This window comes from Alosa pseudoharengus, unplaced genomic scaffold (assembly GCF_046254945.1).
Source record: "Alosa pseudoharengus isolate Yale_2024_CS ecotype anadromous, Long Island Sound unplaced genomic scaffold, YU_APseudo_1.1 YU_APseudo_1.1_scf_8, whole genome shotgun sequence".
In the NCBI taxonomy this organism is placed as follows: domain Eukaryota; kingdom Metazoa; phylum Chordata; class Actinopteri; order Clupeiformes; family Clupeidae; genus Alosa; species Alosa pseudoharengus.
Window position 1 is genome coordinate 20,292,889 of NW_027468870.1, and position 66,459 is coordinate 20,359,347.

General features: G+C 41.0%; 6 protein-coding genes and 1 long non-coding RNA gene across 12 annotated transcripts; 4 read left to right on the top strand and 3 right to left on the bottom strand.

The window, feature by feature from the left end:
- Positions 1–1,002: 1,002 nt before the first annotated feature.
- On the top strand, positions 1,003–4,369 carry plekhb1 (pleckstrin homology domain containing B1). The gene is made up of 6 exons (XM_076275228.1): positions 1,003–1,039; positions 2,191–2,343; positions 3,295–3,397; positions 3,518–3,557; positions 3,894–3,981; positions 4,233–4,369. The coding sequence occupies exons 1-6, from the start codon at positions 1,003–1,005 to the stop codon at positions 4,367–4,369; spliced, it is 558 nt and encodes a 185-aa protein (XP_076131343.1).
- Positions 4,370–5,681: 1,312 nt separating this feature from the next.
- On the bottom strand, positions 5,682–24,220 carry rab6a (RAB6A, member RAS oncogene family). Of its 4 annotated transcripts, none has more exons than XM_076275286.1 (8): positions 23,736–24,220; positions 15,378–15,436; positions 15,102–15,155; positions 12,187–12,292; positions 10,898–11,009; positions 9,550–9,643; positions 8,207–8,273; positions 5,682–7,895 (listed from the first exon to the last, which is right to left on the bottom strand). In XM_076275286.1, the coding sequence occupies exons 1-8, from the start codon at positions 23,803–23,805 to the stop codon at positions 7,828–7,830; spliced, it is 630 nt and encodes a 209-aa protein (XP_076131401.1). In that variant the 5' UTR covers positions 23,806–24,220; the 3' UTR covers positions 5,682–7,827. The 4 variants fall into 4 exon arrangements, with proteins under 4 accessions (XP_076131401.1, XP_076131400.1, XP_076131399.1 ...); XM_076275285.1 differs by lacking the exon at positions 12,187–12,292 and adding an exon at positions 12,700–12,805 and having other exon boundaries at positions 23,736–24,211; XM_076275284.1 differs by lacking the exon at positions 9,550–9,643 and adding an exon at positions 10,512–10,605 and having other exon boundaries at positions 23,736–24,135.
- Positions 24,221–24,833: 613 nt separating this feature from the next.
- On the top strand, positions 24,834–29,111 carry mrpl48 (mitochondrial ribosomal protein L48). 2 transcript variants are annotated; one of them, XM_076274682.1, is made up of 8 exons: positions 24,834–24,955; positions 25,184–25,236; positions 25,340–25,371; positions 25,570–25,658; positions 26,701–26,870; positions 27,081–27,183; positions 27,350–27,439; positions 28,927–29,111. In XM_076274682.1, exons 1-8 carry the CDS (start codon positions 24,935–24,937, stop codon positions 28,999–29,001), a joined length of 633 nt encoding a protein of 210 aa, XP_076130797.1. In that variant the 5' UTR covers positions 24,834–24,934; the 3' UTR covers positions 29,002–29,111. The 2 variants fall into 2 exon arrangements, with proteins under 2 accessions (XP_076130797.1, XP_076130798.1); XM_076274683.1 differs by having other exon boundaries at positions 24,854–24,955; positions 25,161–25,236.
- A 3,878-nt stretch (positions 29,112–32,989) lies between these two features.
- On the top strand, positions 32,990–35,825 carry dnajb13 (DnaJ heat shock protein family (Hsp40) member B13). 2 transcript variants are annotated; one of them, XM_076273924.1, is made up of 8 exons: positions 32,990–33,060; positions 33,169–33,272; positions 33,516–33,677; positions 33,798–33,955; positions 34,210–34,323; positions 34,424–34,537; positions 35,358–35,434; positions 35,599–35,825. In XM_076273924.1, the coding sequence occupies exons 1-8, from the start codon at positions 32,993–32,995 to the stop codon at positions 35,750–35,752; spliced, it is 951 nt and encodes a 316-aa protein (XP_076130039.1). In that variant the 5' UTR covers positions 32,990–32,992; the 3' UTR covers positions 35,753–35,825. The 2 variants fall into 2 exon arrangements, with proteins under 2 accessions (XP_076130039.1, XP_076130038.1); XM_076273923.1 differs by lacking the exon at positions 33,516–33,677 and having other exon boundaries at positions 32,993–33,060.
- Positions 35,826–35,872: 47 nt separating this feature from the next.
- On the bottom strand, positions 35,873–39,493 carry ucp2 (uncoupling protein 2). Its single transcript, XM_076273922.1, has 8 exons — positions 39,371–39,493; positions 39,064–39,218; positions 38,142–38,350; positions 37,499–37,715; positions 37,026–37,223; positions 36,713–36,814; positions 36,449–36,629; positions 35,873–36,222 (listed from the first exon to the last, which is right to left on the bottom strand). Exons 3-8 carry the CDS (start codon positions 38,265–38,267, stop codon positions 36,108–36,110), a joined length of 939 nt encoding a protein of 312 aa, XP_076130037.1. The 5' UTR covers positions 38,268–38,350; positions 39,064–39,218; positions 39,371–39,493; the 3' UTR covers positions 35,873–36,107.
- A 3,034-nt stretch (positions 39,494–42,527) lies between these two features.
- LOC143111389 (dicarboxylate carrier UCP2-like) lies at positions 42,528–45,711 on the bottom strand. The gene is made up of 8 exons (XM_076273617.1): positions 45,536–45,711; positions 45,227–45,354; positions 44,643–44,847; positions 44,226–44,433; positions 43,869–44,066; positions 43,673–43,774; positions 43,394–43,574; positions 42,528–43,231 (listed from the first exon to the last, which is right to left on the bottom strand). The coding sequence occupies exons 3-8, from the start codon at positions 44,766–44,768 to the stop codon at positions 43,117–43,119; spliced, it is 930 nt and encodes a 309-aa protein (XP_076129732.1). The 5' UTR covers positions 44,769–44,847; positions 45,227–45,354; positions 45,536–45,711; the 3' UTR covers positions 42,528–43,116.
- Positions 45,712–53,811: 8,100 nt separating this feature from the next.
- LOC143111720 (uncharacterized) lies at positions 53,812–56,158 on the top strand. Its single transcript, XR_012984599.1, has 4 exons — positions 53,812–54,147; positions 54,877–54,962; positions 55,244–55,331; positions 55,435–56,158. It is a non-coding gene; the product is annotated as an uncharacterized LOC143111720 (long non-coding RNA).
- The last annotated feature ends 10,301 nt before the right edge of the window (positions 56,159–66,459 follow it).

Consider the following 66,459-nt stretch of genomic DNA (forward strand, 5'->3'; position numbering starts at 1 on the left):
GGTATTTCAGGAAAGAAAGAAGAGTGTATGACAGAGAGAGAGCAGTATGTGTATAAAAGCTATATGGGTGATTCCTGTTCTGGATGCGATTTTTTACTTACAATTGAAAATTAAATTATTGTATTTGATGTTTTTAACATTTTGTCAGAACACTGCCATCAACAGGACATCAATGGATGGTTATGGAACAGTGCAGGATGACAGCTGAGGTTGCCTCTGGAGAAAACCAGAAAATTGGGATCTTTCCTAAGGTCCCTGTCCTTCTCAGAATATGTGCTATCCTAAAAATAACTTTTGGAACTAACAATATCACACACGTGAGTCGACTTAACATCTACAGGCTAAAAAAAACATCCCCAAACGTCCCCACCAATGACCCACTGAATCTGTTTTACAACTGCTGCCCCTGAAGCTAAATTTACCCAGGGATTAAGATGTTTCTTGATGTGTGTGTGCTTTCAAGTGTGTCACAGAGAGTGTGTGTGTGTGTGTGTGTGTGTGTGTGTGTGTCTGTGTGTGTGTGTCTACTGTGTGGTGTATATTGCCATTCACCTGTAAGAATGCATGGCATTAAACAGTAAGGCAAAGGAGTGTGTAAGATGAATGAATTGGACTGGCAGAAAATTCCAGTAGGTGACATCATGAGATGAGAAGAGGAGGAGGGGTGGTGTTGTACTTGGTATATTCCTCTAATCTGGGATAATCTGCTGAGCTACATCCCATGCCTCTCCCTCTCTTTCTCTATTAGGGGATTATAAAGGGCATCATCTGACCCAGTGGTGAGTGACAAGCACACAGCCGACTCCGCTCTGTAGAACATTCCCTCTGGTCCCTCCCACCACAGGTAGCCAATTTAAGGCCACTGTTGCCACCTGTGCTCACAGAAACATTCCACAGAGACAGACAAACAGAGAGACATTCCTCTAGCACCTTACAGGATATCCTGGGGAAGTATTTTACGGATCTTTGTCACCTCAGTGCTTGAATTGGACCAGAACCAGAATGGCTCTCATGAAGTCTGGCTGGCTGTGGAGAAAAAGTGAGTGACATTTCTTACAACAGTACTGCAAAGTATTGGGGGAGTTATTAGGGGCTAGAGATAATATTTATTTACAAACATGAATATGCCATTTTTGTTGTTGCTATTGTTTTTAAATTACATAATAGGTACACGCTTAAAGTAAGGAACAGTGGGGCAAAAGAATAGCAAACTAATCCTCCATGTGAGCTGAAGAGATCTTCCTCTTGTTATTTTAAGTGTACATAAGAGAGGTGCATGCATCATTCCAACAGTAATTAACTAAAATAACTATTTGTAATTGTAAGGTGATATCTTTTCTATGGTGTCCACACCATCAGATGATGACACAGATTTGTACAGAATTTCAGCAATAACAACAAAGCAATAGTTATTAATGACTGAGTTGCATGTATTGCAATTTCACCTATACTGTGTAATAACAGGGTCATAATTTAACATACTGTGACACTGATTCTATATCTTATCAAGAAAGTACTGAAAATGTTGATTCTATTGGTGGAGAAGGCTGTTATGAAACTGTTGTCTTATTGAGAGACTAATCTGATTAGCTGTCTGTGTGTCAGTGGCTGGAGTCTGACGTGATTCAATGTAGAGGAGAATGCCTCCTGTAACCTAAACTGGGTTTTCAGAACCATCTCTATGTATAATACAAGACACAGACACAATATTTCAGAGGGAGGTGGTTTGGGAGACTACATATCACATATGTCTGTCTGTCTTGGCAGAAATTAAACTCTGGAAATGTTTATCAGTCTTCATGAACAACTTTGATAGATCATCTTTCAATAAACTATTTACAGTAACAGTTTTGCCATTTGGGATGTGTTGGGCTAAATAAGCTCAGAGATGTTAGATGTTGTGAGAGAGTGTTCACTTTGTGAATGCCCTGACCTCTTAATCATAGAATTAGAGAGGGACAATCCCGTTTCATTGCTCACACGCTCTCTTTAAATCTGGACTAAAGGCCCATTTCATGGACAATAGCCACCAGATGTCACTTTCTTCACTGCGTAGTTTTCTTGTTCTTGTTGTTATTGTTGTCATTGTCATTGTTGTTGTTGTTGTTGTTGTTGTTGTTGTTATTGTTGTCATTGTCATTGTTGTTGTTGTTGTTGTTGTTGTTGATCACCTGCGTTTCCCTCCCACAGCCTCCATGCTGAAGCGCTGGAAGCTGAACTGGTGTGACCTGTGGATCGATGGCAGTCTCGTCTTCTACAAGTCAGACAGCCGGAGAGACTACGAGACTCGGGTGGGGCTGAAGAACTCCTGCGTCGCCGTCAAGTCCGGCTTGGAGTGTGCCGGTGAGTAGCCCCTCAGCTCTCTGTCCCACATGTATCTGGAACAGACCTGGCCCTGCTTTAAAGATATCCCATGGAAGCATTGATATCAAAGATTCTAGAACAGAGCTCTGTTCTAGAATCTTTGATTGATATCTATGCCGCTTGGTGTCAATATTCTACACCTTTTACCGCTAAAATTGTACCCAGTTAGTCAGAAAACTACAAGGGTCCTAAAAGGGATGATCCTATCCCATCAACAACGTTACATAGGGCAATATCCAGGCTACAAGGGTCCTAAAAAGGATGATCCTATCCCATCAACAACGTTACATAGGGCAATATCCAGGCTCACGCTGGTAATGTCAGAGACTTCATTCTCCGTATTGTTTGTCAGTGTAGCATCAGAACTGCATTGTGTTGCTTTAAGATTCTCCGGCTGGATATATTCAATTCAATTCAATTCTCTGCATTTATATTGAACCATCAATAATTGATATGGTCTCAAGGCGTTGTACAGAGTTGAGTGCTTTATAGGGTGAAAATATGGTTGACTGGGGATTTGGAAATCCCTTATAAATAGAAGAGACCTCGAACAGAATGTAGCTCAAAAAGCAGTGACTCATCTGCTTGAGGCCTGTCTGGCAGAGAAATAGAAATAGAGAGAGAGAGAGAGAGAGAGAGATGGAGAGAGAGAGATGGAGAGAGAGAGGGAGAAAGAGAGATGGAGAGAGAGAGAGAGAGAGATGGAGAGAGAGGGAGAGAGAGAGATGGAGAGAGAGGGAGAAAGAGAGATGGAGAGAGAGAGAGAGAGAGTGTGTGGGTATGTGTTACATAGCTCCTTTCCATGTGCAGGTGATATCTGAAAAAGCATCATCCAGGTTCTGTTTATTCACTCACTTGTTCATTAAGGTCAAAGGTCACCAAGGGTGCAGTTTGCTTGTGTAGATGTCACCTCGATATCTCTGCCCACAGGTGTGCTCCCACCAGACAGTCACCCGAGAGAAAACCTGCTGGTGTTGACCATGAAGGACGGCTCGGACATCATCCTGTGTGCCAACAGCGAAGACGAGGCGCTGTAAGTCAGATCTCTCCCCACTACTCACCTTACCCAATAGAATGGCTATGGGGGGAAAAGCGTCTTCTAAATCATGAAATGAAAATGTATTCACATATTTTTATGTCATTGTCATTGCAGGGCATGGAATCTTACTATCATGGATGCCAAGAGTAACGCGGTAAGTCTGAGTCGAACACGGATCGCACATTCAGTTATTCAAAGCATTAGTCTCTGCCACACCACATAAGAGAAATGTTAAGCTGTACAATTTAATGGTTATATTCTGTATTTTGTATTTCTCTACTACACTTTCCAAATATGTTGTAAGTTGCCTTGGACAAATGTGTTTGCCAAATACTTAAAACTTGCTGTGTATATGATAATACACAGTAGAGGAATGTTGGAAATCAGATGGCATAGCCAAATCTTCACTGATTAAGAAAAAAACACTAGTTTGGAAATACACATTTGTGTGATAATGTGTATTTTAAAATGATCTTGGTTGTTTCTTCAGGTGTTCGCTTATGATCCCCACGATGAGACTTATCAGCGGGTTAGAGTGGACGGCCACAACAATGTCTACGTAGCCCCTGGTACTGGAGGTAAACACTGATTTTCACAAAAGTCTCATAGCTGTTGTGTCTATTCTATCTTTCTCTCGTATACTTTACTATAACCAACTGTAAGTCAACATTTGTTGTTGACACATAACATCTCATTTTATTAGACACTTTAACAGTTACATAAGAACATCCACAAGTGTCCCATTAGAATTCTACAGTATGTGATGTATTGGGTTTTGTTTTACACAATGGAGTAAAACCTCCTCTCCTCTCCTCTTTCCCCATTTCAGGGGCCCAGCATGTGTACATCCACCATGAGCCGTACGATGATGGCATAAGCGAGTCGGTGGCACTGGGGTTGCTGGCGGGCATGGCCGCGGGCGCTGCCATGCGGTCGTTCCTGTGGATGCCCTTCTGGTTATGCTAGGAGAGGACCACCAAAGGCTCTCTGGACCATCAGAACACTACCTGCACCAGTGGTGCACCTGATCGATTGGGTCAAAATGATAGGCAGCTCAGCTGTTCCTTAAGCAGCTGTTATTGCGCACGCCTTGACTGTAGGCCTATTCTTATTTCTGACTAGCCAGGGAAGCACGTCACCTGTCATACATTTGCACAAACCTTTGGATGCTTGCATTACAGATTGAAAACATACACTATATTTTGCGGTTATAAAACATTTATTAAATTAGAAATTACCCACTTGCACAACCATGGAGATGAAGCGTACTTCATCATGCACAGATAGTGTCTGCTTCTCGAAATAATTATTTTTAGGACACCACCTGTACATAATGTATAGAAAAACAGCAGGCACAAATAAGCATATAAGAAAGTATGTGCAAAAATACCAACCTGAAAATGTGCTTCATTGCTAGCCTTGGAACCCTGTTTTTTTTTTTGGACTTTATATTTTTTTATAATGAAATGTTTATATTTGCATTATGTTAATGTGAACAAAGCATTTGTTAGAAACTGCCTGAGGTTTTTGGTTCTCCATTAAAAGACCAAATGACTGCAGACTAGAAATTCCTCTGAAGCTTATTTAGACTACATGTAGTCATCAGACCAATACAAGACTTATCACCTAATGTGGACATGTAAACATGCATTTTCAGCCATGTAATAAAGTTGTTTAATGTCAGCTCCTGTGCCCTGTTGATTTATTTTTATGATTTCCAAAAGTATCCAAACACAGCTTGCATATATATGCTTTTCCCAATATTACCCCTAGAGGGAGACAGTATCTTCCACATCAGAGAAGAGATGGCATAGAGTAAGGAAGCCTTCTATACTCTTTGGAGGTGGTTCTGATGTTTCTTCAGAAATATTAACAATATTGTATTCCTACTTTTGGACTGACCATCAACAATTACCACATAATTTGAAACACTCAAACCAATCAATGTGTTTGTTTAACAAGCCACAGCATCAGTTACAGGTGGCAAACCAAAACAAGTAGATTACAAAATGTTTGCTTGATATTTGGCCTTACATTAACCTTAATACTCACACTGTGTGGTAGTTCAGCCAAAAAGTCAAATCTGCTCTGTGTTAATTTTATTTTCACAATCACAACACATGCAGTATTTTCTAGTTGTAATTTTCAGAATCACAACACATGCAGCCATTTTCTAGTTGTAATTTTCACAATCACAACACATGCAGTCTTTTTCTAATTGCTGTACTTTTTTGCTAAGGTAGCACCCACTGGAAAGAAAGGGCCTGCGTGTGCAGAGTTACTAAATACAGTTCTTTATTAGGGATGTCAATAAGACACACATGATATCTAGCAGTGCAAATCATGGGCTTTGTGCACAGCATCACACAACAGCACACAGCAGTGACCGTTAAAACCCGTCCAAACAGAAATCATGACAATATACAGGAGGACACACACTAGTGATGGATAAATCATGGGCTGAGTTTTCTTCCAAAAGATATGACAAAATAAAATAACCACATTGCACTGTATGTTTGTTTGTTCACGGTATGAATTAGAAATTTGACTGTGTTAGGTGGGGATGTTAGGTGGCATGTGATTTAGCATAGACAATGATTTCAGGGGCAGGACATGTTTTTCTTAAAAAAAAAATCTGTTGCTAACATTAAAAAGTGTGACGTATGATCCAGTACAAATAAATATAACAACATGATCGACTTGATCAACATGTTCAATAATTTTCATTAAAAAAGAAAACAAAAATTAATTCTATCTAAAGAATCGATATATAATAACATGAAAATCAAACTTTACAATGCTAACAATATAACCAAACCAGTGGAAGCCCTAAACGGAACACTTAGAAGGCATGGCTGCATATTATCTGATATAAGTAAAAGATGTATGATACTTCCCTCAATATACAAAAGAAGCCCTATTAACATCTACTGTGGTTTTTGAAGCATACATTTTTTAATCTACACTCTTTTAAAATCTATAGATGACTTAATCTGGTGCGACTTATGAAAAGTCTCGATTGAAAAAAAAAAGAAAGAAAGAAAGAAACTGCTTAAAAAGAAAAAAACAGTGACCTGGCAGCTGAGGTAAAAAGTAAGAGCTAGGAGAGGAGAATTCTGGGAACTGTTCAGACCAGGAAGTACTCTGAGCACTCGTCTTGTTGCCATGGCAGTCTGGCCAACCAATCCATGACCTCGTAGGCCACACAGTGGCTTACAATATGAGAGTCAATTTTACTCATCAAAATCCATCATTTGTAAACATAATTCTCATTACAGTTGCTTACTCTTCCGACTTTGATGTACTGACCCAAACAGGGTGTTTTATTTTAACCATGTACACAACTATAAACTGTATACATTTTGTAACTGGCAGGTAGGGGCAGAACAGCAGTCTAATTTGACTGTGTGTTGTTGATTGCAACTCTTCACCAGTGAAGAAAGTGACATAATGTATTTAAAGTGAAAACTGAACAAAACATTTGCTTGCAGACAGACACACAGGTCCAAATCGTGGTGTAAACTTGCTGTAAATGGTATTGTGAAAGATGTGTTGTACAGTCACATCACTACACCCACTCTGACTGCACGCTTGAAATGATCCTGCGTTGTGGTGATGTGAGCTCAACATTTGCTCATAGAACTGTACACTGCACAGATGAACTGAGAGCGGCACAGTTACTGAGTGGGTCCTGTACACAATTCATGGCCAGTGGCCACCTCTAAACGTTACAAGTGTTCTCAATAGTATCTCGGTTGGGTATCCGTTCACATAGGTAAACACACAAAAATTAAACATGATACAGTGCTTTACAAGGTTATGCAAAAACAATGACAACTTCTTCTCCAAACACCGTAGTGGAAGTGAGATGGACGATAAAAGAAGAGAAAAAATGAACGAAGAAAAAAAAAACATGAAACCATGACAACAGAGAAAAGAAAAAGCAACACCATTCACATCCACATTGTGCTTGTTAAGCTTAAGGTCTTCTCAGTGAGTCAGCAAAAAACCACGGCAACAACGACGACGACGACAACAATGACGATGGACAGGTAGTGTTCTCTTGGTGTTCCCAGGCTGGGATATTGACACTGCAGCTGAGGGATGGAGGATGATGGTGCGAGCTTTAGTGAAGCAGCGATGCTGAGCCCGACAACGAAAGACAAGCAGAGAGACAAGAGAGAAAAAGAGAGAGAGAAAGAGAGAGGAATAGAGGGAGGGGTATAGAACGACATAATGTGAGTGCTCAGAGTGGAAGTGGTGCAGAAAGAATGGGGGAGGGAGAGAGACCGTACAGGACATACAGTAAAGGTAGAGCAAAGAAACAGAGAGTGAGGGAGAGAGAGAGAGAGAGAGAGAGAGAGAGAGAGAGAGAGAGAGAGAGAGAGAGAGAGAGATTGGTAAAGGTGGCTGTGGTGCAAGGCTTAACATGAGCAGCCACTTTCACTGACAGGCTGCTCTGGTGAGTCTGCTGGCAGCTTAATATCGATCACTGGGAAACGCCAGTCAAGGAGATCAACAAATGGGCTGACAAACACACACACACACACCTGCACACATGCACAAACACACACCTGCACACACCAACACACGCACGCACAGTGTTTACTTGGTTGCACCTACAGTCATATTAGCACAATCTCTCTCTCACTCACACACACACACACACACACACACACACACACAATACACACACATACAATACACACACAAATACTTTTGTGCACACACTCTGATGGTCAGTCATAACACACACATACACGCGCAAACACACAGACACCCACACTTTCAGAGGAAGGATACTGTCTTCTCTGCTCTTGTCCTGGTTGCTCTCCATGCCAGGCAGTGCAGCCGCCACACGTCTGAAAAGCTGCAGGAGAAACAAACCACATCAGCACTAAAAACAAACAAACATCACTAGTACCATCCAGTCACGGCTTTATGGTCAGCGCCACCACAGACACACACACGTCCGGCATGCAAATCCCAGCTCCCAGCAATTTCCTTCTTCATTTACTTACCTGGTGTCACATTCTCTGGCATTAAACCACTAACAATGAATTAACTCCTAGAGTTATGGCTTGTATATTTATGTTTTTTATTTATTTGTATTATTGATATTTGATACGGCTGTGGTCACCGGCGGCACACAGCCTCTAGTAAGAGGTCCTATTGCCTGACAAAGTTCTAGAAGTGTGTACACCCCTGAAGTGCAGGTGGAGCTCCAAAGCTCTAGAAGTGTGTACACCCCTGAGGTGCAAGTGGAGCTCCATCAGTGTGGGTTTTTGAACAATCTAATATAAGATTCCATTCCGCAACAACTCAAGGTTCTAAAATTCTATGTTGAATTCAATGAACCCAGAGCCATATAAAGGTATCTATAAGGCTCTGAATGAACCCAGATATTCTTTAGAACGTTCATAGTCCAACATTCCTGTCACACCGGTGTGACAGTACACCTTTATTAAGGGTTAATTTACTTTAATCTAAAGTGACAAGTAAAACTGGGTAGGTGGGCATGTAGTATTCAAAATGCATAGCATGCAACACACCGTGCATCTCTTCCCTTTCTGTTATAAGGACACGTTAACATTGTGTTAAGATATTTCGCCATGAAGATAATCCTCGGTTAACACACAATGAAAGCTCAAGAGAAGCTGTGCATATGCAAGCTCACACCAGATAAACAAATTGCATTTTAGTGGCATGGTTGAAAGCTCAAATAAAGGTGTGCATCACAAACGAACCAAAGCGGATACAAATTACTCCAGAAGGATGAAAATCGTAAAATGATCAGACATATTGGTCATGAATCATTAAATAAGTAAAAAAAAAGATTTGATGAATGTGCGATGTGATTCAACAATTTATTGGAGAGTCAGAACCATGCAAATTTATGTACTGACTATTGTGAGAGAAAAAATAAGATGAGATTAAAACCCCACTTGATTAAAATATAAAAAAATCTAGTATCTGTCCACCAAGACTCATTTTTCCAGATGCAGAGCTTGATACTTGAAGGCCAGAGCGACCTTTTACAAATGACTGGACACAGAGTCTCCCTGATGCATTAGAGCACACAAGCGAGCGAGCAGGCGTGATGGTGTTCATGAGCGCAGAGGTCAAAGGTCATGCGCTCTTTCTACCTGTTTGACATTGTAGCCTGTCTTTGCGCTTGTTTCGATAAACAGAACATTCAGTTCCTTAGCTCTCTGCTCACCCTCCTCTGTGGTGATTTGTCTGGGACAACAGAAGATGCCACCCACGTACACACACACACACACACACACACACACACACACACACACACACACACACACACACACACACACACACACACACACACACACACACACACACACACACACACACACACACACACACACACACACACACACACACACACACACACACACACACGACAAAGAGAGAAATAGTGTAAGAACATTGAAATAAAGATGCTTGCCGCGGCTCTTGATGCTGCTGTGGCTGTTTCTATCCAATCCAATCCCGGGGGTTCCCATGGAAACCAAGTCTCCATGTACCCAATCTGGTCTCCCCTATGCGTGCATGTTCGCAGCTCTCTACCCAGTACGCATGTGATGATAATGCAACAGGCCTATCTAGGTCTTCAAAAGATTCTCTTCTAGTTTTAAAGACACTTGTGTGAACCTGTGTTAGTACATGTCTGAATGGCTCTTGTGGCCACACACTGGGATGTTGGTTGGTGTAAATGTGCAAATGTCTGGGTAGATGCATTTCAAGTTTCACTCTGGAGTAGTAACCTCTAATTAGAAAACTTCGACTCCACCCAATGACGCAAGGCGAGTTAGCTTTTCTCTCAGTCACAGATGACCTGCCTCAATACGAATTAGCCCTCCCTCAATCACAGAGAGCAGAGTCTTGAGAGAATGTCAACTGTTAATGGTGCTGCAAAAATGAATAAAAGTTGAATTTAACTTAATTTAATAGAACTGAATAGAACTGCACTGAACAGAATTGAATGTTCCTGTGGGCCCGGCTGGAAGACGTCTAGAGAGGGAGAGGGAGGATCATCAGCAGCAGCAGCATGTTGGAGCTCACGGCTCAGACACGCACACACACTCACCTGCTTCACATTGTAGCCTGCTTTAGCACTTGTCTCAATAAACATTACATTTAGCTCTTTGGCTTTCCTTTCGCCCTCCTCAATTGATACTTGCCTGCAGCAAATGAAAGGGATGAAATCAATTCTTTTGGGAAAGAACTTTCATTTTACAACGGTTGGCCTGTTAGGTACTTATAAAAAATATATATATTTAGAACCACATTTACTGGTCATGGCTTTAGTTTAGACACTGGTGGGCATTCTATTCTAGCAAATATATTAAATCATTTGGATGGTGGAATTAAAACCTTTTGCCAGAAAAAAAACAATATATGAATAATACAATATATAACTATGGCCACAGTCGTCATTTCAAACCTCACAAAACAATCCAATAGAGTCCAAACCTTTTATCTGCAAGATCTGTCTTGTTTCCCACAAGCATGATGATGACGTCACTTCCTCTCTCTGTTCTGACATCATCGATCCACTTTGTGGTCTGCTGGAAGGAGTTGACATCTAACATGAAATTTGACAGATGGGGAGGAAGAGAAGGAGGGAAAGAGAGAGAGAGGGAGAGAGAAAGAGAAAGATAGAGAGAAAGAGAGCGGTAGTGTTAAAGAAGGGAAGAAAAACAATAGTTTGAGCTTCAGTTCAACTGGCAGCTGATGATAGATGATTATGTTTAAATGACTCTGTGGAGTGTTTGGCGCTTGTAAAGGAAAGCATAAGAAAATGAGATAAAAGCAATGAAGCAGGTCACAATACGGAAATACAACTCTTCTACTGACAAGAAATAAACTACAAATCCCATCTACAATATACTCTACGGGAGCTTGGAGTCTTTTGATCTTATACTCATTACTTCTCTGACTATTACCATCAGAGTTCCAAAACCAACAAACTGAAGTGCACTCTTTGTGGTGCAATTCTGTACACTCTGCAAATCAGTGCACTGCACCCATTCTTATCTTGGCATGGGTCAGACAAAAGAGAATCAGACAAGTCCAAACTAAATAATGCAAATTAGTCTTTCTTACAGACCACAGACACATCTGATGCAGTTATGATTTGTCAAAAATGATTCGTCAAAAATGTCGAAATATACTACATATGTCCCTGCTGAAGTATAGGCTAGAGATAGATATATGGAAAGTCAACTTCATAAAAGTAGTGGCTCCAGTGCAGTCATTCATGTCCAAACTTAAAGGAAGTCTCCCAACATGACCTTCCATGGGAACTACAACTGATGAATTTGTTCAACTATTGATGAAGTACATCAAAAGATTCAACTACAACAACACTGTTACCAATGAAATGACATCAAAACGGATGGCAAAAACTCTGCTTTCAGAGAGTATGCTCAGCACGCCATAGTCCCAAAAGGACAAGAAAAGAGAAGGGGCACAAGAAATCAAACAAGCGACATGGAAATGAAAGGGGACAGAAAAAGAGGAGAGAGAAAAAAAAAACAAATGAGCAAAAAAAAAAAACCGTTGGACTCAGGAAGCAAAAGAGGCGAAGAAAAGAGAGACACGTCTGAGGAGGACGTCCAGACAGCGCTGTCTGCTTTGCTTTTCCTCCAGCGACGTTTTCGGCGCGTTTCGTTTGTTTTTTCCAGACAGCGCTGTCTGCTTTGCTTTTCCTCCAGCGACGTTTTCGGCGCGTTTCGTTTGTTTTTTCTCTCCACACTCACTTGTGATGTCAAAGACAACCACGGCCACAGTGGAATCTCGTATGTAGCTAGGGATGAGACTCCGGAAACGCTCCTGGCCTGCCGTGTCCCAAAGCTGCAGCCGCACCTAGCCAGTCGTGTTAGCACCAGAGAGAGCAGAGGAGGAGGAGGAGGAGGAGGAGGAGGAGGGGGAGGAGGAGCGAGGGATGGAGAGAGAGAGAGAAAGAGACAGAGAGAGTAGAGAAAAAGGAGAGGGTGAGGAGAGAGGAGGAGAAAGAGAGGAGAGAAAAGGAGAAGAGGAGAGAGAGCAGAGAGAAAGAGAGAGGAGAGGGGAGAGAGGAGAGAGCAGAGAGAAAGAGAGAGAGCAGAGAAAGAGAGTGGAGAGAAAGAGAGAGAGCAGAGAGAAGAGGGGAGGGGAGAGAAGGGGGAAGGGGAGAGAAGGGGGAAGAGAGGAAGTGGTGAGAGAAGGAGGGAACTGGACGGAGGGCAGGGGGGTCAGCGCACCAGGGCAGGGCAGCCTGGTGGGGTACCTACTTGTGATGTCGTACACAACGACGGCGGCGGCCGAGTCGCGGATGTAGCTGGGAATGAGGCTACGGAAGCGCTCCTGGCCCGCCGTGTCCCACAGCTGCAACCTGATCTGTGTGGGATGGGCACAAATGATAAAGGGAAAACGCAAACACAACCAAACAGAAGAGAAAAGAGAGAGAGAAAAAGAAAGACTGAGCAGGAGAGGAAAGATAGACAAAGACAGAAAGAAAGGAGCAAGAGAAGACTTGAACAGAATAAGAAATGGAAAAAAAGACAAAGAAACAAAACAAAAAAAATGCACAAGCAGGCATGCACATGCTGGTATGCAAATCAGAGGTTTCGGAGGTAGAAACCAAAAATAGCTCATCAGTTTTAACCAAATAAGTAACATAAATAAATCATATAAAGCTAAACACAGGATCAGCTGATGTGAGGGGCTAAGAGAATGTAAAACAGTGTGAAGGCGTGGATGGGAAACTGAGGGGGAAAAGGAGGAGCGACTGAAAGAATGTAGAGAAAGAGAACGCAGTGGGAGGCATTGGAGGAAGGGGAGTGGGGGGGGGGGGGGGGGGAGTAGAGGTTCTACCCTGGACCTGGAAGGATGGTGGGGCCATAGAGGCTTCCCACCTCTGCAGTCAACACCGTCTCACACACACACACACACACACACACACACACACACACACACACACACACACACACACACACACACACACACACACACACAGACTCAGGGAGAAAGAGGTTAACACCCTTTCACTGTTTACTCAGCAAACAACGCAGATTATAGGGCTTTTATTATTAGTTATGCTTTTTCAGTTCACTGTCCACAGATTGATCATGAAGGTATGCTAATAAAGAAGTATGAGGTTCCTTCATGTCAGGGTGATATCCTACAATCCCTGTAAGGGTGGGTGGGGCAGGAAGTTGACCAGACAGAATCTAGCAGACATTTGGGTGTGTTTGATACGTCATCATGTCTACTGAACGCCTACACAGGGCTGGACAAATCATACCCCCCACCCCCAGCTTTCCCACTGGGCAAGTGAGTGCTCCAATTTGCTTGCCCAAACCTGAGAAGTGGTTTCCCAGTGTCAGCATCCAAATAGGCCTTGACAATAAATGGACCTTCATATACTGTCTACGCTTGAGCTTTTATTTACTGTATGTTTGGTAATGTACATTGCCTTGGATTTAATACATCTCACAGCCATTTTATAATGGATGCACGACATGTTAGTGGCCTATTTTTGTTGAAATAAAGTTCATGTTAGTTCCTAGGTAAGCGATTTGGAGAGTTGTAGACTCAGATCCAGTTCAATGTTACATTAGAATTTAACAGCCGGCATGACTCAACAGATCACATCACCACTACCAACAGTGCCTGCAGTAATGCTGTGATCCATGTTAAAAACATTTAATTTCATTCTCATTTCACACCACACTTACATACACAGTCATGGGTCTTATACAAGTGCATCTTAAAACATTTGAATATCATGGAAACAAAGTCCATTGCCGAGTTCTTCTCAGGTCGACATTTCTGGATCATAAATTCTTCATTGTAATATTCTGAGATTCTGCATTTGGTCAATCATCAAGATTAGAATAATCAAGAATAAAACTAAAAAGGCTTGACATATTTCACTGTCACTACACATTCACTTGAAACTGTGTAATGAATCTGTAATGAATCTGTTTCATGAATATGACTTTGAACTATGACAATGAACTTTTACTTTTTTTGAAATAAATTACGGGACAAAATGAACTTTTCCATGATATTCTAATTTTTTGAGATGCACCTGCATTTCATTTTAAGATTCCTTTTTAAAACACTGGTGCTCAGACAACTTCACACATCAGAAGCACAGTAACTCTGATTTGAAAGATGCTGTGAGAGATAACAAGCCTTCAAACAAAAGGGCGTGTCCCCTGGGTTTTGTGTTCTATTATGCCAGAGGTCTCCGTGTAGGTTTTATTTGTTTTATTCACTTATTTATACACAGGTCTTGTTTTATTTATACGTTTACATGTATCTGTGCTTTTGCTCTGTTACACACATTGTATTGCAATACTGCACAAAAAGTAGTGTATACAAAAAGTTTGATTTCATTTGATTCTATGACTAAAGCTTCAGCATGTTAAAGGACGAGCAAATGAGGGCGGTTTCAAAATGATGGACGTCCCTGCTAGCCAATCATTTTGCTTGAACACTACACAGACTATGGATGGATTGAATGGACACATATGGGTTCCTTGTGGAAATTTGAAAGAAATGCTCACAGCACCTTTAACATGGGTGATTGCATATACTCGACAGTATCACAATAAACCACATATAAAATATCATACAATAGCTAGTACAAATGACCACTAATCAGCCAAATGAAGGATGTACTTACTGTTCTGTCCTCAAGATACATGGTTTTCGATAAAAAATCAATTCCTATTGTGGCCTGTAGAACAGGAGTGGGTTAAGGGGGGGGGAGGGGGGGGGGGGGGGGATCAGAAACACAGGTCATACAAAAGAACAAGGCCACATCCATAACCATATTCCCACACTTATAAATACACTTTCAAGTATTGCAATGGCTATTACTCAACTCAAATTAATAATCCCCATCTTAAAGGATTTTGCAGCCAACTAGCAACTAGTAAGACAGGGCGAGCTCACTTACCTGGTAGGTATTATCAAAGCTGTCGTACATGAACCTCGTGATCAATGAAGTCTTTCCCACTGAAACAGAAAGAGAGAACAGGAGGCTTATCAATGTTGCATTAGTGACTTAAGGTGCCATGTGTAAGAATTGAGGTAAAAATATCCAAAAAAATGAGCTACACGCATCAAAAGAATGAGAGGAAATAAGGGCGATGATGTAATTAAAAAAAATGACAAGGTATAGTGCTGCAGAGATATCAACCTAAATTAGCATGCTAAATTACTAGCCACAGCCCGACAGGTGTATACTCTTTGGTTCAAGTACGCCCACAAGCCGTGCGAGTTATTCGTGTATTGCAGTTTGGCTGGCGGTTATGTTGCCCGCATACCGCCTCCCATGGCAGAAACTGGTATTATGACACCCGTCGGGCTGTGGCTAGTAATTTAGCATGCTAATACCTCAATTCTTACACATGGCACCTTTAAAGGCCATCAGATGAGACACATCAGCCTAAACCATCTTAAATCCTGCACACTTTGCACTCCCACAGCCACACTAGTTGGCACGCAGATGTGAAGAAGAGTGACTATGATGTTGCAAAACACTATAACAACTGTATACACGCAGCGTCCAAATCGAAGGCAATGAGCACGCCAGGATGTAACCTTGTATCATTGTGGTTGTGCTTGTCGCTTCCAAGTCAACCACATACTGATAACATCCCCATCAAAGTAGGGCACTGCTTGTTCAGAAGGCAGAAAGCCTTGTGATAAAAAGCCCAGCCGCACCGAATACTAAAGCACACGTATACGAATTATAGTACTTTATTACTACATTCACACTGATCATGATAACAGCTATGCTCAATGAGGACAGACAGACAGACAGACAGACAAAAAAATACTTTATTCATCCCCAAAGGTAAATTACAGTGTTCCAGCAGTCATACAAACACAGCATTCACTGCACATTAACACTGTAACGTGGCCTGATTTCTGATGTCTGCACAAATTTAAATTCACAGGAACTCTAGTGTATGGGATGACAAAAGTATGTCAAAACTATGAAAGTTCAAAAACTAACTAAAAGCTAAGAACAGTAAATAACTAAGAACATTTTCATTTTCTGTACGGTCGGGCAGTCAGGACACACAAACAAGGAATACTTCCCCCTGATTGCTTCCTCCATATATCCCCCAACTACAACACATCCCACCAGTCTGAGAGCACGCACAGGGAATTAAAATGCTCAAAAATACACTGCAAGTGAGGAGGGGAAAACCCATTTGAGAATGCCAGTATTATTTCTTTCTCTGATGTGAAATAGTTTATGGGTTGAGCTCAGCCTTGCACCTCCACGCCTGTTGGTATCCCAGCTGTGGAGCCAGGACCAGCTGGAGCGACATGCTATCTGACATGACTGAGGTCATGACCCTGCCACCGCCCTTCCACCCCACAGAGGAATGCAGGCCTTCCTGCTCACACAAGTCGGTCACTTAGGGGTAAGCAAGGGGGTAGGATTTGGTGGAACAGAAGAGAGTCCTCTTCCATCCAGCTACCCGTCACCCCCCCCCCCCTTCTCTTACCCCCCGAAGGAATAGGTGACAGCTGCTTATAGGAGTGCCACGTCAAGGGGAAGAAACTTGTCAAGGGGGAGAGACAGAATGTGTGTGTGTGTGTGTGTGTGTGTGTGTGTGGGTTAAGGCTGGCAGGGCTCTCCAGCAGAAACAAAACAGCTAGCAAAGTTTTGCTCTATATCTGCAGCTATAGGCAGCCTTGCAGTATGGCGCAGGAGATGTTTTTTGTACCCCTGAATGCCATTGAGTGACAAAGCCCTATCTTATCTCTTGAAATATTTGAATCCTGTCTGTTGTAATATGATTTGTGGATTTAAATAAAGAATTAAAATGTGAGAGAGAGTTTGAGAGAGAGAAGCCTCTCTTTTAACTGGTTTGTAGTTCTTGCTGCTTCCAGTTTTATTCTGCTGCGTCACTGCGTGTAACTGAAGTCTGCCACTCACCAGCACAGCACAGCGCAGCGCAGCACATCACAACAACACAACACAGCTGTGGCAGCCAGGACTGGGTGATGGGGAGGGAGAGAAAGCAGAGGCTGCAGGGGCAAAGTATGGAGCTGATGGGGCAAAACAGGGCCTTCTCCTCTGCACTGTTATGGTTCTTTAGTTTATTTGCTTATTTGTTTGTTTGGGGAGAGGAACATAGGGGTGCTTTTGAAAGCATATATGTACGATTCCACAAAGAGCGCAGTTCAGTCCAAGTGTAAGGGTACTCTGGAGGGACAAAAAAGGATCAAGGCCCCCAAGTCCCTATCTGCCAGTGGTGAGAAGCGGCACATACAGACATACATGATAGGACATGAGGATATGATCCTTCTCAAGTGTGGAAAAACCACTCCGCATTCCTGGAGTCTGACTGCATGCACCTACAGCTAAGTTTAGTAACAACACTTGCTCATTCATACCTTTAGAGGCCCCAGCTCTGACGAAGATCAGGTAGGCTACTCAAATAGCACCCGCTTTAACAAAATTGGAGCTTAGACAAAGGCAGAGACTTTTTGTGCAAATGTTTGAAGAGCCAACTCCTCTAAAATATTCAGCTGGAGTGTGGATACAGGGCAACAGGAGCAGTTTCCTGAGCAGGATTTTTTCAAATCCGTCTTAAAAGCTACTCTGCTTTTTTCTATTAGGAAGTAGGCGTACAAACATGAATAACTCATATGACTTCCACTACAGTCAAGGTAGACACCGTCTCACACAATCATTAGAGATTAATGGCCCGGAAATACATCTTCGCCACATGACAGTGATGGGAACAGGCCCTTTCTCATGAATAAGTTCAGCTAATAACCTTGTTTATTTCCACCTGCATTGCTTTACCAAGCTGATGAAAATAAGTCAAAAGCTCTCACGGTCATTTGAACTTTGGCCATGGTGAGAATTATGGATGTATAACTGACTCTCACACACACACACACACACACACACACACACACACACACACACACACACACACACACACACACACACACACACACACACACACACACACACACACACACACACACACACACACACACACACACACACACACACACACACACACACACACACACACACACACACACACACACACACACACACACACACACACACACACAGACAGACAGACAGACAGACAGACAGACAGACAGACAGACAGACAGACAGAGAGACAGAGACACTAGAGCAGCTGTTCCATAATTACACACTACTGATTCTCCAGAGGTCCAGGTGCAAGGAATGTTAATTATAGCTTGTCAGATAGATCCTTTAGAATATAGAAAGAAAAAAAAGCAACACCATTTTAACGGTCATGGTGACACCTGCAGCCCTGTTAAACTGCTCCTCAAAAGCAGTACAGGGGCAGCCATATAGCAGCCCATAATGACATGAGACTGTGGCATACCGGTCAACACTCCCGTTTTTCCCGGGTTCTCCCTTATTTCAAGGTCATCTCCCGGCACCCTCCCGTTTTGTTATTTCTCCCGGAAAACTCCCGTACTTTGCATGGCCATCAAACTTCCTTTTTAAAATCATTGATCCATTCATTTTTTTCTATTAGTCTCCCAGGTTGCCAGATTGTGTATGAAATACACCCTACACATACACGATCACTAAGTTTCAATTTCAACCGTTTTGTCATAGGCTAAAACCTGGCAACACAAAACCCAAATAAGGAAGCGGGTGCCGACTGCGCAGCCTGAGTCTCGTCGTAAGCAAGCGGGCTAGTTGTGAAATTGTTGGAAATGTAATTGATTAACACATCACATAAACTCTTATTGAGTGTTGTTGATACACTGAACTTGTGTCCTCGGAACCAAATAAGACAGCAAGCAGCTTTGGAGTTTTGGAAGTAGGCTGCAGGCAGGCAGCTGGTGGATACATAACTGGCATGCGTAAGGTAATGGTAAGGTAAAAGCAACGACCAAAATGCAGTGTTGAAACACGTGCATGAAACGTATTACATATGCAAACACAGATCCGGTATAAACACTGACCACCCCCCCCCCCCCCCCGAAAGACAAATCTCCCGTTTTTGGAAAGCTAAATGTTGACAGGTATTCTCTGTGGTCACATCACTGTTGTGTTCCTGAGGTTTCCATATTCTAAACATCACAGCCACTTCCGGTTTGGGACAACTAGGTGAAAACAAATATATGGACAACTGAAGTGAATTAAAAGAAATGACAGAATATTCAGCCATTCAGTCTGGTAATTTTTCTATGAGCCAGAGGTAAATTGCAGGGGCTCTCACTCAATCCGACTGTTGTCGACTTCAGACTGTAGCGCTTCTGCCGTTCTATCTAGCTCAACGGAATAGTTTCTCAATGAGCACATACAACCACATAATTTTGTTTTCATCGAGTGCAGCCCATAGACTGCGCTTTATGGAGCAAATTGCAAGGCCGCAATGTCGAGAATAGGGGATGTACTTTTACTGCATAAAAATACTTCCCACAAAACCCAGGAGGAACTCAGACATTCACAGATATGTAAACTCATGGCTGGGAAGTGGGCTTTGAGGAACTGTCACACCGTGTCCAGAGACAACGTGAGATACCCATCATGTAATGTGGAAATAATAAACTCCCAAATATGTCTGATTACGTTAAACAGAACACTCATAGAGTGTAATGCTGATGTAGCCCTCATCTAGTTGAAAATGAACCGATCGCTTCATGAGATGGCCTATCGGCAGGATGGTCAAGATCCTCTTCAGTATGTTCAAAACCAGATACGTGTGAGTCTAAGTGTATGTGTAAGACATCGTTCTCACCAAGCACAGCTGCTCTGGCACACCAAACACCATTTGTGGAAAAAAAAGGGATGGAGAAATAGCTTTCAAAGTGTAATCATACTGAAACAAGCAGGTTTACACAACGTAATGAAGCTTGAGCTAAATATGTTTAACAACATGAAACCTTACTTAATGAGTTTAGTCTGTAGGGAAAACAATATATCATACAGAAATCCTTCCCTCATTATGATGCAGATTTACTCTGAAACAGACTGAGAAAAAGAGCCAGTATGTGCCAAATGACTGCGCTCTATCTCCGTGGCAACTGCTAGCTTAAATAAACTTGATGAAAGCTACGGCAGAAATCTGTGCAAAAGTTATCTTGCCTCGGCCATATCTCCTCCTTTCCTTTCACATCTGCAAACCAGACAGTACACATACACGGTGTCTGAGCTGTGAGAAAGATCACACTCCTGTGCTCTGTTGAGTGTGCAGTGGAGAGTGTGATTTTCACTAAGAGGTATGTGGTTCTAACTGAACATCCACACACATCAGTTAAACCCAAAACAATGAGGCAACGGACACATTCAGGAATGTACTTTGACAAGGGTGAAATGGACAATGCTACTACAAGTCACCTCTCCCAGACTCACACAGCTATGCAAGTCTGTGACTGGCAATGCACCAGTAAATGACAAGAATAGAGAATCTGGAATAGAGAGTGCCTTTGCCTACAGAGAGAAGCGTTTTTGGATTCATGAATTCACCTACAGTTTATTCCCAAGGATCCTCAAAAGGAGATTTTTTTTTTGTGTGTGTGTGTAAAAAATATGCATGCACTTAAATTAGCTGATTGCAGATTTCACTAACAGGTTTTAGGGCTCCTGTATGAACTCTGGTGATATCATATAGCCTAATCTCCACAACAACCAGGCTTACTTAAGTGTCCTCATCTGTTAAGGGAGCCAAAGCCTGTGGCTGAAACCAATACATCTCATCTGTTTGATACATGCTGAAATTGGCTAAATAACATGGTCAATCTATTAAGGGAGAGGAGGTTCTTTTCAAAAACCTGCAGAAAGAAACTGCTGAGGAAGACAGAGAGAGAGAGAGAGAGAGAGAGAGAGAGAGAGAGAGTGTGTGTGTGTGTGTGTGAGAGAGTGTGAGAGAAAGAGAGAGAGAAAGAAAGAGAGAGAGAGAGAGTGTGAGTGTGTGTGTGTGTGTGTGAGAGAGTGTGAGAGAAAGAGAGAGAGAAAGAAAGAGAGAGAGAGAGTGTGTGTGTGTGTGTGTGTGTGTGTGTGTGTGAGAGAGAGAGAGAGAGTAGACACAGAAAAGAACAGGCCCAGACGTGGGAAGGGGTGAAAGTGTGAAACAGGAGAAAGGGAGGAGAGAGCGGAGCGAGACAGGCAGGCTGAGCGTTCCATGACTTGAGCTCTTTATATTCCCAAATCAATAGGAGCTTTTGTCCAGGGAACGATAGTTTCATTACTTTCTGCTCACCGCCGCAGATTAAGACAGTATTCTCTGTCTCGCCTCCTGCCTGCTTCTCCGCTTGATTTACAGCCAACGTTGTTGTGCACCGCTTGGTAAAGTAGCATAAGAACTGATGGAGCAAGCAGTGGGGGATATCGTGTTCTGTATTCACTTCTATAATTGCCGTACCACTACACAGCAACCCATGCTGCAAGATTTGTCAACATGACGACAGTAGCACACAGTGTTACTGAGACACCGTAACCTAACAGAAAAACCTACTGCAGCAAAGTGATTCTAAACAGCTCCACAAACAAATATGCACTTTGAAAAGAATGACAAGACAAGCATTGTAATGGTTCTGAAGGGTTGGTGGAGTTGAGGAGCCGGACCAAAATGACAGGCGGACTTAAAATGCTCAATCAACCTGCAGGTCACTCCTGCAAGGGAAAGATGTAGCACTACAGAGAGGAAGGCAGATGCAAACAGATATTTACATGTATAAGCTGGATAGACATTAAATGCTGAAGCTTTTAAAAATGACCCTTGAAGGAAATTCTAGTTGAATAGGCCTTACTTTACAGGGCCAATGGGTACCTGTGTAAATATTCATAGATACAAAGTTTTGTATTTGTTTTCGCCAATAACTTTCAAAGTGAAGTTCATCAATACTGAAAAATAAATGGTTACAGCTTTTAACCCTATGGCACACCCAATGGGTATGCTCAGTGTCTGGTGACGTTCATCAAATCATCTTGTCAGAAAGCCAGTCAATAATGACGGCCACTGTTAATTTTTTAATGGACAGCCCAATACGACACCACAACACGTATTGAGTTTCTTACATAAGATGGCCATGTAGCGCCTTATTGCACAACATCCCATATGACATAGAGAACTGATTGACTCACTCCAGAGGAAAGCTCTAACGAAAGGGAGTGTAATGCAATCATGTGGCAAGTACCGGTACACTAGTGACTTAATAAGCACAATAGTGACTTCATAGCAGAGGATACTAAGTGAAGGTTGTATACTTTCGGTAGTTACAGACCGCATAAAAAACATTGAAACCAATCAAGGCTTAAACACAACTTTAAGGGCTACAAATCTACGCATGTGACGTTACGATTGACATATGAAATTGGTTTATAAATTAGTCCGATGGAATTCAGTTCTTCAGCTAAACCAGTCACTATGATAGTTGTTTACAAGGAAAAGGAAATATGATCCCTCTCGTGTCATTAGGAATACTTATCCTTTACCATTCTGCCATGTTTAAATGACGGAAGACCGCGTCAGTAGAGTTAGCTAGACTAAGCAATGATATTAAAAGTCAAAGATGTTGCAGATTTGTATCTGATAGGCCTACTAGAAGACTTTACAGATATGTCAGAGGCAAATCCACACTAAGTTTGGCTGTTTCACTAGAGAGCTGTCACATGTCACATTCATATTTAACTAACCACATAAATTGCCGATTAAAGTCGATGCCGATAGATAGTTGGATAGGGGCTGTTAGCAAATGACTAATGCTGATCGACTAGTTGTATACTGTTTACTTTCTCTGGGACAGAAGATTAGGTTAGCATCTAATTTACAAGTATATCTACATAATAGAGTGTCACATTTGATCCAAGAAAGTCGGATCTTATAAATGAAGATGGTAAGCTAACCTACAACAGTTCAGTAACGAAGCACAAGCTAGGTTAGCAAGCTGGTTAGCCTGCTGAATTGTGTCTGTTTATTCCTTACTGATTTGTCATGCTAAGCAATCAAGTTCTTTGGCTTCAATGATAACTAATACTATGTATTACATATAGATAATCCAGTGTATCGGCATGCCGTCCGTTTAAAAGCTTAAGGAAGAAAGTTATCAGAAGCTACATTTTGACATTTTATTACCCTACCCACACCGCTGCTAGTTAGCTATCCAGATTCGAACACAGGATTATGCGACAAATGGAACGCTGGCCTTCAGAGCGTCTATTAGCTTGGCGGGTAGCTAACGGGCTAGCCTGCTATTATTAGCTAGGCAGCAAACAAGTTTAGATATTTTCAGTAGGTGCACACAAAACTAAAACACATTTTACATGTTTTACTCTACTTACCACTCTGTTCGCCAAGAAACACCAATTTGAATTTCCTCAAAGGGTTGCCAAAATCTCCTGCCGTAGACATGACTGCAGTAGTTGAGGGCAGGGTGTTGAATTTGAACTGGAGCTCCTAGTGAAATTGTTCGGTGTCCCGCAGCTAACCCGTTAGCTGTGTTAAAGAGTTGGTGAATCCGATATTCTCTCTTTAGAGCAACATAAATAATCAGACTAACCTAAAATAAGCAAGCCAACTAAATAAGAAAAGTGATTCCCCCTTGTCTCAAGTAAATTACCAACACAGAAAGACTGAATGGACTTCTCAGACTCAGACTGAAATTCCTCCCCTGCTCCAATCCATTGCTTGCTCTGGAATGAAAGGCGAGATGTGTAACAACCAACCTTGCTGGTCCTGTAGTTTCTACATGATGCGATGGTTGTTGTGATGGGTCTTTTCCCAGCTTTATGACTAATTAGGTACACATTTTGCAATGCCACAATATTACAGCATTAATACAGAGATGGGCAAAAATATGCATGTAAATATTTAAGTCAGGAGTGTTCAAAGTGCTCGCTTTTTTAGTTTTTTGTTTTGCAATTATCAAATATTTTGAACATTTTGTATAATTTCGGACTGACATTTCTGTACAAGTTAACCGCTCCAAATGCCATTTACAAAATTAGACTTACAAAATGAGAATTAAGTTAGGTTGAACTATGCGGACGCCACGTTACACTGTTCAGGCGCGCAACGTCATCGATAACAGCGTGACACGGGGGGCATTGGGTTGCATTTTTTAAAAATTATTAGTTATAAAAAGAATTGTGGATATTAGCCGATATAAGCCTGTTTTCACTGTGATCGTGCCATTATGAATATTTCTGACTAACAAAAATGTTGTAGAAGTGACAGCTCGACCAACATAATTTAATCAAACATAAAACCTGACGAATGGATTGGACAAAATTCAATATTCATCTTATTCAGATGGAGACATTCTATTTCTAATCTCACAGACGATGATACACGTTAAACAGACACAACTATCAGATCGAGCGGAACGTAAAAAATCCAGCTAGGAACTATTGTGAATTATTGTTTCCGCGAGCAACTAAAATAGACGAACAAAGTTACACAGGCAGAGGGCAATCGATGGAGCAAACCTGTATTCACTGTATGCACTGTTGAATTAATTTGGCGTGTTACTCGTGAGAAAATGAACCCAGTTTTAAGAAAGGTAAAGTCTTCAAATACACATCAATATTATGTCATCTTGTGTGTAAGCAAACATGTTGGGTATTGACAAAATGGAAAAAGGTCACATGTGCTGTGGCTAGCAAGTAAATTTGAGTTAACATGAATTTACTATGTGCTAGTCTGACACACAAATGACGTGCGGTCATGGCATTGGTAAAAACGAATTCAATACATCTCATTCTAAGGTTGAAGATGTGTACCATTGCAGGTTTCAGAAATACGACACATTGGGAGTCTGGACCATGCATTGTCATTATTCAGGTAACGTTAATGCTTTAACTTTCAGTGGACGCGGTCATCATGCAGGGACTTCAAACATGAAAACATAACGTTAACTCAGCTTTTCTGTTTTCATTACCTAAAGGTCCTCGGATTTCATGTTAAGGACGCTCTTTGGTAAGGAATTTTTGAGTACATCATGAATTCATCTTTACATGGCTCACCTTGTGCAACTGCATTTAGGATTGCTAGTGCAGCCCGTAGAAACTATAAACTACATTCAACAATGTTTGTAATAAACATTCAGTTATCATAAGAACAGACAGACAGTCCTGCACTTAATGAAGAGATAACGGGCTTCATGTGTTATATCAGGGGGCTGTTCTGTGACCAGTGAGAGATATTATAAATCCATGCCAACTCATGGTATAGGAAGATACAAGTACCTCCTCCCTAAAGAAGCGGTAAGCACCTGTTTTCATCATCTTTGTCTCAGTCTAACATGAAATGTGAAATGGTATATAATTAGGGCTGTCAATCGATTAAAAAAGTTAATCTAATTAATTACATACTCTGTGATTAATTAATCTAAATTAATCGCATATATAATTTTTGCTGTGAAAGTATTTTAAATATTTAAATTCAAATGAATCATTGAATAATCAGCATTAGTGACATTAAAGTTCAAAAACTCTTTTATTATTATTTTCACTGTTCAAATAATGGGCATAATAATCTATGATATGACCTAATATGCTGAGGAAATAAATTCAAAAGTGCTTCGGGAAGAAGTTTTTTTTTTCACACACAAGGCATTTCAGGCCACAGATATAACCTAGGGGACACAATGAAAATAAATTAACACTCCCCTCAATGTCAACACTTGCAGACATTGCAAAGGACTTTATTTTCAACACTTTATTTTTATCAACACCATCAGGCCGTTTTTTAAAAGTAAATGTTCCAATCAATGATCCAGGCAGCACGTTTTCTTCTCTCTCCTTCATTTTACAGTCTAATTTTTACTGACTAGAACAGCTCGGGGTCAAAGGTCATACGGAATCGATTAATCTGCACTAATTTTTTTAATCAGTTATTTTTTCTCAAATTAATTAATCGAAATTAATCAGTTATTTTGACAGCCCTATATATAATATATAATTCATTATTACTGACAGTTGGGGATTCGGACAACCATTTGATGTTCCTAAACTGGGGCATTTCTACCAGTTTCTCAAAGGAATCCAATGTAGCTGTCATACCATCATATAAGTAAATGTTTAACGGGACAACACATTGTTTTAGCATGTTAATGTGCATTGCATTTTATTTTTATTCAGTCTGTATGTTCAGTATAGTCTGTTCTGGCAGACATTTGAACAAAAAGGTTTTATTTGTTTAAAACTGTCTTTAGTTGGATGCCTTCATAGTATGTGATGTTGGACCAGTCTGGAGTCTGAAAATCGAATAATGTTTTTCCATTTGTATTTTTGCTGACTTGTCTAGCCTAAGAAGAAAAAAGACAAACTTCAAATGAAACAGATTAAAGCGGCAACCAGTACAGCGTACGGAATGCTTAATGTGTCAGTGTCCGGATATGATATGACTCTGGTGGAACACTACTCCCAGTACATCCATAATCTATGCAACCGCTTCAATGTCTCAGTAGATGAAAGGTAACATCTCTCCTCCGCCTCTCTAGGGTTTCTGTAGGTACCTTTTAATTGGCATTAATGTAATAAAAACTAATGACAAAGCTGATTTTTGCTAGTTTTAGTCCAATTGATTGTCATTAATTGTGAAGTATTTTTACTGGGGGCTGATGCATTGCCGTACAATCGTTCATCGCAGTATTCGTCACAATATGTTATCTTTTCACTTGAAAGCTATGCTTTACCAACCAAGACTACAGAGATGATGATCATGCAAGAGCAAGGCACCAAGATGTACGTGGATGCCATCCTGAAGACTCATGAAAGAGTTGTTCAGGTGACCTGCATCCTCTCTCGTCATCTCTTCCCATTTGCACCAGTTTCACAGAAAACAAAAGCACAAAACGCTCTTAAACATAAGGGTTGTGGTCACTGATATAAAGTAAAATGTATTTACTGAGTTGTGCTAACACACATTTTAAATATTTGTGTTTTGTTTGTAGATCAGTCAGTTGAATGCAGCGTTTTGTCCCATTTTCCTGGAAGTGCTCTTGAGAAACCAACCCGAGGGAGTCCAGCTTTCCGTGAAGGAGGTAAGATTAGCCACCCTCTGTCATAACACGTATTTGTCCAAAAGCTTTAAAAGATGCAGTCCACAATTCTGGCGAAAAGTTGTTGATCTTTGAGCTCAGCAGCTAATAAAATTGCTCCCTTGCCTTATGTGCTCATGAGGCAAAGTGCTGATTGCCTGGAATTATTTACTCGTCTGGTCAGTGTGACCTCAAAATTTGGTGAAAACCATAGAGTTTTAAATAGTTTTAAAATTATATCTAATTCTTTATTTATATAAATTAGTACATTACTTTAGAACCAGTGCAATGTCAAACACTGACACTGTTGTTTTTCATTGAGTTGCCCCATGCAATGCAATTGAAAAAGTAACTTCCAGTTATTCACCAATCAGATGATTGGCTCGGTATTCCTAGATCTGCTTTGCTATAGGAACACCTGAGCACTCAGAGCTAAGGGCTCTGTCGCTGACACATGTTAGATTCCATTGTTCTCAATACCACTCCGCACACCAGCATTGCACTTTGCCGCCGCCGCCATGGAAATTACAATTCAGTTATATTTTGTTGGCACCGCTCCGTAAAATCCATTGTTCATCCAGGGTTTGCTAGTTAAAGACTGATGTGCGTGGCAAGTGACCGTAAACTCATGTCGGCGCAAGTGTACACCGGGCTCTAGACATCTAGACGAGTGATTTGCTGAATTTTAAAGGTGCTCTAAGCGATGCTGGGTAACGTCACTTCTGTTGACTTTCAAACAAAATAGAGAGCTAGCTCGCTACTTCCTCCTCCTCTTTCCCGTGCTGCTCCCGTGAAATTGAAACACTCGTCTGTGATTTGCTGGAACAGTTTGTTATGTTTTTATGGGGCTAGGTTTGCCCAGGTTGTTTTTGTTGCCGTTTTTGGAGCCTGGGCTGTCAACAGAGATCGCGTTTTTTTACAGTGTATTCAGGACACAGACAGACAGCTAGCGGTTGTTTATAGGTGATGTTTAAGTCACATAAAATGTTTTAGCCTAAAAAATGTGTGGCATCGCTTAGAGCACCTTTAACAAGTGTTTTGGAGTAGAATTGCGGACCATTCCTTTAAATTTCCTTCCTGACATAAGATATAATACATTTACATGTATTCATTTAGTAAACGCTTTTATCCAAAGCGACTTACATATGGCAATTATATTACAAGGGCCATTCTCCCCAGAGCAAGTTTTCACATACAGTAGATCTCGGTTTCTCGAGGTCACCGAGCACTGTCGGTACGAAAAAAAACCTAAAACAATCCGTTTTACCTAGCTTGAGTTACAGCGCTACACTCTGGGGGCATGTCCGTGAGCTTCCATGTACAAGGATTGAACCCACAACTTTGTAGGCTGCCGCATGCTAGTCCAGTTCCTTAGCCACTACACTACCACTGCCCAACACTAATACATAGACCTGCATCTGAAACTTCATATCTCATATTTTCATATCTCATACATCTCTCTGTCTCTCCTTCTCCTTCTCTCAATATAGCATACCGAAGCAGACTACCTCACACGCTTCAAAGCTCGACCAGAACTTGAGGGACTGATTGCACAAATAAGTTAGACAAATGCTTGTATCTTACCTTTGTGTATTTTTGTCAAACTTACATACAAAATGTTTATATGTTGGTGTGTTTCAGGTAATAATTAAATACATTTTTATTTAAAACTAAACATGTGTTTTCATTCATTGTTTCATGCATCATGATTTATTACAGAGTTTACATGGACAAAGTAAGCCTGTGTTTTCATATGGAAAAGGTGATGCACTTATATAAAAAAAAGTTATTTCATTTCTTTGGTAGGCCTAGGACTTTTCCTTCATGTCATTGATTTTTATGGCCCTACGGTATAACAAAATGTTTCCGAATAGGCCACTGCAAAGATTCATAGAATTGACAGGTAATATGGTTGAGATGCATATAGATAGATAGATAGATAGATAGATACTTTATTGTAACCTGACTCTCGCCAGATGAATTTCGTTCTGCTTAGCTCCGCCTAGCTTCACTCACATCCATCTGGGACCTCTTCCATTGAGAGTGATTTCAGCACGAGATTGTATAATAGAGCCAATCAGTACGCAGGGCGGGAGTTTCATAGATGTGACATAGCGTAGAAGCGACTGTGAGACTGTTATCAGCGTCACGGGTTGGCTTCGATGTGAGTGGTTGAAGTAGCACGTCAATGGATGACGGACAAGTGGCTTATTCAATCATATGCAAGCATTTTTTGATTAGGCCCAGCCTTCTGAAGCAACACTCCAATGGATTGGTCCAATGGATGGATGAGTGGAGCTAGGCGGAACGAAATTCATCTGGCGAGAGTCAGGTTAACTTTATTGATCCCTAAGGGGAAATTCACAACGTGCACTTACAGCAGAAAAAGTAATATAAGTATATAAATATTAAAAAACACTGAACAATAAAGACAGTAGAAGATAAAAAAAATCCGTATGCATGGTAAGGTGCTCTGAGAGAGTGAGTGTCATGGTGCAAGTAAAAGTCCAACAGTGCAAGAATAAAGTCTAGAGACCAGCATTAAATAAATATGGCCATATAAGAGAATAATGTAGACAAAGTAATATAAAAAGCTATAGCAGTGCAAGAATAGATTGAAGTAATAGGTTTACAGCCATTGGTCAAGTATTAAGTAAGGCCACAATCCAGGCTGTGAGAGGGAGGTGTTGTGCAAATGTGCTAATCTAGCCTAGTATCTATCTAGTCTAGTAAACAGTGTAGCAGTAAAAACAGTAAGCCAGTTGACAGTCAGTACACAAACATGGAAAAAGGTGGAGAGGCAGACAGACTATGCAGAGAAGTCTATCTCTCCTTTTCCCTTTAGTGAAGCATTGAACATTTAGCCCTGGGGACAAATTACTTCCTCAGTCTGTCAGTTGTGTATGACGATGTCCAAGATGTTGATCAGTTTGTTCAGGATCCTTTTATCTGATATTGAAGTGATGCACTCCAGTTCAGCTCCCACGACAGAGCCAGCTTTCCTTAACAGCCTGGGGCGCGTTTCCCAAAACCATAGTCGCTAAGTAAGTTAGCAACTTTGTTGGTTGCAATGCAATTTGCCTTATTCACCCGGCGGCCAGAACGAGGCTAAAGGGTACACTTGCCATTACACCTAAGTCCAGCAGATGGTAGTGGTAATGCACTACGTTTGCAAACTGCCAAAACAATCTCACTGAAGAAGAACAGGCCAGTGAACCCTTCTTCTTTTTCGGTGAGTTTGCAAACGGAGTGCACCACCACCATCTGCTGGACCGAGGTGTAATGGCAAGTGTAACCTTTAGCCTCATTCTGCCCGCCAGGTGAATAAGGCGAATTTCCCATTGCCAACCAACTAAGTTGCTAACAAGCATACCACAGCATAGAAGAGGACGCTGGCAACAACAGACTGGTAAAACACCTGAGCTTGCTGCAGACATTGAAGGACCGCAGCCTCCTCAGGAAGTACAGAGCGGGCTTAGACCTGCGAAAATCCACCACCATCTCCTTGGTCTTCGCAGTGTCAAGTCCTCCACCAGGCTCCTGTACTCCTCCTCTTGCTCGTCCCTGATACACCCCACAATTGCAGTGATGTCAGAAAACTTCTGCATGTGGCATGACTCACTCAGTGTTGTAGCAGAAGTCAGACGTGTACAGGGTGAACAGGGGGAAGCCGTGGCCTACTGGTTAGTGCTTCGGACTTGTAACCAGAGGGTTGCCGGTTCGAACCCCAACCAGTAGGAACGGCTGAATTGCCATTGAGCAAGGCACCTAACCCCTCACTGCTCCCCGAGCACCGCTGTTGTAGCAGGTAGCTCACTGCGCCGGGATTAGTGTGTGCTTCACCTGTGTGTTCACTGTGTGCCGAGTGTGATTCACTAATTCACAGATTGGGATAAATGCAGAGACAAATTTCCCTCACGGGATCAAAAGTGTATATATACTTATACTTATACTAACAGGACTGGAGAGAGCACAGTCCCCTGTGGAGCTCCGGTGCTGCTGATCACAGTGTCACAGAGACAGTTCATCAGTCTGACGAACTGTGGCCGCTCGGTCAGGTAATCTGTAATCCAGGATCCATCCACAACACATATCATAAACCCTGTAAAAACAAAGCCAAATCCATTGTCAAGGATGCCATCCACCCAAACCATGGTCTTTTCAGTCTACTCCCGTCTGGCAGGTGATACAGGAGCCTGCGCTCCCACACCAGCAGGCTCAGGTACAGCTTCTTTCCAGAGGCTGTAACACTGCTGAACAAAACCTCACCTCCTCTCTAGCATTTGCACTTTAGCTGTTACTAGTTTACCTGCTTACTTTTTACTACTGCACTGTTTACCTGTTTACATTTACTCCTACACTGTTTCACCTATGACCTTGCACTGCTAACACCCCATACTATACATTATATATATTTATATAGTTATATAGAATGTCTATTTATACTCAACATATGTACTCTGTATACATATATATCTCTGTAGACATGAAATCTGGAAAAACTGTATTTATCCAACTATACACTGCATCTGAGGTGCGTCTTAGCGGGTGGCTGGAGACTGCTGGCTATAGAATGACTGATGGCGATATAAAGAATTATGATAATTTTCTTTTGGAATAAATCATCACTGTAATAGGTGTAAAAAGCAGATTTATAAGGAAACCTTTAATTTAGTTGGCCTACCTGTGCATTTGTATTTTATTTACTTACTTATTACAAAGCCCTGCAGTCATGCATGTGAGGGATCTTGTTGGTCAGACTCACTCAGTAGAAGCAAAGTCCTTTTAGGCAAGTCCCTCCACTCAGCGGCCATATACCAACGTTTTATGGGCACTCATCGGGCACAGTCTTTGGGTCGAACTGCGCGTGCGCAAGGCTTCACGACACCAATCTTGCTCCAGCGGCGAGATCACAACACATGATTGGCACGATGTCTTCACAACACACCATATGATTGGCTCAATGTATTCACATCACACCACATGATTGGCTCAATGTATTTACATGTCGACGTTTTGCCGAGGAAGGGGTGGGATATGTGTAGATTAGTATTTTTTGAGTGCTGTGTCTCCACATCAGAAAGTCTCTGGTAGAAGCTAGTCCTTGTTGGCATCATGATCAAACTGCACCCCCTGCTGCATTGCATTGGTATAATTAATCTTAAAATATTTCTGTTATTCTTGTAAATAATGACGTAAACTAGAAAAATTGCTTAAAATGCCAGATATTAAGAGTACTAATCACGACCTCTCTTGAATAATTGAAAAATGAAAACTCTTTTGAGGAACTCTAGGCCTACGAATCCTCTCAGCACTTGGAGCTGCGTATCCATAGTAACCAAACGCAGACCCAAACACGTTCAGTCTGATCATAGACTGTATAAAAAGGTTCTTCAGAATCGGGAGGGGTCAGATGAAGTGAAGGTAAACAGTAGGACCATACGAAATATTGCAAGTGTTACCGTTACAAATTATGTCGTAACGTAGTGCTATGTGATTCATTCATTAGCCCACAGCTGTTTGAATGAGTGAGCGCATTGTGTTTTTGTGACAGTTATGGGTCGGGATTACTATGCCGCCTTGGAAATCAACAGAAATGCAACAGATGCTGAAATCAAAAAAGCGTAAGAGATAGTAACGTTATGGTTTACTGTAGGCCTATAATTTTCCTCACTGAGTCTTCATCTATCGAGCTTTGCCAGTTTATGTTTACCTCTGGCTGTTCTGTCCAGGTATCGACGTCTTGCTTTGAAAAATCACCCCCAAACTAATGACCAGCCAGGCGCTTACGAAAAGTTCAATCTGCTTGCAGAGGCCTATGATGTTTTGAGTGATCGTAAGTTTTTCATCTTTCTTCAACGTTTTGTTCAACGTAGGGTATGGCTATCTCAATACCATGAATACTTGTACGTTTTGTGAAGTCCACTGATGTAGGTGTGGGCCTACATTAAAAAGGGAATAGAGAAACAGTCACTTTCTTTTTTTCATGATCAGAGTATCATTAGTCCTGATGAAGCCTTTTCATTCTTTGACAACATAAATTACATCTACTGCATGTTTTACATTTGTCTAATATCAGCTCAGAATAAAGCCACATATGATAAGTTTGGAGAAGAGGGTTTGAAAGGAGGCATTCCAGAGGAGGCCAGAGAAAATGGAGCTTGGACAGCGGGATACACCTATCCTGAAAATCCAGATAAAATATTCAGACAGTTCTTTGGGGGAGACAATCCTTTTGCTGGTAGGTTACTTGCCAAATTTAACCAAGTTGTATGCTATTTTAACCAGATCCAAAAACTTATTTCAGTCTTGTTTTTTGGATTTGATTGGCAACATGTCTAAATGGAATTGCATCCTCTAGATTTCCACACGAGGGAGGGGCATGAGGTTAACATTGGATTCGGTGGACTGCGAGGAAGAGGAGTAAAAAAGCAAGATCCACCCATTGAGCGAGATCTCCATTTGGCCTTAGAGGACCTCTTTTATGGATGCACCAAAAAGATCAAAATTTCTCGCAGGGTAAGTCAGAAGGCTTTCCCATCATCCTCAGCCCTACATGATCAAGGGATCTAGAATTTTCTTTAGTCTCAGGCCTCTGTATCAATGTAGCACATTGCCACTGACGTGAAATTATTTTCTATAATGAAATTGCATACTTGAGCTTGATATACAACCTTTAAAAGTTTAAATGTCTTTTCCATTTCCTCTAAAACTGTCCTTCATTATTTTAACATGTTCGATTGATTGATTGATTGATGTTCATTGTTTGGCAGGTTATGAATGAAGATGGACACACATCCAGCATCAGAGACAAGATTCTCACCATCAATGTCAAACCAGGATGGAATGAAGGGACCAGAATAACATTCCCAAATGAAGGAGATCAGGTAAAGTGGCATTCAGTGGCATTTCCCTGTTAATTAACTAGGCATGTATTCACTCTTATTATTATTATTGATAATTATTTAGGCTTTCTTTTTTTTGCAGGGCCCTAATAATATCCCAGCAGATATTGTGTTTATTGTGCGTCAGAAGAGCCATCCCCGGTTTACCCGTCAGAATGATGACTTGATTTACACCGCTCATATATCTCTGGAGAAGGTAAGACATTGCAACAGACTTCGGTATGGGTGACAGCCCAATCTCTCAGTATGTTTGTTGGGAATGTTCACTTTGAGCCCCTCTCAAGCACTGCCATTAAATAGGTCTAGAGCTGCTGGTGTTGGTATTGCTGGCCTGTAAAACTGTAGCACTACTGCCTCAAGTCTGGAATCTGTGGTAATTTTTATGCATAGAACTAAACGGGTGATGCTACTTCCTAATCGATTGATAAGGTACACCTTGCAGTTGCAAGCAGCAAGTTGGAAATAGAGGTAGTAGAGTAGTGCTTTATTTAGTCATTTGTTTAATTCCAGAAAATCCAATAAAAAGGTCAGTTTTTTCAGTAGGCACACAGGACTAAAATCCCTTAGGATGCTTAAATTGCAAGATGTAGGTTTATAAATAGCTAACAGAACTTTGTTCCATTGTGGTAATAAGTAAGCAGCTGTTTTAAGTGTAGGTATGTTTAAGTGATGTGGATCTGCTAAGACCAATGTCAGCTCAAATCCTATTTTTAGTGCTTGACCTGAAAGTTATCATGAAATCAGTTTCTACCTTTACAGGATAGGCCAAGCCTACCTGTAGTCACCTACAGTGATCTGATGTAAAAGTGCATTAGGCTAATACTTGGCACGGTTATGTACTGTCTACTGAACATACAACTAGGATGAGATGTGCTATATGTAATTAAACCTGCCTTGAATATAATAGTGGTTATGTTACAATAATCTGATGGAACATATAAAACAAGCATAGGTTTCGTTTAAGATATAAATGTCTATTTCTTTTATAACTACTGGCACATCCTCCACACTCCCAGGCTCTGACAGGTTTCTCTGTGGATGTTGAGACACTAGACAGCAGGCTTCTCAGTATTCCAATAAATGATATTGTGCAGTAAGTATTGCCGTCATCTTTCACAACTATGGCAGAAGTAAGCATTTCTTAGTTATTGTGAAAGAATTCCCCTGCCAAGTTAAATGTTGTCAATCTCAAAAAAAGATTTTGTTGCTGCTCACTGATGTCCAAAGGATGCTAATGAAGTGCGTGTTTGTCTTTAGTCCCACTTACAGTAAGGGGGTCCCAGGGGAAGGGATGCCACTAGCCAGCTGCACGGGCAAGAAAGGAAACCTCATCATCAAGTTTTCCCTTCACTTCCCCCAGAGGCTCTCCGCAGAGAAGAAACAGCTCATTAAGCAAGCTTTTCGTACCTGATCCTTCAAACCAAAAGCCCTATTCAGAATACACTAAAAAATAAGGCATATGCCATTCCTCCTTCCACCCCAACCTCTAATTCAATACACCTTAACACTAAAATAAAAATCCAAAAACGAATACATAAAACAGTATTTTATTTGAATTAAAACACTTAAGCTTTGTAAGACAAGAGGAAAAAGGACCAGCTTTCCATCTTCAGGGGTACCTTGAGTGAAACTAGTTTGAAAATCTGACTGCAAGCATAGATGTAAACAAGGGTTGGGGGCTTTTGGAACTAGACTAATATCAAAGAGAGGTAGATAAGCAAGAGTGACGCATGAGGAGCTTCAGGCACATGCGCACAGAATCCCATCTAGAGTGGAGAGGCCCGGTTGTTGCGGGCCATCATCATGGCACGCTTCAGCTGCTCGTATGTCACGAACATCACCACGTTCCACGAGCCCAGCCTCAGGAAAGAGGGCATGAACCTGGAGAAATGAGAATAGGATACAATTATCATTAGAAACATCTCCAGTGACCGTGGGAGGTAGACGTCCACACACTTTACCTTGATATCCCCCAACCCTTTGAGAAAGCACTTAAACTCCAATACAGCGGCTTTGTGGTCAGAGCCCATTTTGTACTTAGCATTAAGCGTGCAAGAAGGGGCTGAAGCAAAAATCCAGGTCTTATGGAAGCAATGTTGTGACCTACCCTTTGTAGAAAGCCATGGGCCCCTCTTTGAGCAACATGGAGAGAGCACAGTTCACAGCACCGCTGTACTGGCCGTGAGAAGAGTTCATGTATCTTGTCTTCACAACATCGACTGGCGAGGCGATCACCGTAGTGCAAAAGCCTGCACCGAAGGCCGATGTAAAGTGGCACGGTAGATCATCTGCAACAGAAGTGTCCCAACTGTAAATACTGAATATTTACTATGGAGAAGTGAAGCTAGTGAAGCGCAAGAAGAACAATTACCAGTCATGGGGGTTGATCTGAGAAGGGCATCCTTAATGAGGTCGTAAGTGACCAGCTCGGTGCAGTTCACTATGGCGTTGCGGGCGATGTTTGGGCCCATCCCTGCCAAAGACACACGCGGCACAGCCACATAGGAAGTTTTAATTAAAATGAAGCGGATATAAATATTTCCAATGCAAGCAAATTTGATTTGCATGCAGGTCATGCACATATTTCTGTAAATGCAGCGGCCATTGCAGAACCAAACTCTGCGCCTGAATGCATGCAAGGTGTAGACCAGACCAAGTGCGGTCTCCTTCACACCCTCCCTTACCTCTCCACAGCCCTCGGATGCCCTCCTCTCTGGCGATGGTCCTGTAGGCGTCCATGGTACCGTGGTATCGCTTGGCAGTGCCTCCACAGCTGACCTGTGCCTGAAAGCGCACCTTGACCACATCAGTCGGCTGCGCCACAGCCACGGCCATGGCACCAGTTGTGCAGCCTGCCAGAAGGCGGCTACCTATTCCAACGTCTACGGTTCAAAAAGAGGGAGAACAGTAAATTAACATAATTAAAAAAACCAAAACAGTCTTGTTTATTTTTTACAGACTTGCTGTTCATTATTAATTTAATTAACTGAAATGTTAACCAGACCAACAGGTCAAGAAACTCATTTTAAATGTACCCCTCCACATGTAGACCTACAGAGGTTATGGATTCGGTCTCAAGTGCTAATAAGGACTACCATTTCAAATTATGAACCATTACTACAAACTACGATTTAACATACGCCCAACACAAACTCACGCTCTGAGCCCTTGGTGTAAAACTGCTTGACCGAGTCGTAGAGGCCAATGCGGACTGAGGCAAAGCTCATCTGTCTCTGGAGGCCAGCCACCAGCCCGCTGTACAAGCTCCGGGCCCCCTCGGTGCGCACCATGGTGGTGATGGTGCCAAACACGCCTCGGTACTGCAGCCCCTTGGCCTGCCCAGCATGGCTGTGGCCTTGGGCTTCTCCCTGGATCTGCACAGAACAAAATGGGTTTGGAAAGGCTTTACAGATACTGGAATGGGTCAGGGGATGGGGAAGGAGGAGCCCGACTCCAGCCAAAAGGGTCCACGCAGCAAGCAAAGGTCCAAGGGCCCTGTGGAATCCAAGGGCTTAACCATCATCCCATGGGTCTGCTTAGGCTACAAGCGTGAAGAAATGGGAAGGAAAAAAAGGCAAGAGTTGGGAGAAATAAGAGTGTGTCAGTCAGCATGTGCCTGTAAACGTTCTAAAAGTAGTATTTTTAGGAAGTGGTAGTTTGTGGGCAAGTGAAAATGGTTTCCATATGACATTGTAGTACCTTAGGTCGCCACTAGGGAGTAGCAGGTATAAACCATATAGTACGTGTTTGGAAGACAAAAAGCAAAAAAGAAATATGGGCCGAGTCATGAAAGAACTCACCTGGAGCCGAACTTTGGCCGTGTCCAGTGGGAAAGTGAACAGGTCAGCTATGCAAGCTGCTGTTCCAGCGCCAACAAACTTCACAGCAGCAGTAGGAGGCACCTCAGCAGGGCGAAAACCAACCATTTTTCTGCTTCAGGCCAATTGGGGCTTTAAATGCGATGCTTTGATGTGTGGATGATGTGAACACAAGATAGGTGAACTCAAGTCTAGAGGAGAGGGCATCAAGAAATATTTATTGGGATTTCAATCGTATTAAACTTTATTTACATAAAATATATATTTAAAAAAAAAAATCAAATTTGCTTATTTATTTTGGAATACACATTTTCCCCCAAACAGGCCCCCACATTTCTCAGGCCACCAGTAATTGTTTCAACTGAACTTTACAAAGTCTATAATATAAATATTATATATATATATATATAAAACAGGAAGACCGATAATTACAGGAGAACATCATGTCCCACCACAAAAGTACAAGAGGGGTGAGGGGCGTCAGCACGTGTGGCCTGCACGCAAACATGTTTAGTTTGGGAACCTTAAACTCGTTCCCTCATTGGTGGATCTATTTTGTTGCTATGCTAATGTTCAGCGTACTGTACTGATGTGGCTTTACAAAGGAAGCGCTGTAGCCTACCAGTCAGTTCCGCGATGCTGAATCAGTTTGGCAACAAATGACAAAGGCTTTAGAGAACAATAGTCTGACCTGCCTCACCCCACGAATGATTAGTCATGATAAATTAAATGGATACATCCCTGTTTTAATTTTCCCGAGAAAACTACAATAGGCTACCATTGACCAATTGAGATAGCCTAAAAACGGACACAAACGGACACAAAACATAGGCTGTGTTAAGCTATAGGCCTACGGCAGTTCTCTTTTTTTCAAAGAGGAGTTTAATTCAACAAAACAACTTACCTCCACTCAAGTTACCCAAGATGGAAAAGGCAAAAATCAGGATTCTCTGAACGTATCCCGCTGGTTGAAATTACTTTCAACTATAATCACGTTGCCTTGATCTTCCATAGAAAATCGTTCCAAAAAAAGACAATACAAAAACATACTCCAGGAGTCTGAGAAAAAAACATGCAAACGGGTTATCAGACCACTTGGGAAATGAGAATCGATGTAAAACACCATGGTCGTGCCGAACAACAAACACAAACATCACGGATATTTTAACTTGACACCGTCGACTGATAAAAGAAAGAAAGAAAAAACTTACCGTGAAAGGTGTAAAGAAACGGTCAGGGGGAAAAACTATACTTTACAAGCAAGTTTATTTTGTCTCTCTTAAAGAAACTAAAAACAATTCTCAGCCGATGCCGCACGGTCGAACGCAGACAAAAGTGAGGAAGCGTCTGGATATTTATACCCTGACAAAAGCGTGACGTCACCTGAAAGCAGCTGCGCTAGCTGACAAGAAATGCTGAGTTGGACTGGATGCGCCTTATCGTCATGCCTTAACTCTAAAGTTTTATTAGAGTGTCCCAAACTAGTCTGGACTGTCTTTTGTACATTTTAAGTATTGCATACAGAAACAATTACATCCCAAGTTGACGTACTTCAGCATTGGTTATTGCCTGCATCCTATTTTCTGGGAGATGTTCAGTCTGGCATGCATGAGGCAGTCTCTTTGGTGTTAAAGTAATAAAATTCTAAAATCAATATGATGCAGTAGTTATGGGTGTGCAGACAGGGGTGGATTACTGAACGGGCCTACCGGGCCCAGGCCCAGAATTTCAAAGAGCCCTGAAGCCCAAGCCTCTGCATGAAGTCGCTAGGGCCTATGTTCTCCACCCCTGATATCTGAATAGGGCCCCTCTGTCAAATAACACTGGTTATGTTATGTGATATGTCTTAATAGGGCCCCTCAATCATATACCATGGGTTATGTTATTCACCCCTAATATCTGAATAGGGCACCTCAGTCAAATAACACAGGTCACACTATTTGTGATAATCATGCTTTGTAATTGCCATCTTTTTTCACAGAAGATAAGATGCCTTAAATCTGTTGATGGTTATGGTTCCACAAAACTCACCAGAAGTTAAAATCATTAAAATCATTAAACTTTCTGAAGTGGGCAGGGGGACCCTTTTCATGTCTGCGAACAGGAGCCCAGTGTCTCATAACCCATCCATGTGTGCAGATATAGCATAAGGTTATCCCTGTCCGGACTACTTGATGTCTCTCTAGTTTATCAAACCACTTTTTAGAACACTCTGCCGGACACACATCTTTGACCAATAAACTTTTTTTTTTACAACACTCTGCCAGGTACATATGCACAAGGGGCATACCTGAGAAATTTCAATCTCTTAAATGTCAAATGTCCGCCAGGACCCCTCTCCATCAGTCTCACCCTGTATCATTCAACCTACACACACACACACACACACATACACACACGCTCTAACACAGACATTTGAATTCTTTATTTGAATCCACCAATCAAATTTCTTACAGAAAGGATTCAAATATTCCCAGAGATGATACAGTTTCGACACTTAAAGGTGTCACACACACACACACACACTAGCTTACTGGCCATTTGGCAGCCGGTGAAGCAGTGGATGCAGTACCTTTGCTCTCATTGCTCTCATTGCTCTCTCTCCTACCACTCCCCATCTTTCTCTCTCCCACCACTCCCCATCTTTCTCTCTCTCTCGCTCTCTCTTTCTCTCCCACCACTCCCCTTCTCCCAGCCAGTCAGCATCCTCTTAGGTGCACACCCACTGCTCTACCAACACCGGGCTCTCAAAAATGCAGTTTTTGCCTTTGTTTAATAGAGATCGTTGCAATACCATTTCAGTTCATTCCCTTGCCAATAAATATGTAGCTAGCCAAAAGTTAAAAAGGTAGTTACACAGTTTTTCCATCTACACTTAGAAAAAAAAGTAAAATGTTAATTGAAAAATACTTTAACAGTGAATAACAAAAGTGTCTTCCCATGGTCATTGCATGACAACCAACCAATTCCAAACGAATCCTTTGTCTGTCTTTACTTACTCTTTGCAGTCTTTCTTTTTTCGTTTCCTTAAACTGACACCATTTCAGCACAAAGGGCCATTAAGGTCTTCAAGGGCTGGGTGGTGTATGGAATCATTTAGAGGGGGAATATATATGAAGCAATGTATAGTTCTGCTGAGTCACAGTGATGTTCGAGTCTCAGATCCGCAAATGAAATCCACATGTCAGCCATTTGCGGAGACTTCCCTCTAATAGCCAAGGTGTTTATGGTTAAGTTGTAGAACACAGAAACACCCACAGAACATTTTGTTTTCATGTCAGTATAAGTATGTTTATGGGAAATTGATCAACACTATCATAAGTCAAAGAAGCATGTTCTATGCCAATCGTTCCCAAAGTGGGGGTTGCGTGACAGCATTTAAAAAAAAAAATGTGAAATCGATTTGAAATAGCGTATTTTAGATATAATTGTATTTTACATTTTACTTTTGATTTACTTTGCCCCTTTGTGTGTGTGCACTGTTGTGCGCAACGTTTGCATACTTCTACCTCCGTTATTTTGGGGGTCAGTTTGGGAACTGTAGGTACTCTATCTACTCTGTTCTATGCAAGCCCAAATCTAGTTCTGTATGTTTACTTTCAGTGAGGGGCTTAGGAGCAAGAGTCACTGGCATTGATTAAGACATAATAGTTTCTATCCTGAGCTAGTGAGAAAAGAGGTCTCTGGTTATAAAATGCACTTATTTATTCAACCAGCTCTATAATCCAACATAAGCAGCAAGTACAATCAAGGCATTCATTTATTTATTCAGTATGTTTGTCCACTGATAATCATGTTTGATTTTGGTGTGTCCAGCCTGGACTAATGTAGGTCTAAAGTACATTTTTACATATTGTTTTATCTACACCTTTCCACGTACGTTATACATGGTACACTGACTTGTATTTCACAATATGCAAAGAAATGTAGCCTCTCTCTACACTTATAGCAAGCGTTCTTTATAGCTGTTTAAAATGCATGACACGATTCAATTTACTGGTGAAGTGATGTTTGTAATAGGTTTGCAAGGGAAACTAGAAAGTACCAAGTCTATGCTACTAAATAGGTCTTATAGGCCTCCAATTTATAGTCAACCCAAGGAGCTCATTATTACAGCTAAATATGGCTTCAGGGCTCCAATCTCAAGTGGAAAGATGGTGTCAACATGAAACTGGTTAGGTGAAAGGTGAAAAGTTATGTAGCCTACTTTTGAATAATGACATTTTTCCATCATGTTTATGTATGTAAGGGTAATGTAAACTCAACGTTTCTCAATGATTCACCATTGTATTATAAACCATATTTTTATTCAACCTTCCATACATGAATGATTAAAAAACAAACAAATAGTAAACGAAAGCTTAGCAGGAACTTGCTTGCTACAGAGTTGTGCAAATATGCTGTACATTTTTATACAAATATTAGAAGCTGTAAACCCTAAATAATGGACCCAACTTAAGCTACATTGTGCAGTTGATTTCAATATTACATTACAGAGATATGCTGTTGTAACACAGCAACTTGTTTGTGTAAACACATTCTTCACATTATATGCATCAGGTCTAGTGGTGATATGTGGTTAAATCCCCTTGTACTTCCATTTTCCCACACTTCCCTGACCATAAGTTCGTAACCTTTACTGACACTTGTCATCTTTCACATGCTAAATTGACAAGGAACCACCACAGGTTTGGCCACATATATCAGAGCTTCACCGTTGCAGGTATCAGGGCATGTGCTCTGCCGTGGTTTTGATATTGTTATGATATCTTTAGTGCCTTTTGAAAAATGCCCCTTTGCAGTCCTCTCAGGCAGACATGTAGGCTACCATCATCATTTCTACCTTCTTTCCTCTACATGGACGTCGTCATGACGATCCAGCTCAATCATAGTGAATTTGGCCAAATGCATCGCGCATTGCCCTCAAAACAGAACATCAAATTGGCGACTCAGAACGTCAAATCGGTGACTCCCAAGATTGCTGAGCTCTCATCATGCCTCGTTTGATTTGCTCATAGGACACAAACATCACAATATTCCAGGATCCCAGTCGTAAGAAAGAGGGCATGAACCTGAGAGACAACAAAAGAAAAGCCTCAGTAACATTATTACAAACAAATGAGTGAAGCATGACGCAAATACCAAAGCATAAAACCATCAGCTTGTGTACACCATTATTCCAGACATAGGCCTATTGTAGTTACTTCAAGTGACAGAAAGCTCAGTCTACACACCCTTTGTAGAAGGCTGTGGGTCCCTCTTTGGTCAGCATTGTATAGGCACAATTAATGGCGCTGCTGTACTGGCCAGATGTAGAGTTCATGAACCGTGTCTTAACCACATCCACAGGTGACGCTACGATTGTGGTGCAGAAACCAGCACCAAAGGCAGCCGTGAAGTGGCAAGGAAGGTTATCTGTGGGGAGAGCACATGCATCAGTACCGGTATCTACTGCAAGAACCCAATAGTGAGAAAAATCTATAATTCAACGTCACCAGGGAAAGTAAAATTACCTGTCATGAGGTCGTGCTTGAGAATGAGCTCTTTGATGATGTCATATGTGACCAGCTCAGCACAGTTCACAATGGCATTGCGAGTGATGTTGGGCAGACAGCCTGGAATGCAAACAATGAGATGAACATTATTTATTCCTGTAGAGTGTTTGAATCACCGTATGCATGTCTCTGAATGTGGATTGGAGGTAATGACCTTTCCAAAGTCCTCTCACTCCCTCTTCACGGGCGATGGTTCTGTAGGCGTCCATGGTGCCGTTGTATCTCTTGCCACCGTCGGTCAAGCGTGCCTGTGCCTGAAATCGGACCTTCACCACGTCCGTGGGCTGGGCGAACGCAACGGCCATGGCACCAGTTGTACAGCCAGCCATCAAACGGGCAACAATACTGGCATCTAGAAGGAGGCAGGGAAATATATAATATATATATATATTGGAGAGAATGTGAACCAGATTATTAAACTATTTTGTAACTAGTCTATTGTCATCTTTTCATGTTGCTATTGCCATTCACCACAAATGCAAAGCAATTCCAACCAGTGACGTCCACTTACTTTCCGAACCCCTTGTGTAAAACTGCTTCATGGAGTCGTAGAGGCCGATGCGGACCGAGGCGAAGCTCATCTGTCTCTGGAGGCCAGCCACCAAGCCGTTGTACAGGCTCCGGGCCCCCTCCGTGCGCACCATGGTGGTGATGGTGCCATACACGCCTCGGTACTTCACCGTCACAACTCCCTCCGCCGCTAGTGCCTCTCCCTGGATCTGAAATATACAGAATAGCCAAGCACTCAGCATATTCAAAGCAATTCTTGTAGCTTTGTAGGTCTACCTTTGTCTCTCAAACACAAGAAATTAAGAGATTATTATCAGCATGAATCCATTCATATCTATGATTATCAGTGTATCAACTTGGTAATTCATACTCATTTTCAAAGTGTAGGAAATTCCACCTAAATGAAATGCCCACTCACCTGAAGTCGGACTTTAGCCGTGTCCAGAGGAAATGTTACTAGGTCAGCAATGCAGGCTGCCGTTCCGGCACCAAAGAACTTCACCGTGGCTGTTGGAGCCAGGTCAGTGCGCTTCAGTCCAACCATGGTTGTCTATCACACAGGTGCTGCTTAGGATGGAAGTACAACGGGATCTTCCTCACAAAGCCAAGTTTGACTTCCTGTACTGGAGTAAACAGAGAAAAACAGTTGTTGAAAGGTGATGAGGTAAAACAATAATTTTTAAATAATAAAATCAAATTCAAATGTATTGGTCACATACAATTATACAAAATATATGCTGTGAAATGCTTTGACTCCATGACTGTGCAATGTGTGTATAAATAAGGAAATAAATAGAAAAGAAGAGAAGAATAAAGAAATGTCTAAAGTGCATGAGATCTGTCCCACATGCTTGTGCTCCAGCTACAGTCCTCATTCAGAATAATAATTCCCATTATAACTTTTGATTAATCATCACCATTATTATTATTATTATCTGCAATATTATGTGCACTGAATTCTTCACAGCCAATGACTGATAAGTGAGGTGTAAATCTGCGCACCTGTTAAATTGGATGGAGTGACAGTCAGGTCTCTTGCGCAGTGTAAACCTTTTCTTCAAATCGTTTGACAGCTGAAGCTTTGTGCATGGAATTGTGTGGGAGTAATATCCAATGCAGAATTCCAATACCTAGGTGTGGGCAATAAAAAAATATAAGTCGTAGGCAGCCTACTATCCCCTCTGAATTGATCTTTTCATATCGTCTTTTTTTCGTCATATCAACATTCAGAATCACTAGAGTCCTCCATGAGCAACTACATAACCGTATAATATACATAATTTACTTATAATAACAAATCTCCACTTTTACCTGAAAATGCTTAGGCTATATTTGTTTTTTCTTGATAATCCGTTTGTATCGTCAGCAGTAATCCTGTGCAGTATATTCCTTATGTATAGTGAGCTTCAGGGCGTTCCGATAAGTGTTTGAATGATGTTGAACAAGTTCTGAATTTATATGCCCGTGCTCTGCGTCAGTCAAGTTGCATACAAGTCACGAACCGAGTCTATGTTTAACCGCGGGGTCTGTCAAGCTGTTTACTGCAGGGGCGCCGGAACGAGCCCCCCCCCCCCCCAAGAAAAAAGTCGCCTGCGCTGTGTTTGTTTCTTGCGCAAACAAAATGTGTGCGTTCGTAATAGCCTGCGTAATTCTGCTTCATAAAGTTGAACAAACACATGCGGTCATTTTACAGATAAATATAAATAGCCTATGCAGTTTATGGGGTAGGCCAACTTGGAGTGAACTTACACATGAGAGATTCTTTCTCTGGGCTACTCGTAGCTGAGCAGAGTTGAGTGCAACGCGTCAGTAATCACATTACAGATCCTACAGTGTGCGAGCAAAGATATTCAGAATTCAGGGAGGGCGACAAGAATATTGGCAAAAAAAACAAAACTCATCGGAGAAGGCTATTACCTTACTATTGAGCGGAAAACAGTGCACAACTAACTAGCTAATGACTAGTCTGATCATCTGATGTCAATCACACCACAAATTGATTCCAAAAAAATATCAGGGTGTTACAAGCTAGGACTGCCACTGTTTTCAGTGTGAAGAAGAGCATCTAGTAGACTATTAATGACAGAAAGAACGCAACTCGCAAGCTCACTTCACTCAAAGCAGTTCAATGTTTTGCAAGTTGTGTGCATGTCACCATTCAACTTTTATGAAGGAGTGTGTGCGAGCTGGGCAACAACACTTCCATAAAGCAATTCGAACTTGCACAATTTTTAAAAGAACTAGGAAGTGCCGTGTTCATTAACTTTTGAAGGGAGATTAGCTATCTGTAAGAAATGCCTGGTAGGCCTACAGCGCAACTTGGTTTGGACTTGATGCTACCTAATTAATAGTAATTAATTAAATAATAATAAAAAAGGGGATGATATATATAATGTCCATAGAAAAATTTCAACACAGTAACGCAAAAGTAGCCTAATGTAAGTTGTTAATCCTCAGAGAGAGTAAAGTAATGCAATAAACACCGAGTAGCCACCTGCAGGCCCAATGGCTAGACTTCAGATATAGACCACATACGCATTTGCCAGGGGTTCAGCCCCGCATGTAATTTCAAAAGTGGACAAAGTCTATGCTATTTGAAATTAAACAAAACATACCCTATTTGAGTGCGGTTCATGACGCTGCTTAGACGCAGCAGGTCTCTTTCAAAATCTCCTGTTACAATTGCAGCTGCTTCCGATTATGTTGAATATTTAGAAAGTACCTTACATGACGGCATTTGTGAGCTTCTGGTAGTAACTTACTAATTAACTAAAGCAAGACTTGAGTGATATCACACAAGGCGCACAGACGTGAATTAAATGAAATAGGTTAACATGCTATATTTTTACATTGCAATACCCACCCAACAAACCCAGAGACGGCTTAGTAGATGTTTCGGATAGATGACAGCACCTTGTAACCGATTAATAGCCCAATTCTCAGTTGTGCAATAAAAGCAGTAGGCTATCATCATAGCAGTATTATCATATTATTGATAATCGTTCACATTTTACTACGCTAATGACAACCACTGGTTTGTTTTTCTTCTCAAAATGGGAAAAAGTTTCTGTCCCATCATATCTTTGATGGAGAGCCCCTGGATTTGTATAACCATATAAGATAGTTGGCTTTCAAATAACCCTGCCATAATTGTATAATGACAGTTAAGCAGTAATGGAGGAGAAGACTGTTTTCTGGAAAACAAAATGTACAAAATGTACAAAAAACAAAGACTTCCACCCTCAAAACCAAGCAGGTGCTTGTGGGAAGACGCCTGGGAACGCCACTATGTTAGCCAATCCATACATGGTGCTTCAGTGGGTGTGTGCCTGTGTCCAATGCTTGGCTTGTGCAGCCCATCAAGGCCCTCTGCAGGCTGTGCACATCTGGCTAAGGAACAAAAACACATTAGGCTATAGGAGCATAGCAACTAGGGCTGGGCGATAAAACGATATGTATCGCAATAGACATGTAATCGATATCAATAAAAAATACGTTCGATAGAACATTCGATAATTAAAACACACACCGCCTTACGTTGTCCATAAATAAATAGGCTAAATATCTTGCATTGTATGTGCAACTCTACCAGAGTAGGCGATAGAAGTAGGCCTACCTCAACTCAGACTCTCAATGAGTCCTTGCCCCGTCCTCTCTCTCCCTCTCAACAGGCGCATCCCTCCTCATGCACATGTAGGCTAATCCAAACATTCACAATCGTGCAAGACGACTGGCTAAATTATTAAATCCGGTTAGCATCATTAGCACGTTGCACGAATTTGTTCAAAACTGTTGCATTCAAATTGACTGCTAAGTTCTAATCATTTCAATCCCGATGCAAATGGAAAAGTATTTTCCAAGACTCAAACGGGCCCAAGGAGAAAAAGTATTCATTTGAAACTTAAACACACGTGGGGAAACTGAACAGTCTAACCAGTAGACTACTTTGTTTACAATATTTTCAGGCTTCAACCAGTGCTGCTTTTCATTCAGACTTATGTGCACATTTATTTAGTGTTTTTCGTGATTGTGTTGCTATTTCTTTTCCCTGTTTGCTTTGATTGATAACTGAGGTGATTAAAATCACAGGAAGGTTAAGTTTAAAATAAAAGTGTTTAAATTAAACTTTTTTTCCCTTCTGGTCCTTATCTGAAATAGATTTTTTTTTTAAATCAATAATTATCGATATCGACCGATATGAAATACTTATATCGTGATACAGTTTTCAGCCATATCGCCCAGCCCTAATAGCAATGGGCCTCTGGCTCCATACATCATGTCTGGTCTTGTGTGTGTGTGTGCATGCGTGCTTGTGTGCATGTGCTTTTTTGGGGTTACTGTTTAGAGGGAAGGATATCAGAGCCCTCAGAAGTCCTGAGTAACCAGGACTTTCCATGTGACCCCACCCCCCAGGGTTCAAAACAAGTATCTCCAAGTTATCAACTGCTCACCGCTTACTTGTTATTGACTGTACTTACTGGTATATTGATGACTTCACAGAGGGGGAATGACAAGGGGGTTTTCCTGGAAGGGGGAAAGTAAACTGCAGAGAAGAGAGCAAACCCACCAATCATATTGAGTGACATGGAAAAATAGCCTAGGCTTAGTGACATTCCGCTTACTGGTTTGTTTACATGAGAATTGACAGCTATCTGAACTAAAACTGAATAAAAATGTTTGGCTCCACTTGCAATATTTTTTTACTAAGACAGATAACATTAGTCTCAAACATTGAAAGGTGTTGGAACTATTAAGACTAGTGTGTTGACAGTCTCAATGTACAGGTCTCTCAATAGGTTTGACCTTTTCCTTTAAACCTTCAAAGTTACATAAGGGCTATCACTATTTTCATCGAAAATTCCACATTCCAAAGTCGACATTCCACGTTCCAAAGTCTCTTACAATAAACCTTCAAAACAATCAGTACATGTTTAAATAGAAACCCTTTCGTCACTTCAACACTTTTGCATTGTCTTATGCACTCCTGGGGCATGGTGGCATAACGCAAGCAAGTGTTGAGAACCTCTGCTGAATGCTGAGCTCGCCAGCTGTCTTACTACTGGCCCGAACCGGTTTCTTCGACACATCCTGTGACATTTAAGTTCTTCACTTCAGTAAACAACTACTCCACCCCTCCCCTGCCCTTCCTCCTGCTGTTCCCAACCCAGGACCCTCCTCTTCCCAAACTTGAAACTGGATCCAGGTATGGCAGTCTGACGTATGTGCACTTCTGACTTGGGCAGCGCGGTCACTAAATGACGCCTACTTATGAATAAATAATAGCCTTGTAAACTTATCTATAAATAATCAAACAGAACAGCATGTCCAGGTTAGTGGAGCAAAACAAGTCCAGATCCTCAATTAGGCCAAATACTGATTTATGTGCTTACTGTGTGTATTGCTATACACTGTACTGAACTTGTCATTTGTCCTGTTACTGTATGTTGTCCATGGTAGCAAATTAGTTTCCCGTTTAATAAAGTTAATCCATCCATCCATCAATCCAACTGATGACTAAGTATAAATCTATGGCAGGCTTGTGCAAAATTCCAGAATTGAATTGAAACTGGCTCTTAAATTCCAATTTAAGAATTTTACTTGCATTTTAATTGAGGTAGCAAACAGGAAGCAGAATTGCAATTCGAATTGTGCACAACCCTGGTCTATAGTGTGTACTTATAGTGAAAGCTATACAATAGTTTGCACACACACACACAGAGAGACAATGTAAATATAAACTAATTTAGTGTGTTTGAGTGAGGCTCAGAGTTTCTATGAGATGTCTGTATAATCTTACAGCATTATGCTCTGCACCAATGTATAAGTGACTAACTTTGTTAAAAATGAAACATATAGTCATGTCTGCACAGACATGGGCAGCATTCACATGCTTGAGTGCATGAGTTGGAGAAACAGACCTCTGTTTCTACTGCAAATATGTGCAACTTGTTCATACATGAACAATGTTAAAGTCAAAACAACTTTGTATCAAATATGTGTGATGAAAGAGAGATAGATACGATCTGATAAATGAAACCAATTTTTCACGGCTAATTAATGAGATGAATGTCAACTCTGTGTGTGTGAGAGCGGGTCAGACACTGGCAGGCGTCCACCTGTTTCCATTCTGCACTGTCTGCGCCACACATGTCTGGGCACCACCACCTGTGGCTGCACTAGTGACCTTTCAGCTAGCATCTCTGACGTATCCTATCTCCCCCTTTTTCCTTTTTCAGTCACCCCCCCCTCCACACACACACACACACACCTCTTTTTCCACCGCTATAGCACAGCACAGTCCAATACCGTGTGGCCCATAAAAAGGCAAAGTGCTTTTATCCCAGCACTGCTGGGCTTGGGACTGCATGGTCAGCTCGGAGAGTGCCAAGATGTGTGACCTGCAGTGCTCCGATTTCAGACGCCGAGTACTCTCTGACCCTGCCTCTGCCAGGATCATCTCAGGATTACCAAAATTAAAGATGCGTCACGTCACAACATCATCACTGTGCACCCACATGCCAGCATTGTACCACACTCATCAATGTGTTACTTTAACTAAAAACTGGAGTCAGCTTAGTTAACGATGTCACTTTATGAGATACTTTGTTGCCCTGATCATTACATTCTGCAGCCATGATCATCTATGGTTTCTGTGAACAGCGCGCTCTCTGCCTTTTGGTGATTTAAGCTCCCAACGTCGTCTTCCAGGCAGCGCTGCATGGAAGGCACTAGAGTAAGGCAAGGGTTAGGTTTAGGGTTAGGTGCCTGGAAGTCGATGGTTGCAGCGCTGCCTTGAAGTCGACGGTGGGGGCTTAAAACACCATCGAGCGCAGTCTGGGCCATTCCGAAACTGGTCAATACGGAGTGCACTCAGGTGGGAATGACCCTCACAGCTAAATGAAGTTCCCTTGATAAGCACGTATAGGGTATAATACTGCACTCAGCTTTGAGACGAACTTCACTCTGCCTAGCAGAAACAGGTTCTTATGTACATTTGATTTTTTTACAGGTAGGCTACTCACACGGAACTCACATCCGTATGAAGCGTTCTCCATGACGTGCCGCATTACCCTCGACAAGTCACCATCGGTGTTCACTTGGTGTTTGAAGGTTTATAACACACTACCACTTACACACTCACATTTATTTGTTTCGGATGGCCCTTAATATGGTGGACCCTTCATGTGAGCCCGCAAAGTCAGGGCAGTCGGGGTCTACTGGTTAGGGCTTCGGGCTTGTAACCGGAGGGTTGCCGGTTTGATCCCCGACCAGTAGGAACGGCTGAAGTGCCCTTGAGCAAGGCACCTAACCCTCACTGGCCCCCGAGCGCCGCTGTAGCAAGGCAGCTCACTGCTCCGGGTTAGTGTGTGCTTCACCTCACTGTGTGTGCTCTGTGTAGCTTTGTATGTCTGGAACATGTGAAGAAATTGACAATAAAGCTGACTTTGACTTTGACTTTGACTTTGACTGTGTGTTCACTAATTCACGGATGAGATAAATGCAGAGACCAAATTCCTTGTAACTTGGCCGAGAAACCTGATTTACATTTACATTTAAAAATGGAGTGCAAGTGACAAGGGAGAGGGCGTAGTAAATAGTTTAAGAAAGAGCGACAGTGTATCCGGGAACATTCAATTCCTAACATTCAGCCCATTGACATAGAGGTGTTCAACCAAGCAGGACAATAATCTGCCTGCCAATCATGTATTTTTACAGATGCAGGGGGTGGGGGAGATGAATGTATTTTCTTTGGCAGGCAGTGTTGGGAGTAATGCGTTACAAAAGTAATGTAATTACTGTAATATATTGCTGTTTGCGGTAACGCGGTAATGTAAGGCATTACAAAAAAAAATGTGGGTAATATTTACTCGGTACAAACTTCAGTAACGCGCGTTACAATGCAGTTTAACCCAAAATTAAGCGCTTGTTTTGTTTTGATACATATTCGCAAACACCACACGAGAACAACAGAGGAGAAAAAATCCGCGCAAAATAGTAGAACGTTATCTCCTGATGGTTGAATATGACTGTGGCTGCAGCAGACTCGCAGGCGGACTCTATGCGGGATGGACATAAGCCTACGCTCATTATTTTCAGCTTGTCAGAGACAAGGCTATGAAGAACATAATAGTTAGTGCACTTTGTGTGCGAAACCGAAAGATCTCAGCTCGCGAAATAGCACAAGTAAATTAATGAAACATCTAAAGTAGTGCCACGCTAATCTTTTTGATTCTTGATAAAACACAAACTATGCTGTTGTGCATGTAAGCTTTGTGCTGTGAACTTAAATTGAAGAGAATAAAGGGATAGAAATGCAGAAAAAGATTGTGTAGCCTGGCAGTGCCACCGCTCCCTCCACGCACTTGGGCGTTGGGCACCAAAGGACAGAGGGGGCACCCAAATGTAACCAATGAATAGTAGCTTTAGTGCAAACTGCGTTTCACTCTTCATCACGTTTACAATGTCAAAATGCACTAACACGATGTTACATGCAAGTTTGATACCTTTTGGGTTCTCTCAATCACCACGTAGTACTAGAATTGGTGGGTCTTCAATCAAGCATTTAGGCTACACGAAGCACATGATATGCTGAGTCGACTGAAACGCATTCCATTCAGATAGCTAGGTGGATACCAGGCTCATAATTCACTTGTATTCGCAAAACGAAATGTGAAGCAACATGTCATTGCATACTTCCATTTCCAAAGCAATGAAGGTTGCTTAAAACAACTTAACATTGTGCATATTATTGTTAATATTGTGCTATCAATGTAACTCAAACAGATAAGGCTTGTAGGCCTAAACAAGAGCTGGCAAAAGGGCATTATGACAACGTAAAGATCAATGCTCTTAAAGTGACAGTGCACCATTTATAAGTAAAACAGCATTTCTTCAGACATTAATGTTTAAAAATACACAGTAATGGTCTGTAAATAATAGGCCTTTTATTTTACTTTAGGTGTTTGAGTTATCATTTAAATGTCACTCACTCAAAGCCACTCACTTAGGGCACCGAAATGGCCAGCAGGCCACCATTTTGACATGTCTTTATTAAAGGAACCGTATGTAAAAATTGTATTTCAATTAATCATAAAATTGCCCTGATATGTCACTAGACATTAAGAAATCATGTTCATTTCAAATACTTATATCACTGACAACAGTAGTCTGGCCAGGATATTGTCATTTAAAAAGTTGCAGCCCTCAACTGATGTTGATGTTGTCATGTTGTGTTTTGGCCTAATGCGCCACCCTCCACCTATCTACTAATCACAAAGTCAGAAGTGTTTCGTCATCCGGTTGTCAACTCTGCCAGTCAGAGGGGAGGGGAAGGGGATACACCGCTCTACAATAATTTGAAAGTGATTGTAGTACCCGTTTTGGCCACAATCTTACATATGGTTCCTTTAAGCTTTGATTTACAATATAGTAGGCTCTCTATTGATTTTAATGAGTATGCCTAGGCCTTAAAGTTACAGTATTTCTATCACAATTTACCAGACTTTGACCTTTATTCGGTTTTTAACAAAATTCTGACTATGATTGTTCCTTGTATTGCATTATGAGCACTGCGCCTACACTGAAAAAAATGGAAATAGGGGGTCTTTGATTTGACACAAATTAATTTGATATATGCAACATGATTGTTTTATATTCCGCTTGCAAACGTGTTTTAATTAAGTAGATTTCAAGAGATAATTTTGAATGCTGGATGTAGACATTTTTCTTGTGTTGATCGAAAGTGAAAATTTCAAGTTCAGACATACTCCAGAGCAGCAGGTGGCTGTAATGTGTCATTAAAACAATACATAGTAGTAGAAGAAGAAGTGTTTGAAGCATGGTTTGACCGTTAAAGTTTGGATATCTATCATCAGTGACTGAAGTGGAAGAGAGAATGGCAAATCGAATTAGCCTACTGAAGGGTAAGTTTATCAACCTTATGATCATGTTATATCAGACAATAAATCTCCTAGCTGTTTTCTTACAGTATTACAGTGTTGCAAAGTTGACCCTTGATGTCTTTGTATTATTTTTTGGTCCGTTTCTTTTTACCAAGTTAACGTTAGCCTAACCAACCAGTTAGCTGCATCTGTTGGGCGGTTGGAAAAATACATAAATCATAGTAAAGCTAAATTGGGGTTGGTTTGGTACAGTCCATTAATTTGATCACGTTTGAAACATAATAAGTTGTATGTGAGTGAAAAGCCTGTTAGCCTGTGTGCGCCAAGTGTGTTGCCAGCAAATGGCTGCCTAAAAGCAAGCTAGCATAGCCACGTGGACAAAAAGCCATTTGCAAAGTTACATTATAGCATCCAAAAACGTTTAGCCCTAGGAAGTTGTCTCCCCATATGATGAAAATATGAAATATAAATATTTTGATTTGTTTGTGCAGGCAAAAAAAAACAGGCAGTACAGTGTACGCATACAACTTTTTTGTTACTGAGTCTAAGATGTAGTAATGTTACTGTTTGGAGTCACTGAAGTTTGATCTTTTATTTATTTATGAATTTACTGTTGATAAAATGAGTGTCTTATACACCAATAAATGGCTGTTATGCCAGATGTGTGGTGCAGTATGCGTATGTTTTGTCTGGCACTGTCATATGTGTGATGGTATGAAACTAATTTTCTTCCTGCTAATCTTATTTCAGATCAACACGGAATTTCAAAAGAATCACAATTGTCCCACTTCAATCCAAGTTCCTGTCTCCAAGCAATGATTAAGCAAATTACTGATGTGAGTAATGCAGAGTTTTAATCATGCAAACCTTACAGAGGCTAATATTTTTGATCATGTTGATATTGATACTTCTTCACATATTGTTCTATTATTATTCTATTATTCATCACATCCTAAAATTTGTGATGATCTCGGGAAGAATAAAGTATCTATCTATCTATCTATCTATATTGTATTCGTCTAACTTTTTGTTTCTTTTTATCATATGGTCGTTTACAACAGTGGCTGACTTAAATGAAACTTGGATTAACGTGCTAATCAATAATGTTTTATTTCAGTGTGATATAGATGCTGGCCGAGTGTCTCCTGAAGGGACTCTGTATCTACACGGGGGAAGATCCTGAAAACTTTGTGCAGGAATATGTGGTATGTACATGAACATGTCTATTTTTCACATTAATTTCTTAATAGGGCTTTGTTAGAGGGTCTCATTTTCTTACTGTTATGTGCATTTGTCTGCCTAATTCAGGGCATGGATGAAGTTGATGTCATTGAAGACAACTGTTGAGGTTTATGTCCTAAGAGAACATGAGTCAAGTGAACCAGAGGACATTGGGGTTGTACTCCAAGGAATAAAGTTTTGACAGATCTACATGGCCGTTAGCTGTCACTTTGATGTCGGAGTTGATAACCTCATGTACCTGCCCATGCTTAGATACACCTTTGAGGCATTGCAAAAAATCTTCATGGAGCTGGATGAAGACAAACTCCCAAGGTTGGTTAAAGAACAACCTGTTTCAGTGAATGACTTTCCATTTTTATTTTTTGAAAAAGAAATACTGTTTTTACTATGTTGAAACCTGAAAGGACTATCAATGGCTGAGTGACCACGGGTCATGGAATCTTTTTGTGGATGTTTTTTTATTATTATTAATTATTCATTATCTTTGTTTTAGGAACTAGAAATGTCACCTTTTGGTCAGTCATCTTTGAATCTGGTCCATCAGTCTTCAGGCCTGATCTCTCACTTTCTTTCTCTTCTCTCCCTCTCTCTCTTCCCCCTTCTCTCTCCCTCTCTCCCCTTCTCTCTCTTCTCCCTCTCTCACTTCTCTCTCTCCTCTTCCTCTCTCACTCCTCTATCTTTCTCCTCTCTCCCCTGTGATGTTTGCTGCACTTTTTTCCATTTGTCAATTGCTGGATAAAAAACAATACTGTGTATTTCATATTGCTTTCAATAAAAATTGACTACTAAACTGACTTGACTCTTTTCAGTAAAAAGATGTATAACAGATGTCTGCAATTCTAGAAAAAACAGTTAAGACACTGTTCTGGTATTATAGGGACATAAAACTTTAAGAGTTTATTTTTTTAGCATTAATAAATGAAGTTAGAAGTACCTTTTACAATCTATTACTATTGACATGATAAAATTACTTTAGCATTACACAATACATTGGTATTACATAAATATGAAAGTATTATCTTCATTCAACATGATTTTTTTATGTAATACGATGTGATTTCAATGTGTAGGTTTTACAAGAAACGATTAACTAGAACAAAAGTGTAAAAATTGTGTCAGCTGGACACATTCTGATTATGTGGGACCGATGTACACATTAAAATCATGTAAATTCAAGGAACTTTTTTTTCAGTGTATTGCATTCTACTGTTGCCTTAAGCCTAGCTCAGTCATTATGCTATACCACATCTCCCTCCATTGGAAGAGCAAGCTGCATTGAGCGTAATAAACTGCATTAAGAATGGCAAATCCATATTTCTAGATATTTTGGTGAAAGTAACTTAAAAGTAATGCAATAGTAGTGTAATGCCTTACAATTCAGAGACAGTAATATTATAATGTAACAAATTACTTTGAAATGACAGTAATAAGTAGTGCATAGTACATTACGATTTTGAAGTAACTTGCCCAACACTGTTGGCAGGTGAGTTTAAAATGGCTCACTTCCTGGAAAATCGCAAACGCTATCCTCTATCTAAGACTCACTTATCTGTCCTGGGCTGAATCTGGTGACCAAAAAAGGACTGGTGACATCTCCTGCTGGGCTCAGGAAAGTGCCCGCCATGCCCGAGCAGCATGACGCTGGAGGACGCCGCGTCCCAGCTAAGCCAGCGTCCACAAAATAACCCTCTAGTCCACTATACTCAACCAGTCACACAAGTGTGACCCGTGTCCCACTCACACATGCAATACTCTTCTACTTCAATCCAATCAGAGGCTATGCTACGTAAAGGGTTTTTTCTCTGATTGGCTTACAAACCTAACTGCAATTGCTTCATTTAGAAACTCTGATTGTCTAATGACATCTACTCTGCAACATTATTGCACAAGCATTGGACAGTCATGGCTTTGGTGACAGTTGTTAACAACAATAAAGCTATTATGCTGACTGCAGTTGGATATCTTGTGAAATATGGCATGAGGTCAATCGTACGCAAGTGATGACAAGTATTAAATTGCCATTGTCACTACACACAGGAAGGTGTGATGAGGGTGAATCTGAGCAAAGTTCGCCCTTGTTAACCTTTGGCATTCTAGAATGGCAGAGATGGAGTGGAGCTGAATGGAGTGGAATCATGGCTGGAATGGAATGATAGAGAGCTGCCAGTTCTAACCAGTCTATCATGGTTCTAACGGAATGACCTGTGAGAGTGGCGTCTGCCTTGGAACAGATCGAAAGGCATCAAACTTTATTACTTCATTACTGAGCTAGCCGCTGTGGCTTTGTTGCTGATGACTAAGGGAACGGCTCCCAGTAGCTAAAGGAAATCAAAATAGTTAGTCACACAGTTACAGGAAATAAGACTAGCCTAACATGCACACCAGCCCAAACAGTTGAGCAACCTCTCCCTTAGGAAAAGTACTGATGTATTTGTCAACAGTCACATTGACAAATTATCTCTGGTTAGAAAGGAATTGACTGTGGAAGATAGTCTTACATTCTGTTACCCTCGTGTTAAAATTCACAGTTACATCTGGACCTGAACTTGTTGGAGAAAATCGCTTCCATCTTACGGTCTATTCAGCATTAAAACGCTGATCAATGTGTTGTAGTTATGAAGCTGGACCTTAAAGAATTGGGCAGAACTCTGCACTCATACATCTCTGGAGAAGTTCATTTCAAGTGTATTTGAGAACTTCCAGCCATTTGGAAGTTCTCAAATACATTCATTATGGTCATCTTAAGTCTCGTATCCATCATGTTTGACCATTTCAAAAGGCAGATCTTCACATTCCTGTTTCCGGTTGTTATGGTTATGGTTATAGCATTTGGCAGACACTTTTATTCCAAAGCGACTTACAGAATAAGAACCTTAAAATACTTAAAATTAACAGTAAAAGTGAAAAGATGGTAAGCCAACATTAAGCAAAATAGTAATAAAAACAATAATGCCAGTACAATATCAAATCAATAATGTCCATAAACAAATACCATAAATATACAAACCATAACTCTAAGAATTAATTAATTTAGTGTAAGCTAAACAGATAAGTCATTAGACCTCTCTTAAAAGATCCAAATCGGTTGCAGGAACACAGAATGTAGGCAACTCATTCCACCAACAAGGAATTACCAAGCCATTTGTTGTTCTGTCCAGTTGTGTGAGGCTCCTTCTGAAAGAGGTGGCCTAAACTTGACAGCTACAAACTTCTCCTCAAACTAATCTTGAAGCCTTGTGTCCATCATGGTTGACCAATTCAAAGGTAGATCTTCACATTCCTTCCAGTCCTTCCTTCCAGTCACTTGTCATTTCAGGCTACCTCTGTAAACTGAAGAACTTGACCTGAAGCTGAACTTTTTGCACAATGTTGCTGGGCAGGGCAACCCTTAGGGATCAATAAAGTATCTATCTATCTATATCTACCACATAACCAGTTGTACCAAAACCACAATAATGAGGAACATTGCCCAGCAACATTGCTCAAAAAAGTTGTCTCATAGGCCTATCATCAGCTTATGTCCCAGCATGAGTTATCTGTCATGAGGTATCACTATTGTACCTCAAAAGATCTGTCCAAGTTTTGTACAACAACCGGTAGAGCAGGAAAGAACCGCCTTCTATTTTTGATTAAAGATATGATGTTAAAGTGAGAGATCAGCTTAGATATCATACTTCTGAGACAGAAAGGAGTGGTGCACTCTTAAAATGAATGTATTGTCCCTATCTGGGTTATGTGTTAAAAAACAAGACAAATTGTTCTGTTTTCAACGCAAGTTGTGTTATTTTCAATATTGTGGACATCGAGATGTGTTAAAAACAATGCAAGTTGTGTTGTTTTCAACACACTCATTTTAAGAGTGTGCAAGACTCTCAAGAACACCTCTGTTCAAGAGGCCAAAACATGAGGCCATCACAATAGCCAAGCTAATCTAGTACTATTGAGTGTGCTTTGTAAAGGTATAAGAAATATCTGGCTTTACATTCTTAAAGCTATCTCGAAATACTTTGATAAACAAAAAATCTCATCAGGTATGTTGTTTGTATCGTAGCGTATGTTGGACGTAGCACTTTCAAGGCAGGGGTTGAACACCTGCAGTGACTCACGGTCAGTATACTGCAGAACAATTTACTGCAGGAGATTGTATTCAGCTTGTGCCTACGTGAACTCTGAGTAAATCAGGGTCCGTGTTTCACTGTAATGTGTGTATAAATGATGATGATGATGATGATGATGACGATGATAAAGATGACGGAGAAGGCAATGATGGTGATGACAATGATGTAGTAACACAGATATTTGAGCCCCATAGTTTACATTGTTTTTTTTTTAATATAATTATATTTATTTGATTTCATACATGTAACAGAAATTGCTCATACCAGTACAGACATATTAACTATTATCAATTTACAATCCTACTCAGGCATGGTATTCACATTCTGTTACTCATACACCCATGCACCTATATATACCTAGGACACCCATACCCATTCATACTCCATACATACCTATACCTGCTGGATGCCCTAGCACACACACACACCCAGAGTTTACATTGTTACTGTGAGTTTTGTGTGTGTGTGTGTGTGTGTGTGTGTGTGTGTGTGTGTGTGTGTGTGTGTGTGTACGTGTGTGTGTGTGTGTGTGTTGTGATGGGCAAAAATACATAAAAATGTATTTTAAAATAAAATATCAAATATCCTAATTTTAAGTGTATCAAAATAAAGTAACATACAGTAGCCACGCCATGTATCTAAATAAAATACTGTATTTTTTGTATTTAAAGGGACCATGAAATCGCTTTGCAAACCTTCCATTTCTATCTGTTTAATCTATTCCTTCATCAGTACCTTGACTCTGTTGATAAAGTGGACAGTGTTTGAGAGCAACAGTATCAGAGATACTCATAAAATCACAGCTAACCACCGAACCTATTGACAGCCACAGAATATGGGCTTAAATGCAACCCAATGCAGTTCTATTACCTTAAAAATAATGACTTTAAACTGTCTTCAAATGCTTAAAAAAATATTTGGCAGTATTTTTCAACTACAAAAATACACACCTATAAGTATTTTGACAGCCATTTTGTTCAACCTAGTAAAATACAAATAACAAAATAGTATTTTGTATTCGAAATACGTATTTTAAATACATATATCATAACTACTGCCCATCCCTGTGTGTGTGTGTGTGTGTGTGTGTGTGTGTGTGTGTGTGTGTGTGTGTGTGTGTGTGAGAGTGGGGTGAGGACCGGGACTGGGAGGAGCCATATAGAGAGATGTGAGTTGCTCCTCAGGAGGAGTTGTCTGGGGGTGTGGGCACGGGGGAGGAGCTGAGGGTGAGACTTGGGTTTACGACGACACAAGATCACGTTGGTCAGAGAAGTCCAGTTTCATACACACAAAAACCTGTTCCCAAACAAAATTTTACTGATAGCAAACGTTTTTGGTAAATTAAAGTAGAGCAACTTCACTGTAGTTTGTAATACAATGATCAACTGTAATATCAGGGAGATCAAGAAAACAACATCATTCAAGTTAATACCTGCATGTAAGCTTCACAAAGATATTTATCAAATCAATATAAATTCATATATGTGTATAGTAGTGAAACCATGGGTCTTAAATTCCAAGGTCCACATTCATCATTGACTTAATGGTTTAGTCTAATCCTGTTTACTAAACAGTAGTAGTCTAAATCCTTTTATATTACGGTATTCCTTGAGCACTTCTACTGACATTTAACATCATGTGAAAAAAAATCACTTTTTACATATTCAGTGCCTGGGTGAACCCAGATAAACCTGTTAGCAAATTTGAATGTGTGCTGCAAATTTGTATAGAAAGGAGTGCATTGACGTCCGTTTCTAAATCACCAAAACCAAGGAACACGTATTTTCTTTGGAATTAGTAAAGTAGTTAATTGACAGGATAGTAGAGAATGACAGGAAGTGAGTGGGAGAGAGAGTCGGGGTGGGATACGGAAAGGACCACGGGGCTGGGGCCAAACAACTGCATTTTAAACCATTTTTAACAAGAAATATATGTTTGCGGCACCTCTGAAACAATTTGGCAAGACTTTAATGCACAACTTTAAAGGGAACCTATTCAGTTTTGGCAATTTCTTGTGTTTTCTCGTTTTTTGCTTGCAGTTTTCTCTGCTCTCTATATAGCTTCAGAGTATATATTTTACAACAATTTTCCTCGCTCGGTCAATCTACAGTTTCCTCTTTCCCTGTTCCTCCGACAACGGTTTACTCACTTTCTGCTTCTTTTCGCCGGCTCTGCCATGACAAATGTCTGAGAAACGCCATCGTTACCTTGTTCTAGCCGGTGCCTGGCGTGTATGTGTGTATACCGTAAAGCAATTCATTACATCGTGAGACCGCGAGACTTTCTGCCTCTGTGGCCGGCGGCCCGCCGTCAGACGCTAGGGGGAAGCGAGACGGCCCCCATTCACCCCAGAAAAAGTCGTATAACCATTCCAATGACTCCGAAGCTGTTAAGTTAAGGTAAATTAAGCTATAAAAAAACTCCATAGTTTCCCTTTAAGTTTCACTTCCACTTGGAAGCAGAAAAATGGCATGTTCGGAAACGGGCGTCAATGGGCTCCTTTCCAGATGGACCTGCAGAGCAAATTTAAATATAAAAAACCCTACTGGGTTCACCCAGGCTAATTCAGTTCTACTTACATACACTATCACAGACCAGATAAGGAACAAGGTGTTGGGCTAACCCTAAATCACAATGTCCAGTTAACTTTAATGCCCACTTATGACTTTGGACTTTAGGGACTATATACATAGGGACTATAATGACATTATCTTGACTAGCCTTTAACTACTAATGTCTGATTATACTACCTGTAGCGGAGGGAGAGAGCAGTGACCCCACCCTGTCTTGAACCCAGGTCTCTGGGGCACTAAACCTGCAGCTTGACCGCAATGCCAAAGAGCCAGGCCTGTTGGTATGGCAGTCAGAGCGCATACTCAACTGTAGTGACGGTACTGTAACACACTGCCCTCCCCTTCGGGAAGCTTGCCCATGTGTCTCTCATGCAACCACCAGCCGTACTTCTCCCATCCCAGGGTGCCCCACACACATGTTTCACCCATCTCTGGGGTCCCTCACACAGGGGTCAACCTATCCTGGGGGTCCCTCGGCTCACATACGGCTCACACACTGGGCAAGCTTCCGATGACCTCATGGCAAGCCATCCCACTTCTGACACCATATGTAGCGGAGGGAGAGAGCAGTGACCCCACCCGGTCTTGAACCCGTGTATCCGGGGCACTAAACCTGCAGCTTTACCGCAATGCCAAAGAGCCAGGCCCGTTGGTATGACAGTCAGAGCGCATACTCAACTGTAGTGACGGTACTCCGTCACACTACCACTGCCTATATAAGCAATGTTATCATATGAAACAAGAGCATAGTATGATAACAGGTAGCCTTGTTGTGAATATTTGTGACACCCCTAAACAGAAGACAAGAGTAGGGATATGGAATGAAAAAACAGTAATCCCAAGAAATTTTTCCTTTGAAAGCATTAGAATGCCCTTCAAAAACAGTGGAGTTAAGCATAGATAAATTGTTGCTTTTGTGGGTTTTGATTGTTGCCATAATTATAATTAATTATAATAATTGATCCCAATAAATGCTCATGAGTTGTAAAGGAGAAATAATAGTGGTTTGGGTTTGTTAAAGGCATCCAAAATATTACATTACCTTTCTGAGACAATTTTACTTCAGACTTAATTGTTGTCAACTGTCTTCTTTCTTTCCTTCTTGCTTTTCCTTAACCAGTAGCAGGTAGGCCCAGACCCACACATTTAAGTTTTCTATGATCTTGTACTTTGCAGAAACTCATCAGAGCCGTATATACGAAGCTCATGGTCTCATTACGCCCTCTTCTGGTGAATATCAGTTACTGCATGGCCTTCATGAAACAAGACCTGCTGCTGGTGAAATGATATTGGACTCGGAGGAAGGCTTACATCAAATTTGATTTGTCGAAAACAATTCGTATTAGGTACCATTTACCTCATAATGCATCAATAATCATACAAATTATATGTCAAACCTGACCTAAACCTGACCTGATAAAATTACTTTTTTTCATGGTTAATCATTTCAGTTGACGTAAGACAACATGAATACTATTCTTAATTCTAAAAAGAGAATGAATTTAGGTTTGCAACACATCAAAGGTTTTCAAATAGTATTTTCAAACAGAGAGTTGCATTTATTTGTCAGTCAAGTACTGATTTAGTTCACTGGTTTTTAAGTATCAGAGAGGCAAAGTCTGACTTGTGTATAGAGTCTGACAAGGATGAGGCATAGTTTTTCATCTTCGTTAAACTTTTGGATCTGTCTCTCTTTCATTCAAGCCCCATGTGATTCTGATACGATAGATTTAACAGACTGAAAATGATCTTGTTTCAGGTATTTGAGTCTCCCAATAAAGACCTACAGTATGAGCTGTGATTTATGACGTAGCCTCTACATTCAGATTTTGTGAAGTAGGCCGAACAAGAACAGCACATTAAGATTCTATAATTTCTATGTTCACTGGTGCTTAGGAGTTGACAACTGACGACTTCAAAAGTTATGTCAAGTCTGATAATAAAAGTGTCTGACTGGAATGTCGTCTGGTGACCTTGGCATCATCTTTTATTGTGATTATCCGCCTGTGGTCAACTCTATGCTTGAATAAGCTATAGCCTACTATAGTCCACCCACAACAGCTGAGAATGTGGGTGACGTGGGGCAGCTACTATGCCTGTGGCTCAACTCAGGACAACATTTCTGCCTGCTACATCAGGGAAGATGGACCATTTGAGATGACGCACACAGACTTCAGCTAGCAAATGGTGCCCTTCTTTTTGAGGATATTTGAATCAGTACAAGAGACTCACTCTGCATTACAGTAGACAATGACAATATAGACAGTACACAGACATATACTGTACAGATAGTTTGCCATAAAATATAATATCATTTAAATCCTAAGAACACAAGGCATTTTATCAGCGTTATGGATGTGACATAGACACACTTTTATGAGAGATTACAGGTTTTCTACAAACTCTGTGAATTTTGAAGGAAACTGCTGAAACCATGATATATATAGCATGAAGGAGACTTGAATGAACACAAAAAGTGCGTTTTTGAAACTATGCGTCATTTTCGTAATGCATTATGGAAAATTGCCGTTATGGATGTGACGGTTTCACGTTATGGATGTGATGTGTCTGAACCAGTCCTCCACAAACTACATAAAACACATAATTATGTAGTGAATTTTGATATGAAACAATTGAAATAGTAATTATGAAAAACTAGCAATGAAAGTATTGCTTCCTCAGTGCCCACTAAGATCCACAGGAAGAATCAGGACAATATTTTTTATTTTTCTGTCATCAATTTTGGTCAGTGATTCCCGGGTTATTACACATGCACACACTCATTTACATGCACAGGAGTAGGAGATGAAGACAAATTGACAAGCGTGATTTATTTTTGCGAAGAGAATGTGCAGGACTGAGCGGTGGTCATATTTTGTACCTCTATGTGGTACATCTAGTTTATTGCTGGCATTACTCATGTTACTCTGTGGGTATTAGCTACAGGATCTGTGTGGTAAACCTTTGTCAATAGTGGAGCGTCACATTTAAAATTAAACTGTGTTAAACAGACGTCAACGGCAGGCTGAACACATCTGCAACAGAAGGAGGTTGCTATGTTAACTCCAGCTGCAAAGTCAGGCATCTTCACCAGCTAACACGAAAATCCAGTTACTGTACAACAACAGTAGCCTATAACAATTACGGGAAGATAATCGCTCAGATTTTCGTTATTAGGCCACTTGAAAATAGGCTATGTCAATCACTGGAGGTATTTTAATATTATGTTTTGTTTTGTTAATGCTTAGGCCTTCCTGTGGTTTTGATCACCCTAATAATCTCTGAAATGTCAATTGTAAATACTAAGGTGATGCCACCAGAAATTAAATTCTGGCATGCCACCAGAACAGACGTTTATCGGCTTTGAGGTCAAATAAAGTGTCCAGTCTTGTAAATTCACATTATGTAACATCCATAATGCACCATCAAAAGTTTTAAAAGTAAGAAAGGGGCATAATTTGTTCATCATACTTTACATTGATATAAATCAGCTTTGCACACTTTGGACATTGTTGCATCAACACTACATAAACTTTTCCTATAAAACGTTATGGATGTGACATGGCCATGGAATTTGCTGACTTAAAAACAAGAGTCTTACAAATGTAAGGAGCTGTGCTCTTAAAGGCAAGCTGAGCATACACATTACTCTACCATTCCCTTGTCAATCTGAAATTTGTCAAATGATACAATTTGTTGGAACCTTTCAGAGTCCATTTATCCACTTTTTAAATATGTAGAATATTGCCATGTGGAAAATGTTGTTTCTGTATGGTTGTACACTATATTTATGATGTAAAAAGAGTGTAATTCTCCATCAAATTCAATCAGATCAGTTACAAACAATAAAATATTTCAACCACAGTTCTATTTGCATGTGCACAACTCTCCTTAGTAAGGATGACCTTTGCATGGAATTGCCCATAAAGCAATATGAAGATTATATCTGTAAAGTACACCTAGGGTGTTTGGTTCTACTGCTTATTGGCATTTTCTTTATTTATTAATAGTAATATGAAAAAGTCTAGGATAAGAATCTCCCTTCCCAGATATGTATCTATCCACACACACACACACACACACACAGACAGGAGTAAATGAATGCATGTGTACATCCACCCATGTGTGTGTTGCTGCTCGGTCTAATTATGCAAGTTAGATATTGCATTTTTTTTCTTATTTCATAACCTTTATTGGCTTCTTCTTACTGCTTTGAAGCCACCAGGATCAGGAAAGTCTGCAGAGGCTGAGTTACTGTAACAGAAGATGAGTTACTGTATGAGTTACTGTAACATTCACCCAGGCTGAGAATTCTGATTTCCCGCGAGTTCCAACTTTGTAACTAAGTAGCTAACCCCGCCCCTCCTCATCAATGATGCCGTTTAACCACGTGAAATTAG

Coding starts and splice junctions, on each gene's coding strand:
- plekhb1 (XM_076275228.1), top strand. CDS start 1,003: ATGGCTCTCATGAAGTCTGGCTGGCTGTGGAGAAAAA. Junction 1,040..2,190: donor TGGCTGGCTGTGGAGAAAAA/GTGAGTGACATT, acceptor TCCCTCCCACAG/CCTCCATGCTGAAGCGCTGG. Junction 3,398..3,517: donor AACAGCGAAGACGAGGCGCT/GTAAGTCAGATC, acceptor TTGTCATTGCAG/GGCATGGAATCTTACTATCA.
- rab6a (XM_076275286.1), bottom strand. CDS start 23,805: ATGTCTACGGCAGGAGATTTTGGCAACCCTTTGAGGAAATTCAAATTG. Junction 9,644..10,897: donor ACAGATCTTGCAGATAAAAG/GTTTGGACTCTA, acceptor CTGTTGTCCCAG/ACAAATCACCACAGAGGAGG. Junction 8,274..9,549: donor CAGGCTACAATGTCAAACAG/GTAGAAAGAGCG, acceptor TTTCTCCTGCAG/CTTTTCAGACGTGTGGCGGC.
- mrpl48 (XM_076274682.1), top strand. CDS start 24,935: ATGAACCCAGTTTTAAGAAAG. Junction 24,956..25,183: donor TGAACCCAGTTTTAAGAAAG/GTAAAGTCTTCA, acceptor GTACCATTGCAG/GTTTCAGAAATACGACACAT. Junction 25,372..25,569: donor CATGTTAAGGACGCTCTTTG/GTAAGGAATTTT, acceptor GTGTTATATCAG/GGGGCTGTTCTGTGACCAGT.
- dnajb13 (XM_076273924.1), top strand. CDS start 32,993: ATGGGTCGGGATTACTATGCCGCCTTGGAAATCAACAGAAATGCAACA. Junction 33,956..34,209: donor AGATCAAAATTTCTCGCAGG/GTAAGTCAGAAG, acceptor ATTGTTTGGCAG/GTTATGAATGAAGATGGACA. Junction 34,538..35,357: donor CTCATATATCTCTGGAGAAG/GTAAGACATTGC, acceptor CCACACTCCCAG/GCTCTGACAGGTTTCTCTGT.
- ucp2 (XM_076273922.1), bottom strand. CDS start 38,267: ATGGTTGGTTTTCGCCCTGCTGAGGTGCCTCCTACTGCTGCTGTGAAG. Junction 37,716..38,141: donor CGGCCAAAGTTCGGCTCCAG/GTGAGTTCTTTC, acceptor TGTTCTGTGCAG/ATCCAGGGAGAAGCCCAAGG. Junction 36,630..36,712: donor CAGATCAACCCCCATGACTG/GTAATTGTTCTT, acceptor CTTCTGTTGCAG/ATGATCTACCGTGCCACTTT.
- LOC143111389 (XM_076273617.1), bottom strand. CDS start 44,768: ATGGTTGGACTGAAGCGCACTGACCTGGCTCCAACAGCCACGGTGAAG. Junction 44,067..44,225: donor TTACACAAGGGGTTCGGAAA/GTAAGTGGACGT, acceptor GCCTCCTTCTAG/ATGCCAGTATTGTTGCCCGT. Junction 43,775..43,868: donor AGTGAGAGGACTTTGGAAAG/GTCATTACCTCC, acceptor TTTGCATTCCAG/GCTGTCTGCCCAACATCACT.